This window comes from Pelodiscus sinensis, chromosome 14, assembly GCF_049634645.1.
Source record: "Pelodiscus sinensis isolate JC-2024 chromosome 14, ASM4963464v1, whole genome shotgun sequence".
NCBI lineage: Eukaryota > Metazoa > Chordata > Testudines > Trionychidae > Pelodiscus > Pelodiscus sinensis.
The window spans coordinates 21,236,942-21,297,670 of record NC_134724.1 but is presented as its reverse complement, the minus strand read 5'-3'; the positions used below and the strand labels follow the sequence as shown (position 1 = coordinate 21,297,670).

Here is a 60,729-nt window from a genome sequence, read left to right as displayed (position 1 = left end):
AGTTTATGAAACAATATATAGAAAGATATGACCAAACATTTATGGCATCATGTTTTTAAAATAATTTTGACACCTGAGCTGAGTTATATTAGACGGTAGCTCAATAAGTGCTGAATTTCAAGCTTTTATTTATTTCTTCCCATCTATTTTAAACATCTTGTCAATTGACTCCAATAAAAATATTAAACAAAAGTATGTATTATTTGCAGGAACTCAGGGAAGAAAACAAAACATTCACTATCAATGATTATCAAATTAATGGCCATTGTCATGCAATGTATTATAGAGAATACCACTGAACCCATTAAAGAACTGTTTCCAAAAGCAAGCGAGAGTTTTGATAAATTGTTGTTGAAAACTGTTAGGAACAATGAATTTACATGGAAGATTAGGAGATATAATTGGAGCTTCCACATTTAAGATGTAAACCTTCCATCTCCTGTCACTGTTTCAACTTACCAAAACATTACAGTTGACTCTGGCTCTCCTGCTTTGTGATATCATATTCCAAAAAAATCATCTTTACTTTTTATCTCCTTGCTGCCAGATGTTCTAGCTTAAAGAAAAAGAAGAAATAAAGTCTGATGGAAAAGAGAATTTGGCTGCAGAAGTGAAGCCTACATTACTTATATTTTCAATAATAAATTAGAAGCCCTACTGAATAGGTCTTGACAAACACATTCAAACATTCTAAATGCTCCAACCTCAGCTAAAGACATTTCAGATTTCATATATGGCAGCCAAAAAGCATGTCAATAGACTATTCATAGCCTCATCCTCATCAGAACAGAAATTATTCCATTTAATGATATGTGAAGATTTGGTAGCCATTTTAAGACAATTTATCTGTTTGGTCTTTAGTTAAAAAAAAACAACAGAAAAGTATAAGAAGCTTTCTTTCAAGCCTCTATGATAATACATTATCAATAACTAGAGCAAAGTAGCTTGCGCCACCTCCTGTTTAATAAATGCAGTGGTCCAATGTAAATTAGCCTCCTAGCAATTTTCTTCAACTCTCCAGAGGCATAGTATGTACACAGATAAGACATACAAAAGAGACTGATTTGTCAGGTTTTAATTCTATAGTCAAATCATGCCATTGGCATTATTCACTGCTAAAATGTCAAATATTTGAAATATTCCCTATTTTGCATTTAGGCTGTGATGTCACCAAACAATGTTTCATTCTTACCTACTGTGCCAATTGATATTCAAGATTTTCCACAAACAGAACTAAGTTTTCTAATACAGTTTAATTATTAAACTTTCTGTTCTTTATAAAAGTTTGTCGGTTTGGTTTTAATTGTAATACATTTGCCCTGTTCTATTATTCCCCCAAAAAAGGGAGTTGCATTTTCCCATAAAATAAAAAAATGACTGCTGTACAGTCTGGTGTTAAAAGACTAGTGATTAGACTTTTATCTTCTCTAAAACAACACATATGATCCTGTAAAATATAAAAGCATATGCTAAGTAATTACAGATGAAGAAGAGCAGGTCTAATGTTACACCGACTAGAGGGTTGAAGCAAAGCAATTACCTGAACAAATGGTAACATGGCCACAGATGTTGCTTGAACAAGTATTTAATGTAAAACTCATTTTTATATTAATTGCAGTTAAACTCTCACTTTTTCACTTTATCATATAGTTTCTACATTGTAACAGTCAAATAATGTAGTTTCAGTTGCTATCAATATGAAATTTAAAAGCCTTGACCTGTTGTAAAGTTCTGAGATAAGGACTGATAATAAATTCTGTCCTGTTCTATAACACTATCAATCTAACTGGGAGCCAGATACAAATACCTCATTAATACACTAAGTGGAGGCATGGCTTCCCTGCAGAAAGCAACATGACCCACCACAAAATTCGAGGTTATGACAACAGGTATGTTTACCCTATCATGTCTTATTCACTCACAGTATCTCATTGCCTGTTGTTGGGAGTAAGCCTGTGAATGTGCCATTATTAGAAAAGTCACTTGCTATTTCACCAATTTTGTTCTCAATTCCACCTCAAAATAGGTAACTATAAACACACTGGGAAGACTTTGGGTAGAAATTAGATCACTCTCCACCCTCCTTTTGATACTTTTCCTGTCTACATTCCCCCTTAAAATGCTTTATTGGTCTAAGGGGGAAACTAGACCAGCTCAAATGAAAATATTCTGCTTTTAAGACAAAATTGTAACCACAGAGTCAAAAGTATGGCAATGAAACATAAGACCAACCCCAAAAACTTAGTTTCTTACCACTAAACAACCCTCAATATATATCTTGTCTTTGGAGGACATATTTTTATAAAAGGAGATAAAAACCACAAGTCACACACTTGGCCACTTACCACTGAAGGAGACTCTTAGATAAACAATCATATTCTTTCAAAAGAAAAGAGTGAGGAATTGAAGAGGAGGGTAAAAAGAGAAAAAAACTTAAATCAAAGGGCTGAAAATAAAATAGTATACAGATGTGCGGAAGGGGCCACTTTTGCTTCTCCTCTTGCAGCTGCTGTCACTGCTTTGTGGCTGCTTTGTATACCACACCTGTTCATTTACATGGTGTCATACTCAGCGCGCCTTGGGACCTCCTTTTGTTTCTCATCAAGAGGTACAGTATATCATGTTCAAATAAGACTTCCACCATGGAATCAGATCTGTGTGAGAGAGGAAAATATGCTACCAAGTTATAAAGAAAAGTGTTTAACTTTTAAAGCTTTTACAACATTAAAAGTAAAAACATTCTTGTATTGATCTTGTAATTAATCGAGTGAAATAAGAGTGACCAAACAAAAACAGCATAAAAAAGAAAAAAAGCCAGGAACAAATATAGTGATTATATAAATCAAATGATTTATGCTCTTCACCCTCCCCCCCCATTCCCCTCCACACATACACACACAAGAGAGCAATTATTCCTTTTCCTGGCACTAAAATCAGTGTCAAGGTGATGATATATTTTTAGAAAGCATTTTAATTCCTGGAATTACAGCATCTATTCACCTTGGTAAAGACAACTACTTATGGCCTATACTAAAAGGCAAAGAGTGTTTTCCATATTATAAAGTAATTATCTTAGGGTCCAGTGCTCCGCTTACTTCAAGCTGTCTTACTTCAGGCTGCAGCTATCAACTCTAAAACAATTATATTTTTTTAATTGTTCAACTGTATTTTTAGACATAGCACCAAAATACCCCATAATTTTAAAACCAATTGAATAGGTTTTTGTTCATTGGTTGTTTTTCCAGCAATGTCAGTTGGGTACAAGGCTCTACTTCTTCTTACCTACCAGGCAAGTGAAATTAACAAAAACTCCTAAATGCTTTAGGGATTTTACAAAATTTACTCTGATATTCCACTCACAAATGGAGCTTGGAAAATTAAAGGAGAAGCACTTCAAGAATGGAGTAGGAAGCATGGAATTCTGGGATTTTTACTATGGCAAGTAGAGAATTATGAGATTTTGTGCATGAAATGTGAGAACCAGAAAAACAGTGTCCAAGCACTCCCCACAGCCTTCACTGGCCACAGTTCTCCATCACTGATCAATGGGAGCTGCAGAAGCAGACAAGGACAGCACATGGAAACCCCCTGTGCTGATCCACTCAGGGGTTGCAGGGACATGCCAGTCACCTCCAGGACCACAACCACCATCAGGACAATGACTCCGGACATGATAGGTTAGGCATTTTAGAAATCACTGGCTCCAGTCAAACCTTATTTTAATATAATCTATAAGTATAATGAAGTCCTTTTTATATTTTATTACTTTTGCAGGCAGTTGGTCCTCCAAATGCATTAACCTTTTCCTATTTCAATACACAATTATTTAAACAGTTACTTTTTTATATCAAAAATAACTAATTATATAAATAATACGATGCTATTAAACAAAAAAAACCTTCTTTTGATGTCATTCCATCACTCTTTTTAAGGGACTCTGTATTATCACACTATTGGAAAGGGATTGGAAGAAATCGGAATCACCTAAATTAGGTCAAAATCAGAAGAGTTGGTTAGAATTTCTTTTTAAATCAACAGCAAACATACATAGAAGGTTAAAAAAAACCTGTGAAAATCTTTACTAAAAATTAGGGTTCTCAAACAATTAAAAAATTAATCACAATTATTCATGAGATTAAAAATAGTCAGAATTAATCACAGCTTTAATTGTGCTGTTGTACAATAATAGAATGCCCATTTACATTTTTACAACATTGTTGATGTTTTTCTACATTTTCAAATGACACTGTTACGGCTAGCATTGCAAAGTATTTACATGCTAGTTATTCATATACCCCTTCACTCTTCAACCACCATGCCAGAAAACATGCCTTCATGCTGATGACGCTCTTTTCAAAATAATGAATTAATTAAATATGTGAGTGAATTCTTTTGGGGTTTTACATATATTCTGCCATATATTTCATGTAACGGCAGCCTCGGTGATGACCCAGCGTATGTTTTCAATTTAAGAACACTTTCATTGCAGATTTGACAAAACACAAAGAAGGTACCAATATGAGATTTTTAAAGATCGCTACAGCACTTGACCCATAGTTTAAGAATCTGAAGTGCCAACCAAAATCTGAGTCGGATGAGATATGGAATATGATGTGAGAAGTTTTAAAAGAGCAATCAGAGCCTTCCTGTAATCTAATGATAGAAACGTAGCCGTGTTAGTCTGGGGTAGCTGAAGCAAAATGCAGGACAATGTAGCACTTTAAAGACTAACAAGATGGTTTATTAGATGATGTTTATTAGATCATCATCTAATAAACCATCTTGTTAGTCTTTAAAGTGCTACATTGTCCTGCATTTTGTTCCTGTAATCTGAGTGTTATCAATTAGAACTTTCCTGTTCTCACTTTCAAGTGAGAAGCAGGCAGCATTATTGCATGTAAATGTAAACTAACCTGTTTTATTAGTTATTGATTGAACGAGAAGTGGCACTGAGGGGAGCTTGTAGGTGCTAACATTTTACAAGTTTTGTTTTTGAATGCAGTTTTATACAAATAAATTCTACATTTGTAAGTTGCTCTTTTGTAATAAAAAGTTTGCACTACAGTACTTTTGTGAGCTGAACTGAAAATTTCTTTTTTTACAGTGCAAATATCTGTAATAAAAAATAAAGTGAGCATTGTATACTATATTTTGTGTTGTAATTAAAATCTATATATTTGAACATATAGAAAAAAATCCACAAGTATTTGTAATAAATTTAAATTGGTATTCTGTTTCAAAGTTTTCAAAGCATTTCACTGCATTTCAAAGCAGCAGTGTTGCTTGGAGCCCAGGGTCAGATAGGGACTCCCCATCAGATCCCAGGCTCGATTTCCATGGAACCCGGAATCAGCTAGGGAGTCCCCAGCTGACGCCGGGCTCCACATGTTATTTCAAAGAAGCAGCACCGCATGGAGTCAAGGTCAGCAGGGGACTCTGAATCCCCCACTGGCTCCAAGCTACATGAGGGTGCTTCTGCTTTGAAATGCACAAGAGCCCCCATTATCTATGAGAAATGAAAAACCTCGACAGACGGAGATTCCACCACCTTCCTAGGTAATTCCATTCCAGTGCTCCAACATGCGGAAGCTCACCATGCCGGACAGCTACCACCCTGTGGGAAACCAGTTCAGTGTGGGGAGGTCAACCGTTGGGGCCATGCTCATACAGGTTTGATTCTCTTACTCTTGTCCTAGGAGGGTGGTGAAGCACTGGAATGGAGTTACCTAGGAAGGTGATGGAATCTCCGTCCATAGAGGTTTTTCAGTCCCAGCTTCACAAAGCCCTGCCAAGGATGCGGTACTTGGCTTTGCTCCTGATGTGGGAAGGGGCTTAGACTCAGGAACTCCCTAGGGCTTTGGCAACCCTGTGATTCTATGATTCTATAGGTGGTCAAAGCCATCCACACCATCCTGTTGCAGAAGGTCATCACCCTGGGCAATGTGAACCCCATCATTGCTGGCTTTACTGCCATGAGTTTCCCCAACTGTGGGGGGGCCATTGACAGCAATACATTTCCATCCTGGCCCCCGACCACTATGCCTCAGACTTTATCAATAGGCAGGGGTATTTTCCATTGTCTCACAGGCCCTCGTGGACCACCAGGGCAGGTTCATGGACATTTATATCGGGTGGTCAGGGAAGGCAGACAATGCCCGTGTATTCAGGACTTCGAGCCTGTTACAGAGGATGCATGTGAGCACATTTTTCCCCAACCGCATCATCAGGGGCAGGGAGGTGGACATGCCTATCTGCATCGTGAGTGACACAGCCTACACCTTGTTCCCCTGGTTTATGAAGTCCTTCACGGGGTGTCTGGACCCCACGAAGGAGACCTTCAACAACAGACTAAGAGAGGGTGCTGGAGGGACTTTGTGGGAAGCAGTTTCTGGAGGAATTCAAGGGGGAGTGGATGAGAGTGCGGGCGCTGGGAGTTGGGGGATGGCGAGTGTGGGAGGTGGATGGTAGAGTAATTGATAGCCATGACCAGGCTCTCCACAGCGGTGGTGACAGAGAAGCATATGGCCTCGTGCTGGTGGGACAGCTGCTCCCAGATCATCCACCTCAGCTCCCGGTCAGTCCAGTGCTCCTGGAGCTCCTCCTCAAAGTTCCAGTTCAGGGAATGGAAGCAGTGTAATTCCTACACCAGGTTGTCACGGGTTTGCCAGTGCCTGCAGCTCTTGTGGGGTCAGAAGTATGTGGGAGGTGTTACACACACCCCACTCACAGCTGGACGAGCTGTGAAGAAAAGTGAGAAGGCCTCATTACCTCCACATCCCAGGGAAAAGCAGGCATGGGAAGTTGCCAGCCAGGTCAGGAGCCAGCGGGTGGGAGAGGAGCACGGGACAGCTCGGCTTTCTTCTATATCCCGCACACACTGGGTCCAACAGTGGCAGTATCCTGCAGAGGGAGAACTTCTATCCCTGCCCACTGGAGGAGAGGGGGACAGGCTATTGGGGGAGGTGTGTTTGAGCAGCAGACACCACTTGCTAGGGAGGGTGGTACTGGGGTCCCCACTTCTTCCTCCCCCCAGCAGGTTCTCCGCCTTGCCACACTTGACCAGGAAATGATGCTGCCTGCGAGTGCAGGCATGACCATATGCTGTATGAAACACTGTGTATTTCCATGACCCCAGCCTCCTTAGCGGTGGTTTGTCATGGGAAGGTATCTCACCACAGAGTCTGAAATAAGCCAGACCTGTGCAGGAACTTTGTGAGAAAAAGCGATGGGTTCCTGTGTGGCAGCTTCAGGGGGATGGGTGCTCTGGACTAATGCTCCATGTGCACTCACATGCACAGACTGTTGTGTGAGCCCTGGGCTCCAGGCCAAGAAGGCTGCATGAGGAGTGTGCAGTCCCTTGCAGCCTGCCACCTGCCTCTGTGTGTAGATAAGGAAAGTTATGGAACTCACCTGTAGTGCCTTCCCTGCCATCGTTAAAGGCCTAGGAGACATCCTAGGATGGGGGTACCAGCTCTAGGCTCATGACCACCTCCTGGCTTTCAGATATGATTTCCTGGCTCCTCCTCCTTCTCCTCGTCCTTCTCCTCCTCATCACCCTGGTCCACAGCCCTGCCCTCCTGAAGGCTGAGGTCAGACGTGGCCAGGCCAGAGTCCATGATAAGGGGGAGGAGTGGCAATCAGCTGCCCTCCCAGGATGGCATGCAGCTGGGCATAGAACCAGCAGGTCTGGGGTGCTGCTCCACTGTGGGAACTTCATTCTCTGGCCTTGGTGTAGGCCTGTGCACTTCTTTTATCTTCATGTGCACCTGGTCCAGTATGCACATGTGGCCCTTCTGAGCCAGGCTGGCAGCCATGTGGCTGTACACATCAGCGTTTCTGCGCATGGTGCAGAGATCCTGGAGGCTGGACAGCTCATCCCAGACTTCTATGAGATCCAAGATCTCTGCACCAGTCCACGAGGCTTTGGAGGTGGTTGCAGGCGTGCTTGCAGCTGTTGGGAGCTCAGAAGGAGTGCTGCGTCTGCCATAGCAGCAGTTCAGGAAGTGCAGGGTGCCGCTGTGTGGTGTGGGACTAGCTGGGCCGGTGTGGTGCTACAAGCCCTTTCCTGCCTGCCTGCAGCTTTAAATCCTGCAGAAGGGAAACTAGAGTTTTGAGGGGTTTGGACAGAGTAGCCATCAGGGCAGCAGTGAGAAGCCTTGAAGGCCAATTATTTTGAAATAAGCACAGCTGAGCATACACACACACCCTATTTTTAAATAGCAATATCTAAATAGGCATTATTCTGGAAGAATGAGGGGTTATTAATTTGCTCTAGCAAGCCTATGTGTGGATGTTCGCCTTGTTATTTTGAAATAACTCTGTCATGCAGACATGTCCTTAGGTAGATGTTTTCAGTTTTAAAAACTGATGTTTCTTGAAATCAAAAGAGGTCAAGTTACATCCCATCAAACAACCTTCATAATGTTTTGTATCAGTCTCTGGAAGCCTCCAAGCCAAGGGGCACTTAAGTAGATATTGATGACTAAAGACTTAAAAGATGGCATTTTACTAGGTTAGTAAGTTGAGGGTCAGTAACATGAAGTCAGAAGGCCTAAGGCCTGCAACATGGAAACAGCAACAGGCCTACAATCTAGTGAGCAAGACTTTGGTTCAGTAACAGGAGCCAAGAAAGAGGCCCTATTGATAACTGTGTAATTGTGTAAGTTAGCTCGAGCATGGAAGGACACAGGGAGGCACTGGGTACAGACTGTAAGCCAAAGGGGAGTAGTGGAACATGTTAATAAGAAATGTCTTGGTACAAAGACTCCCTAAAAACTAATGCACATACCGACCTAGGTTCAGGACCGGGTCGAGATTGACAGCATGAAGGATAGTGAGTAAGCCCCCCTTCCGTAAGGTGAGGGGTGGTAACTAAGCAACAGAGGGTGGTAACCTGGTACGTAAAGAAATGATGTAAGTTGTTTGTACCTGTCTATAAAAGGACACCGCAGAGGGTGCTCTCCAGCCGACCTTGGGAGGGGCGCACTAGGCGCCTGAACGGCAGGTGTCATTGCCTAAACTTACAGAGTGCACAGTAGCTTAACTTTGACTAACTGCTGTTAATATCTGATATATGGCAATAGGCCTGCCCGGTGTTGGTACCTTGTCAACGCGGGCCATAGTGCCCAGTGGTGTAACATTGTACTGATCTCTGTTACCAACTGGTAGAGCTTCGCATTTGACAATAAACCTGCTCAACTGATTTCAAACCTTGCCTGCATCTGTCATTTCCGGGGCCTCTCAGAGACCTCTTGTGTTGACCCAAGTGCACGGGGTCTAACACTCTAGATAAAGGGAGTACCGATTGCTACGCATGCAGCCGAAAGTTTAACAACGGAGTAGAGGTCCTGTCAGGAGTACGCCAGGACAACCCTGACCAAACGACACTGACACTGACAGTCCAGACCACCAAAGGTACCGAGGTACGACACAGCCCACAGTCGATTTTTTTGCGGCCCTTAGTGCAGCGTGGGTTTACAGGGCTCAACACATGGCCCACGGGTGGGATCCTTTGAACATGGCCTCCCCTAGGAACACGCTCCACAACGGCGACACATTGAAAGACACAAGTGGACAGACAGGTACAGGGTGTCAGCATTTCTACCCCCAGAAAGGAGGTGCTGGGAGCGCTGGGGCACTGTGGGAAGTTCTGGCTGTTTAGCCTTGTGGGTAGAGCCTAAAAGGTGCTGACTGGCTTATACTGACCACATTTGGGTCCAGCACTGCGGCTTCAGCCTTAATCTTTGTATTCATGCCTGTCAGTGTGAAAGAAGCTATTTGCATATATATTTGCATGTATATGCAACCACACTAAAGTTTCAGCCCTCGGCATGTGCTGTGACTATCATTGTGGTCCCCGGGGCTTCCAAAGTTGTGTAGCCCTGGGTTAGAGCCATTCTTTACATCCCAAACAAAATCTACATTAGGACAGCATTACAAGATGTTACCTTATAACCTTTGGTTGGGTGCTATTTATGACATCCCTGTAATGTATTTTACCCTAAATTACAGATATATGCTCTCATCTGTTATTCTACTTTAAACAATTTTCCCTCCTAGGAATCTCAGTGTTTCTTAAATATTAATAATTTCACACATGAACACTAAACAAGAAACTTAGAATATTATGTGGTATTTCTGTTTAAATCAAAGTATTGAGTAGATCTTTTAAATTATACTTTGAAGGTCAGTTATACCAATATATTACAATTGCTTTATGTCACTCTGAAACACCACAAAGCAATCAAAGCATACTGCCCAGTTTTGTCAGCAGAATACGAAGCAGCTGAAGTGTACCCTGTTTTCACATACCATCCTCTCTAGGGTTGCCAGGTGTCCAGTTTTGAACTGGACAGTCCAGTATTTGAGCTTTCTGTTGGGGAAACAAATTGAGAAAATATAAATGAGAAAATATAAATGTCCGGTATTTTCTAAATTCGATGTAATGTAGATTGTGATGTAATGTCAAGTGTGTCCGGTATTTTTGTTGAAACCATCTGGCAACCCTAACCCTCTCTGGCTTCTTACATGCTACATTGTTTTGCACGTGTGCATAAATACACTAGTTTCCTCATTCTTGCTGTTGAGTAAATCTGGTGCAATGGTTCATTTTTTAAATAAGTAGAGAGGAACGATGACCATTTTCACTGCTATTTTTCATATTTGAATTTGTATCTGTCAACAGAGTCTAAAGCATAAAGTCTTCTCCATAGAAACTCATGAAAAACTGTTCTTTTTCAAAATGGCTACTTTCTCCCATTGTTCTCAATAAGAGTGACATCACAGACTGCCAAGGGCTCCCAGCTGCGCTGCCGGTTCCCCTTGGTGCAGGGCTCTCTGCCATGCCACTGCAGCCCCCCTGCTGTGAAGCTCCTGGCTGCACTGCTGGATCCTCCTGCCATGGGGCTCCAAGCAATGCCACCGGACCCCCCCTGCTGCAGGGCTCTGAGGTTCAGTAACATCCGTGGTCCTGCTGGATCAAAGAGTCGCAGCCTAGGGAGGTACAACCTGTTTTTCTAACATTCACTATCAATTTTCACAGTTTAAATATGGCTTCCTTGCTGCAGAAAGACACATTTTTCCACCCTATTGGCACAATCATGGCACCTAAATGAGCAACAAAGCAATCTGATTCTGTATTTTTCACAGTGTGTTGATTACTGTGATGCTAAACATGCATACTCAGTCAAGGAGTTTAAGTAAACAGGACCACCCCATCTGCTTTTACAGTAGGACTTATGGAGGCCATGTGTTTGGCACTCATAGATATGCTGCATTGTATAAACCAGAGATTACATATTTTGTATCATAATGTATCATTTTCTGATTCTGAAAAGATTTCAAAGGAGAATACACCATCTTCTTCTATATATCTGCTACCCCCACATGGTCTGCCATTGAAATAATAGGATAAGAACAGTAATCAAGGTGTAAAATTGCACCATACGATGCACATCAGTGCCGTTAGACTGTAAGATTAGCTCTTCCTTATAATTAAAAATATGTTCTCTTTGAAAATACCTTTGTAAAAAATAAATAAATAAAAAACAGAAGAATTTACATCCAACAGAAGGGCTGCGTCTAGACTGGCATGATTTTGCAGAAATACTTTTAATGGAAAAGTTTTTCCATTAAAAGTATTTCTGCAAAAGCACGTTTAGATTGGCACGGATGCTTTTGCTCAAAAAGTGCTTTTGTGCAAAAGCATCCGTGGCCAGTCTAGACGCGATTTTGCGCAAGAAAGCCCCGATTGCCATTTTAGCCATCGGGGCTTTTTTGCGCAAAACAGTTCTTCCCTGTCTACACTGGCCCTCTTGCGCAAGTATTCTTATGCAAGAGGGCTTTTTCCCAAGCGGGAACGTGAAAGTATTTGCACAAGAAGCATTGATTTTGTACATTACAAAGTCAGTGCTCTTGCGCAAATTCAAGTGGCCAGTGTAGACAGCTGGCAAGTTTTTGCGCAAAAGCGGCCACTTTTGCAAAAAATTTTGCCAGTCTAGATGCACCCAAGGAGTGATAGGCCTGTTGCTCCCCCTTCAATCTGCTATCTGATGTTCCTCCTCTTGCACCAGCTACCAGTACTTCCTGAGCAAAACCACGGTAGAGGCAATAAAGAAAAACAACTCATTGGTGATTCTGTATATCTATACCCTTCAAAATAATGTAACATAAGGCTCAGAGAAAGATTTTTCACATCATACACAGTGTCCCTGCTGCAGTCTTTGATTGAGGATGGGAAAATTAAGGAACAGGAATTTCACAATGCAGTCGAGAATTTTTATTCAACGTTTCTGAAGTAGGTGCAGTACTGGAATCCTGCCTTTGAATGCAAGAAAAGTTTGAGTGTGCCCTGTTGAGAAACATGCTAGCTTGGGATAATATACAAAGCAGTCTTGCCTTTGCCACACAAGAATTCCCATCCTATGTTTCATAGATGGGAATCATCTTTTTGATGAATGAACAAATGCAAAACCACTAATATCTTGTCACATGTGTGACTGGAACACTTAGAAAACTCCCATTTCTGAAAGGTGACAGAAGGTTTTTTCCAGAATTGGACAGTAAGATAGTGGAATACTCAGATCTGGCATAGGTAATTGAGTTTGTTTTGTGTTATGTCAGGCACCACAGCCCTCATTAATGCAGTTTGGTCACCTGAAAAATCATGTGTCAGTGTTTCTACCATGAAGGCTATTTTGTTTCTGGGAATGAATTTTGACCTAGACTATGCTACCTTTTATGAAAAGTTGCTGAAAAATAAATGGATCCTTCAAAAAATTGCTTCACATGACAAATAGAGTACACAAGAAGCATCGCACTGTACAGAAAGCAAGATGAGGACAAGGCAGGCACTTCTAAAGGGCAGTAACTAATTAATTATCAGTATATACTTTTAATTTTTACCTATTGATAATGCTATAATAATGCAGTAAGTCTTTTTAATTGGTGCTCAGTAAATTTCATGTTATTTTGAACATTTGTATTGCACAGTTGTGATTGACTGCTGTTCAACTCACTTGAATCGAAGTAATTTTAACAAGTGTCCAGTATTCAGCACAAGGAAATATGGTCACTCTACACATTTCCTGTTTCTCTACTATCAGAACGCCTTCTCTTTATAGCCTACAGGGACTCACATGAGACAAATATTTTGATTGAGGTGTACTTTCTGCAAACAGACTGCAAAAGCATCAAGCAGAAAAAAGATAGCAGCCTGAATGTGCCACTTAATCCTATTTGCAAGCACTATTTAATTTTAGAATTATATTAGCTATACTGTGAATGTACCTTTTTTTCTCCCCATGCTTTTTGCAAAAGAGATGAGGATCACTTATACCTGTTCCATGTGAAGTCCTAGCATTATACCTACTAAAAAGTCTACTGAAAAATAGAGGTGGTCTGAGGTGAGGAGGGTTAGCCTGGTAAATTCCATTCTAGATCCACTATATATCACAGTAAAGGGGCAACAGACAAGCACTCCAAACATTGTCCATTCTATTCTTTAAACAAACAGAGTCAATTTTGCAGTCCTTACACATCCAAAATTCTCACTGACTTCAATGCAGGATTGGGCCCTCAGATAGGAAAGTGGAGCAAACACATTGAATATGGTCCTGTAACAAGACATGAACATAAAATTTATCTTCTCCAATCCTGACCTGCCTTTACAATTTACTTATCAAGAATTTCCTTTGCAACTGAGCCTCGTGTTTGTAATGAAGAATACCTAAAGGAAGTAGAATATGACAATATTAATATATGTTCAACTCTCTACCAATCCCTAACCTTGCTTGTTTTTTATCTTTCTCTCTCTCGCTCATATACACACGTCACTCCCCGCATCATGCTATCTTTGTCTGGTGAATAATACATTAATAGAACTTTTTTCAAATACATTTTCCATTAAAACAGGCTGTGCTAAACCACTATCAATTGAGAGAGCTTTAATAAAATGTATCAATACTGATAAAACCCTCTTTGGTTGAACCTAATAAAATTTCACAAATAGATAATTATCTTAACATCTAGCTTCTGTTGTATGAAATGAATTCTCAAAATAAATTTACCTAAATTTTAAGAATTCTGATATACTGGGATTGGCAAGCAACATCTTACTATATCTAAACAAGCAGATAGCACTAGCATAAATTTCTTGTTCTCAACTTAGTTTTTTAGGATTCTTCTTAAAAGAAGCAAACCGTGCACAATCAAACGAGGAAGCGAAGGATAGATGAAGATTCTTCCCCAGCAATAATCACCAATGGACCCTATATGAAAAAGTAGAAATAATGATAAATCTGAAAATAATATGAACACTCACTGAATATGTTATCTGGTTTGATTTGAGATACCATCTGTTGAAAATCACTGAGGACAAAGCTGGATTAGATTTGGTTTCTTCTAGAGTTGATGACTGCTCCCTTTAAAATGATCTATCTGCAAACAGACACACAGTCATTCCTGAAGTTCAGCTGCCATCTAGTGGATGTGATGAAAACTATAATTTTTTTTAAAAGACTTGCTTTTGGACTGGAGTCAGGTTCTAAGCATGATAATTGTTCCAGAGGTGTGACTACCTAGGGAAATGGGCTTGAGACGACTACTTTTATTTTTTGACTTTGTGTTTTAACATTGAAAAACATTGCCATTCAATCCCATATACTTTCTAGGAACATCTGTAATTCTGGTCCTGATCCTGCAATTGAATCCATATGGGTAAACATCTGCACCTGTGTGAACTTCAATTAAACATAATGGGGCTGCACCTTACTTCAGTAGAGCCAGTTGAAAGACTAGTAAAAAATAAGAATTAAATTCATGCTAAAGTGGGCAGCTAAAAATCACTAGTCAAGATATGCTTAAATTAAAATTCCAACAACGTTATACTTACTGTACTACATAACTTGTATATTTAATGATATGCTTTTTTATATAAGCAGTAACATTAAGCAATAATTAAACAACAAAATGAAAAGAGGAACAGAAACACTGTGCATCAATAGGGCCCAGTCTAACATTTATTTTGGGAGGTTAAATTATGTAATTATTTTGTGACTTTTCATTGCAGTTTATTCTACCAAGAACATAGCTTCCACATTTCATCCTTGTATTTTTAAAGTTAATATAAGAAACTTTTAATATTTTAAATTCTTACTTAAGCCTTGTTCATATTTCATTATGTGAACAGGACAAGGAAACTGATGCATCCGCACTACCAAGCCTGTTGTATAGACTTTAAGGGCCGTGGAAGTTGATTTCAGTTTCCTGCTCTGCCTAAAGCATTACGCTATTCCCAACCTTGCATGGTCGAATTTACAGTAGTGTAGATGCAGCATTGCTAAAAGTCGAGGTTATTAGGGTTATTCTAACCACTTTGGTCAGAGCTTGTACCACTACTGTTCTCAAGGTGAGCAGAAAAAGCCCTGGGAAAATTTGAATTGCATTTCCCATGTGGCCAGTGTTGTGAGAATTTCTCAGAGCAAGCAGCACACAGCACCATATGCAGACATGACTTTGACTAATTTTAGTAACATGGCGATGAGTTCAAATACTTCTGTTCCCATGGGCTCCAGTTCCCAAAGGTGCAGAAGAGTGCCAGTATGGAGCATCCAGGAGATCTTGGACCTCACTGAGGTGTGGGAAGATGAATCTGTTCTCTCCAAACTCTGAACCAGAAAGAGGAACACAAACTTTTATGGCAAGATCACAAGCTGCCTGGTAACTAAAGGCTATCCCGGGGATGCATAACAATGCCAAGTCAAAATAAAGGAGCTGAGGAAGTCCTACCACAAGGCAAAGAAGGCAAGTGTAAGGTCTGGTACAACTCATGCAGCTACTACGAGCAGCTGGACATGATTGGGGGGCAGCCAGCTTCCCCAGCATGACCGTGTCCAGCCAAGACACCTTGGCATCAACATGAAGGACAGCATGGTGACAGAGCAGGGGAAGGAGGAAAAGAAGGAGGAGAAGGAGGATGGCCAGCTGGCAATCCCCGTGAGCCAAGAGCTGTTCATGACACTGGAGCCAGTCCCCTCCACCCAAGACGTCTCCCAGTCAAGCATTGACCCCAGAGAGGGCACTTCCAGTGAGTTCACAAACTTTTTCCAAGCGTATTACAAGCGTATTAAGGCAAAGGGGTGCGATATGTGGCACGCTCTGTGAGGGGTGGAACATCTTGTTAATGTGTTTACTGATGGAGCGAGAATATTGCCCGCACATCTCCATTAAGCTCTTAGGATACCTCTACACTGCAGTTATTTTGAAATAAAATATTCTGGAGCAGTTATTCTGAAATATCGTATTTTGAAATAGCACATCTACACTGCAGGGAAGCCTCAAAATTAGTCAGAGGCAGGTTTCCCTAATGTAGACGTACTCTCTCGATTTAGAGCCCTAGGAGGAATAACTTAAAATGTCCCTGGTGAGGGGCTATTCTGAAATAGCAGAAGTGGAGCATCTATACATTCCTTATTTCGAAATAGCTATTTTGGAATAGGCGTTATTCTTCGCAGAATGAGGTTTACAGAAGTCGGAATGAGTCATCCTTTATTTTGAAATTATTTCAAAACTAGCCAATTAGCCCATCATAAGACAGGATTTTCAGGTCTCTCCTCCACATCGGTCTTCTCTCCTGAGCCTCTGGTCTCTCGCTCTCTCTCTCTCTCCTCCTCCTCCTTCTACTGCCTCCACCTCTCTCTCTTAGCTCTCATCCACCTCTTGCCTCTCTCTCCTTCTCCCTCTCTTTCTCTTCTCCCCCTCCCGCCTCTAACTCTGTGTTTCTCTTCTCCTGCTGCTGCTGCGTCTCTCGCACTCTCTCTCTCGCTGTCCTCCGTCTCCTCTGTTCTCCTCTCTGTCTCCTCCACGTCCTCTGTGTCTGCTCCGCTTTCCTCCTTTTGAATCTTGCGCCCTTTCCTGATGTCAGAAACGCATGCTTGTCCAGGCCCTCCCCCTGGCTGTTGCCTCCCGTCGTGGCGCTTGGCTGACTTCTGCACCACTCAGCTGGGCTGCTACACAGGAGCAAGCGGCTGTTTACGGTCTGCGCTCCCCATGCAGCACCCCCGTTGCTCCTGCGCGATGGACTGGCTGAGCGGCACAGAAGTCAGCCAAGCACCAAGGCGGGAGGCAACAGCGCCGTTCAGAGGAAACAGCCAGAGTTTCAGCATTCCAGAGTCATAGACATTGGGCAACTATGTATATGATAATAGAATTGCTGTGTAGATGGCCATTATTCTGAAATAACTTTGCTGTGTAAACACACCCTTAGATGGGAACTCTTTCATCCCTCTCACACTTTTTTTGGGAAGGCCAGTCTTATTCCATTCTCCATGGTAGGGTACTTTCCCATGCCAAGCCACCAGTAAGTGGTCTGAACCACGTACATTGCAGCATAAGGCCCCGGTTTATGGCCATATTTAGTCAGCATCTGCTCCCAATCACTTGCTGTGATTTGGAGAAGATTGATATCTCACACTGCATCCTGGATAAAAGAGAAGGGGACCCTGTTAGAACTCTCCCCGGGAAACCACCTGTGACGGACACTGTTGGAAGTCACCCCATTCCGTCCCCTGCCGGCAGGCTCCTGCTCTGGCTGGAAAAGTAGCACTGTCCCAGGAGCCTGTGGGTGCCAGACCAGGCATGTGCTGGATGCAGCAGGAAGTAGCTCCCTCCCGTCCCCCATCCTCCCGCCTTCTGCAGGCTCCTGCCCTGGCTGGCCCCTTACCATTCCTCCCTGCTTCTGGGTAAGGATGTTAAGGACTAGTCAACTAGTTGACTATCCAATAAGCAAATGCTTATCAGATAGTCAAGTTGACTATCTAATAGAGGCAGCAAAGGGGGGTAAAGGGAGGTACTTCAAAGCAGCAGCACCACAAGGAGCCCATAGTGAGCTCCATGCAGCATTGCCCCTTTGAAACACCTCCTTGGGGAATTTCTAGAGAAATGCTGCGTAGAACCCGGGGTCAGCTGCGGAGTCCCCAGATGATCCCGGGTTCCACGGAAATGCCGCAAGGAGTCGCTCCACGTGGCATTTCAAAGCAGCAGTGCAGCATGGTACCCAGAGTCAACAGGGGACTCTGGCTCCGGGCTGCACACGGAGTTCCGCATTCCTCCTTTGAAATGTACAAGAGTGGGGGCTCTTGTACATTTCAAAGGAGGAATGCGGAAGTGCTTATCAACTAGTCAAGTAGTCAATGGAAACTCCATCAACTACTCAACTGGTAAATTACGCGATACTTAACTTCCTTACTTACGGGACGGAGCATGTCCCAATGCTCCCCTGAGAACCCTGTGTACCTGCTGTAAAGTGCTAGCTCTAAAGCAAACATTTGGTCTTGCACAGAACACATCTCCACTCTCTATACAGCGACCTTCAGTGTAGACAGCAGATTAGGATTAGGCTTAACTCAATATATCTCCTGTAACGTCTGCCCTTGTAACTTTTCTTATTGCAGCTGGGACAGCAACCAGCTCGCAGCGAACTTTCCCTCTTATATCATTTGCCCGCCTGGCTCAAATCTGCAAGCGAAAGCGGACAAGGGAGGACGTGTTCTGGGAGTAGATGGACTTCATGAACTCCCTCATGGAGGAAATGTGGGCAGACTGCCTGGACCAAATTGCGGAATGCTAGGAGAGAAGAGCCGTCAGGAACCAGTAGGCAAGACAGCAGGAGACAATGTTTGCCTCCTTGACCACTGTGATGGAGCACCTGGTTTCATGTCCAGAGAGACCCTCCCCTCTGAACCCTGTTGGCCTTGATGACAGCCCCAGTCCCTCCTCCTCCAGCTCCATTGCTTCCACTCCCAGGGTCTCCAAGGGCAATCAGGGTACAACGACATGGAGGGGGAGGGACTCAAGGAAAGCTGTACCCTCCAGGACCTTGGAAGGCAAAAAGCAGTCCCACAGACATTCCTGAGACCCTTCTCCCCTCTTTGGGTTCCCTCTTCTTTAATTTCCCAGCTGTTTTCCCTTACTAAAAACTCGTATTCTTTGAACAATGGTCTCTATATTGCTTGAACTGAAGGGGTGGAGTGGAAGATTAAAGGCAAACACAGGGAATGCAGGGGCAACTTGCTGAAAGCAAAATGGAAGAGTCTCAAAACTGGCCATGCATAAAACTGTCCTTCAAGGCCTCTCTGATTTGCACTGCCCCTTGATGTATTCTCCTTATGGCACTGGTGTCCAGCTGCTCAAACTGTCTGGGTAGGCACTCTGCCTCAGCACCCCATCCTGACAGATAAGTTTCCCCCTTGCTCTTACACAGACTATGGAGCACACAACAGGCTGTCACCACAAAGGAAATGTTGCATTTGCTGAGATCCAACTGAGTCTGGAGACTCCTAAACCTACTCTTTAAATGTCCAAAAGCACATTCAACCATCATTCTGCACTTGCTCAATCTGTTGTTGAACTCCTCCTTACTGGGGTCCCGACTGCCCACGTACGGCTTCATGAGCCATTTACTGGTTAACCAAGGATCACAATAGGAATTTCCACCTCTCCGATTTTGCTTTTCCTGTCTGGGGAAAAAATTCCACTCTGCATTTTCGGAAGAGGCAGGAGAAAGAGAAAGAGAGAGAGAGAGAGAAGGAGAGAAAGGCAGGAGGCGGACAAGAGCTGAGAGAGAGCGCGAGGAAGTCAGAGAAGAAGAGAGAAAGAGGCCGTTTACACCACTTGCTCCCGCATGGCAGCCCAGCTGAGCGGCGCAGAAGTCAGCCAAGCGCCACGGCAGGAGGCGAAGGGGGGCAGGGCGGTGACATACAGGGCGGTCTGGGTCTCCCCCCTCCCCCACAGGCAGGCAGCAGGGGAATCAAGTCCCCACCATGCCAGCTCCAGCTCCCCATTCCCACTCCCCCCTCCCTCCACAGGCAGGAAGCAGGGGAATAAAATCCATAGTGTGCCGGCTTCAGCTGCTTGGGCAGTAGGAACAGGGAGTCCCAAACCATGCCAGCCCCAACCACTTGGGCAGCACGCGCTGTCTCAGCAGCTGGAGCCGGCGTGCTAGGGACTTTATTTCCCTGGTGCCTGCCTGCGGGGGAGGGGGGAGTCCCAGACCACGCCAACTGCAACCGCTCGGGAAGCTTGCACCGGGAAGCTTACTCCTCCCCTCCCCGCGGCAGCACGCGCTGCCTGAGCAGCCAGAGTCGGTGCAGTCCGGGACACCCAACCCCTTCCCTGCGCAACGGACCAGCATTTTAGGTACCACACTGGCTGTTCGGGGGGAGGAAGAGCAGCCCGTGCACTTCTGGTACCAGGCGCGCGGCTGCAGAACTCTCCCCACCCCACCGGAAGCCCGCACTACCTCCGTTATTCCTGGAGGTCGCATCAGCGCAGCATTCATCTTGGGGGTTGGGGCAGTGAGGGGGCCCCCAAAAGCCTCACAATCGACTGGTTGGAATCCCAAGATCGACCAGTAGATCACGATCGATGGGTTGGTGACCACAGGGCTATTGACATGTTCTTCTCCATAGTCATAGCAGGTTTGATTCAGGGATTCTAGGGTCTCAGCACAGAGGAAAGCCATTTGCAAAGTTTGAAGAAAGTCACCTTGTGCATTCAGAAGATTTGTAGCCACTGATGACTGTCCCATCTCTGCATCACAATGCAGTCTCACCAGTGTCAACTTGTCTCACAGTGCAAGAACCAGCATTGCACTGTGTCTACAGGATTAAGCTGCCAGTCCATGCCATACCGAGATTCGTCCTTGTCCTCTTCCTGGAGGAGCAACATGCGTATGCTCTCAAAGTACTGTGCCATTAGGCATACTATGACACACATCAGCATCACAATGGTTTGCTGCAAACTGGGTTCCATGCCCACACTACTATGGCATCTGCATGGGCAACTAGAGCACAAAAAGACAGAAGCACACTGCCTCCTGTTGATCTCATGCAAGGGTGAAAGGAATAGTTGAGTGCATTATGGGACGCTGATGACATGAGCCCATAACCACCCACTGCACAGTTTTGGTCCCAGTGGGCATTGTGAGAATAGCCCAGAATGCAAAGCTGCCCATGGTGCATCGCTCTTTGAGTTGATGATAGGCTTCCTAATGGTGACATGGTACTTTGGAATACATTCTATTCTTCCCCACAGTGAGAACATGGACTTTTGACTTCGTAAAATTGTGTGCCCAGAAATCAATCATATTAGATTCTACCTTATCTCGTAGTATAGACATGTCCTAAGTGTCTCTGTAATGCAGGGGTTCTCAAACTTTGTGATACCATGACCCCCTAAAATACTAAATATATTTGTGTGACTCCTCCCCACACCCTCGCTGCCCTGGGTCGCTTCCTCCCTCCTTCTCACCAGACTCCTTGCCCTCCTGGGATTCCTTCAAGGTGTTTGCAGTCCTCAACGCCCTTCCCGCCTGCAGGCTCCTTTCCCACATCTCTTTCTCCTCTGTGCCTCTTTTCGGCTCCGCGTCCCTTTGGTTTTCTCTCTCTCTCTCTCTCTCTCTCTCTCTCTCTCTCTCCTCTCTTCTGTCTCCTCCTCTGACCCCCATGTGCCCTTATTTACCTTGGGGTCCTCTGCATTATGGGACAGTGGGATGACCCAATCCCCCAGCCCACTACCTGAGGGACCCTGCCCTCTCCCAGCTAGGGAAGCATTCGGTCGCCCGGCAACCGTGCCCCGGCCGGCCCCTCGCGCGTCCGCCCCCGCCTCACTCTCCTGTTGCATTGCTCTGTGGCTGCACCATGGAGCACAGGGTCAAGGCAGGCGGCTTGCTCTGGGGCTGCACTGCTCTGATGATGTTGGTGACCCACCTCCCTATCTTTAGCTGATGCCAGCTCCAGCCCTAGGGAAGCTGATGGTGGCTGCCCAGCTGTTCCAACAGTGGGGGAGAGGGGTGATCTGCGGGAACAGCGATCTGTGGCTAACGGGAGCTGAGATTTCTCGTACCTGCAGAGGCGCAGGTAAACAAAGCATTTTATGGACAGCCAGTGGCTCGCCCTTACAAGCCATGACCCAGAGTTTGAAAACTCCCTATTTAAGGTACAGAAGCAGCAACAAACGAGGTGATTTTTATTTTGTTTTCAGTTGGTTGGCTAGTTGAGGATTTTCCCGTATTTTCTCTCCATTTCTATTTTATCTTTCTTCTTCTCTGGACTCTAATACAGATAGATTATTATGCTATTGTTTTACTTAATGAATGTAATTCCCACTACCAGTTTTCCAAATGGTATAGCTATATATACATTTTCTTTATTAAAATAAAATTGTAATGGAAACAAAGTGTCCCATCCATGAACACATAATTCAGAAATCAACAAAGAAAGGTCCTGTCCTTACTCCCACTGAAGTCAAAAGCAGCCAAAGTCAACAATTTTAGTAATTGTTATTTGAAACTCTTTGCCACAGAGTTTGCAGATATTTTTCTTTGTCATCAGAAATCAGAGTTTCCAGATGTTACAAGAAATCTGTTCTAAAGAGTGAACATGGGCCATAGTGCCTGGTTTCAAATATACTTTTTTCCTAAACACAACCTTTTAACACCAAGCAGAGGATCTGTCAATTCCAATTTCGAAATTTCTCCATCTCAGAGCTAGGTCTGCTGCCCTTTTATAAATTGAATTATTCTGCCTCTTTTTCTTAATTGAATATAGACAGAAATATGTTGATATTCAAATTATGTTCTTTCAGAAAAAAAAATAACCAAAAAGAACGTATTTTAAAAGCCGGGCTTAAAAATATTACCTTTTCTCTCTGAATGCTAGCTTCAGACAGTCCTTGGCCAGCCAACCTGGCTATCAGACCCAAAGCAAGTGGCTCATTTTTTAAGTAGTACATCTGCATAACATCAAAAATATTTGTACATACTTGCACTGAGATGTCTGCTATGAAAAATGCTCAAATTTATATCAAAAGACAGAAGGGAGGACAGAAAATGAGATAAAGAGAAATGAGATTTGATCAAGAACTGAAAAAAAATGCAAGGGAGAGTAGGTGGGACTACTCAAGCAAGAATTAGTTGGAAGGGGAAAGTTTCCTTGTTTCCCATAACAACTGGGAGAAGATGCTCTATCTCTCTTGGCCATCACCTTTCATTCATGCTATGTTTCTACCTAACATTTACAGTCATCTGAGGCTCCACTTAGGAAGGAACAATCAGTTCCATACATACAAGATGGGAAGCGACTGTCTAGGAAGGAGCATGGCGGAAAGGGATCTAGGAGTCATAGTGGACCACAAGTTGAATATGAGTCAACAGTGTGATGCTGTTGCAAAAAAAGCAAATATGATTCTAGGTTGTATCAACAGGTGTGTTGTAAGCAAAACTCGTGAAGTCATTCTGCCGCTCTACTCTGCAATATTTAGGCCTCAGCTAGAGTACTGTGTCCAGTTCTGGGCGCCACATTTCAAGAAAGATGTGGAGAAATTGGAAAGGGAACAGAGAAGAGCGACAAGAATGATTAAAGGCCTAGAGAACATGACCTATGAAGCCAAATGCAGGACAATGTAGCACTTTAAAGACTAACAAGATGGTTTATTAGATGATGAGCTTTGATCTGAGGAAGTGGGTCTGGCCCACGAAAGCTCATCATCTAATAAACCATCTTGTTAGTCTTTAAAGTGCTACATTGTCCTGCATTTTGCTTCAACTACCCCAGACTAACACGGCTACATTTCTATCACTATGAAGCCAGGCTTCATGAACTGGGCTTGTTTAGTTTGGAAAAAAGAAGATTAAGGGGGGACATGACAGCGGTTTTCAAATATCTAAAAGGGTGTCACAAGGAGGAAGGAGAAAATTTGTTCCTCTTGTTCCTCTTCAAAGTAGGAATAAGATCCTCCGGAAAAGGGCGCTTTTTCCGGAGGATCGGGGCCAGTGTAGACGCTCTTTTCCAGCTTTTCTAAAAGCCGGAAAAAAGCGGCGGACATTTTTATTTAAATGCCGCGGGGGATATTTAAATCCCCCGCGAATTTCCCTATTACGATCGCTGAAATTAACATGCCCCTTCCGGAAAAGGGGCCAGTGTAGACGTAGCCTTAGTGTAGACATGGCCTTTGTCTGTGAGTAGCTCCATAACATTGAATAAGGCTACTATTGTGAGTAAAGGATATACTTAGCACAGATGGGACTTAAGTATAAAGAAGTATTTAAAGAATCCACTACATCAAAGGCACAGTCAGACAGAATCCAGGAAACTAAAAGCGATCAGCACTGGAATTCTGCTGATCTCATCAGTTACATGAAAATTCTTATGGAGAAAGTCCTGTATGGGCCCAATCCTTACTGAATCAACTGACTTAACTCGAAAGTGGCTTCAGTGGGTTTTGGTTCTGGCTTTCTGAACAGATATGCCTCATAGAATCATAGAATCATAGGACTGGAAGGGACCTCAAGAGGTCATCGAGTCCAGCCCCCCGCCCTCAAGGCAGGACCATGCTCCGTCTACACCATCCCTGATAGATGTCTATCTAACCTGTTCTTAAATATCTCCAGAGAGGGAGATTCCACCACCTCCCTTGGCAATTTATTCCAATATTTGACCACCCTGACAGTTAGGAATTTTTTCCTAATGTCCAATCTAAACTTCCCTTGCTGCACTTTAAGCCCATTACTCCTTGTCCTGTCTCAGAAACCAAGAGGAACACATTTTCTCCTTCCTCCTTGTTGAGCATCAAAGATTTATGGTAATCATATTAACCAGTATGAGCCTTCTGCTGGAGTATATACAGGGTCTGCCAGAACATGGAAGAATCTTGGGAGGCCATGAACATAGTCTTCTGTGAAGCACATTAGTTGTGTGACTGACATATGCCACAGACTTAGAGGAAACAAACCTGAAGACAGTTGGCAGTTTTTCAAAGGGACTTGGTTAAGGACACAAGAGCAAACTATTCGACTGTGTAGGAAAGAGAGGAAATATGGCAAGAGATCACTGGTTTAACCAGGAAATCTTAAATGTTCTAAAAATCAAAAAGAGTAATAAAAAGTGGAAACTAGGTCAAAGTACAAAGGATTAATATAAGCAAATGATGCAAATATGGCATGGCAAGATTAGAAAGGTAAAAGCACAAAATGAGCTCAATCTAGCTAGAAACAAAGGTTAAGAAAACATTCTACATATACACTAGAAGCAAGGAGAAGACTAAGGACAGAGTAGGCTCATTGCTCAATGAAGTGAAAGAAACAATAACAGAAAACTTGGAAATTGCAGAGGTGCTTACCTTCTTTGTTTCGATTTTCACCAAGAAGTTTGATGGTGACTAGATGCCTAACACAGTGAATGCTAGTGGAAATGGGGGAGGGTTTAGAATTAAAATAGGAAAAGAACAAATTAAAAATTACTTGGAGAAGTCAGATGTCTTCAAATCACCAGGACCAGATGAAATGCATCCTAGAATACTCAAGGAGCTAACAGAGGAGGTATCTGAGCCATTAGCTATCATCTTTGAAAAGTCATGGAAGTTGGGAGAGATTCCAGAAGACTGGAAAAGGGCAAATATAGAGTCCATATATAAAAAGGGAAATAAGAACAACCCAGGAAACTACAGATCAGTCAGCTTAACTTCTGTGCCAGGAAAGACAACGGAGAAAATAATTAAGGAATTCATCTACAAACATCTGGAAGATAATAAAGTGAAAGGTAACAGCGTAGATTTGTGAAGAACAAATCAAGCCAAACCAATCAGACAAGCTTTCTTTGATAGGACAACAAGCCTTATGAATAGGGGGTAGATGGGGTTTACCTAGATTTTAGTAAAGCAGTTGATACAATCTCGCATGACCTTCTTATCAATATACTAAGGAATACAATCTATATTGGGGCTACTATCAAGTGGGTGCATAATTGGCTGGATAACATTTCTCAGAGATTAGCTATTAATGGTTCAGTATCATGCTGGAAGGGCATAAAAAGTGGGGTTCCACAGGGGTCAGCTTTGGGACCAGTTCTGTTCAATATCTACATCAATGATTTAGACAATGGCATAGAGATTATGCTTATAAAGTTTGCAGATGATACCAAGCTGGAAGGGGTTGCAAGTGCTTTGAAGGAGAGGGACATAATTCAAAATGATCTGGACAAACTAGAGAAATGTGCTGAGGTAAATAGGGTGAAATTTAATAAGGACAAATGCAAAGTACTCCACTTAGGAAAGAACAATTGCACATATAAAGAATGGGAAGTGACTGTCTAGAAAGGAGTACTGCAGAAAGAGATGTAGGGTCATAGTGGACCACAAACTAAATATGAGTCAACAGTGTGACACTGTTGTAAAAAAGCAATCGTTCTGGGATGCATTGAGTGTTGGGAGCAAGACATGAGAAGTCATTCTTCTGCTCTACTCTGTGCTGATTAGGCCTTCTTTGGAGTATTGTGTACAGTACAAGAAAGATGTGGAGAATTTGGAAGAAGTCCAGAGAAGAACAACAAAAATAATTAAAGGTCTAGAAAACATGACCTGTGAGGGAAGACTGAAAGAATTAGGTTTGTTTAGTTTGGAACAAAGACTGAGAGGAGATATAGCAGTCTTCAAGTACCTAAAAAGGTGTAACAAGGAGGAGGAGAAAAATTGTTCTCCTTGATCTCTGATGATAGGACAAGAAGCAATGGGCTTAAATTGCAGCAAGTGAATATTAGGTTGGACATTAGGAAAAACTTCCTAATTGTCAGGGACGTTAATCAGTGGATTAAATTACTTAGGGCAGTTGTGGAACCTCCATCATTGGAGACATTTAAGAGCAGGTTAGCTAGACATCTGTCAGGGATGATCTAGATTGTGTTTGGTCCTGCTGTGAGGGCAGGGGACTGGACTTGATGACCTCTCGAGGTCCCTTCCAGTTATGGTATTCTAAGAGTCTATGATTTAGGGAACACAGCAGAGACAGAAAAAGAGCTCATGCTGGGAGCTTTGGAGGGGGTCACAATTATGAGGATAGACTTCTGATCAGGATGAGTGTGAGGATACTTTTGACTCCTGCTCCTGGGACCTTGGTGAGGAAGGAATGTGGTTCTTCAAGGCCTAGAAGGGGTGCCGGTGCATGAAGCTGCCGTGGAAAGCTGTCATACAATTCATCACTTCCACAATGGTCTTCAAGACTTTCTCCTAGATCTTCTCTTCCAATTTCCTGCACACTCTCCTGTTTTCATACTCCGCTGTCATCTCCAGCAACAGCATTCTACTCCACTTGCTTAAACATTCCCTGTCCAAGTGCGAGGACAGCATTTGCTCCTTGAACATGTCATTCCCACTCCATTTATGCCTGACATCTGTGCCAGCCCAACAGCTAGCAGAGCCAGGAGAGTGTGCAGCATGCTCACTGCTGTTCCCAATGTAACGAAAAGTGAAGAGCAGACTTTACAGAAGATAAATTGTGGAGCATAAAACCTAATCTATTAGCAAAAAAAGGAACAACATTAGGGATATATATTTAAGAATAGGTTAGATAAATGTCTATCAGGGATGGTCTAGACCAGGGGTCTCCAAACTACGGCCCGCGGGCCGGATGCGGCCCGCGAGGCCCTCTCATCCGGCCCGTGGAGACCTTTTTGTCTGGCCCCGCCTTCTTCCGCGTGCCGGTGTGACGAGGCGACCCCCGCCCGTCCCTGGGGTGCCGCCGAACGGGCCCTTCTTGCCGCGGGGGGGGGGGCCCTGTCAGGGGTGTGCGGCGTGTACTCACGCCGCGCAGGGGCAGGAGAAGCGGGCCGCTCCGCTGACAAGCGGCCGCGCGGCGGCAAACGGCGCAGGGGGCGGGGGTTAGCACGGGCGGCGTTCCCCCGCCCAGACTGACAGGGCAGCCGGCCAATCAGGGGGCAGGATGGGCGGTGGTGGTAACGCCCGCCCGGCGACGTGCGGGGGAACGTGAACCCCGGCGGGAACTTTAAAAAGGTGACCCCTTCCGCCCGGGGGGGGGGAAGGAGTGAGCGGTGGCAAGCAGGAGGGGAGGACAGCGTGCAGAGGAAGGGGAGAGCAGGGGGAAAAGCCCCCCCCCTTCCGGGAGAAACGGATTCGCAGGCGAATATTCTGAAGAGGAAACATTAAAAGCAACAATCTCTCTACCATAAGTGGATATATTTGCACACTATATTCAGGTAAGTTTAACTTAAGAAATCATAAGAATTTTTAAAAATTGTTTCGGGTCATTTGCAGCTATTATTGCGACAAAATTAGTTCGCATAATCAGGTTTTTTGAGCGATATTGTGTGCAAGATACTTTCAGTTTCATTATTTATTCATGTTGAATTCACTTTATTTTAGTGCCCAGCGATGGCCGAGAAGAGGAAAAGAAAAATAGACGATGAGTGTCGGCAATTTCAAGAAGAATGGAGTTTGAAATACTTCTTCATCAAATCCGGCGAGAAACATTGTGTGTGATTTGCAATGAAACCGTGGCTGTGATGAAAGAATACAACCTGCGCCATCATCATCAAAGCAAACATCAGGAGAAATATGTACAGTTGAAGGGTAAAGTCCGTGCCGAAAAATTTTCTAAATTACAAAATCAACTCACATCTCAGAGGACATTGTTCAGTAAATCCTCAAATGAAAATGAATCCTTAACTAAGGCCAGTTATAAAGTTGCCTACGTCCTGGCTAAAAGTGGCAAACCCTTTACAGATGGTGAAGTAGTGAAGGAATGTTTGTTGGAAGTGGCTGAGGAACTTTGCCCAGAAAAGTCAAAACAATTTGAAAATGTAGCTTTGGGTGCGAATACCATTGCCCGCCGTGTTGCAGACATGGGTGAAAACATTGTGACTCAAATAGCGAAAAATGCAAGCAAGTTTTGCCATTTTTCAATTGCAATGGATGAATCGCTGGACAGCTGCTCCACCTCTCAACTGCTTGTGTTCATTAGAGGTGTGGATGAAGACATGAACATAACACAAGAGCTGGCTTCCCTACATAGCATGTATGGCACTGTTACCGGAGAGGATATATTCAATGAGTTGAAAAAAACATTTGCTGATTATAACTCGGACTGGACTAACCTCAGTTGCCTGACTGTTGATGGAGGAAAGAACATGAGTGGCATAAAGAAAGGCTTGGTTGGACAAGTGAAGCAGATGTGTAATGACAAAAACATTATACAACCAATGTTCCTGCACTGTATTATTCACCAGCAAGCTTTGTGTGCTAAATATGTGGACATTAGCAGTGTACTGAATCCTGTGGTGAAGATGGTGAATTTAATAAGGTCACATGGGCTCAACCATAGACAGTTCAGAGACATGTTGGAAGATACAGACACAGAATCGCAAGATTTACCATATTACACAGCAGTAAGATGGCTAAGTTGTGAGAAAGTTCTGAGCAGAGTATTTAAGTTAAGAAAGGAAATAGGTGACTTCCTGGAAAGTAAAGGCAAGCCACAGCCATTACTGTCTGATGAAGAGTGGGTATGGAAATTGGCTTTTGCTGCAGACATAACTAGTCATTTAAATTTTCTGAACCTAAAACTACAAGGAGAGCAAAATCTAGTTTCTGATCTATACACCCACCTAAAGGCCTTCAGATCCAAACTTGTCTTGTTTTTGGAACAAGTACAGGCCAACAACTTGACGCACTTTCAGCAGTGCAAGGTCTTCATGGCTGAAGCAACAGCTGAGTTCCCCACGTCATTTGCATGCGAGATCATCAAAGACCTCCAGCTGCAGTTTCAGCAGCGGTTTTCTGACTTGGATTCAAAGGCAGAAGAAGTGAGATTGTTTCAAAACCCATTTGAAGCAGATGTGGCCAGTTGCCCAGATGAACTGCAGCTGGAAGTCATTGAGTTGCAAGCAAATGACCTCCTTAGGGACAAGTTCAAAATAGGACTAGTGGGTTTTTACCAGTTTTTGCCCAAGGAAGACTTTCCTAATGTCAAAACTTTTGCATCAAGGTACCTTTCAATCTTTGGAACAACATACCTGTGTGAACAAACATTTTCAAGAATGAAATATGTGAAGAACAATTTGAGAACAAACTTGTCCGATGATAATCTCAGGTCACTGTTGATGTTAGGGACAACAAATCTAAAGCCAGAAATGTCTGCTATTTTGGCATCCAGGAAACAATTTCACCATTCACACTAATACAGGTGTTCATGTGTAGTGTATCAATGTGTTATTAAATAATAACTGAATAAAATAATATTAAATAAATAATTAAAAACAATATCCATGTTTTGATTGTTTTTTATTTGGACCTCAAGTGTGTAGTCGGCCCCCGAACTGCTGTTTGATAGTTAATGCGGCCCTCGGGCTGAAAAGTTTGGAGACCCCTGGTCTAGACAGTATTTGGTCCTGCCATGAGGGCAGGGGACTGGACTTGATGACCTCTCGAGGTCCCTTCCAGTCCTAGTATTCTATGATTCTATATTATGTACAAGGCCACAGTTATGCTTTTAAGCAGCCACCATGCAGCAGGTACACCACCGAGTTCTTAGGGAAGCAGCTAGACTCAGTTTGGCAGCAGGCCAAAGCTTGAGACTGTGGGAAGGAGAAAGTCTGAGGGTGGTGGCGGGGCCTGTGTCTTTGGCACCCCGTTTGCCAGGAAAGTTCAACTTCCCTATCCACGGGAACATACGGGCAGGTGGGGGAAAGAGGTCCAGGCATAGTGGTAGGGCAGAAGCTCACACGGTGCCCAGGTGTTTGGCACCCCATTTGCCAGGAAACTGCAACTTTCCTTCCTATGGGACCATGAAGGCAGGAGGTAAGAGGGCATGGAAGCAGGGAAAGACAGGGGCTCATGCCTGAGCAAACAGAGGTTTACTTCAGAGATATTGGCTAATAGCTTTTCTGGTTTATTCAGATTGCCATGCAAAATATCAGTATTCAAATATCTCACAGAGTGATAGGGAGCAGATGCTGACTGATTGTGGCCAGAAACCTGGACCTTAGTCTGCAATGCTTTGTGATGCAATAATGCCAGGCCACTTACTGCTGGCTTGGCATGGAAAGGTGTCCTACCATGGAGGATGGAATAAGGCTTGCCTCCCTGGAAAACTTGTGGGAAAGATTAAAGAGTTCCTCTATGAGAGCTTCCTGGAGATGTTCAGGGAGGATTCCCACTGCATTTCCAGTCACGTTAACAAGTTGTTCTAGGGAATCCACCACTGTGTGGGCAAATTAGGTGGCACAGATCACACCCAAATGCTTTAACCCACTTGTAGCATGATGAAAAATGTGAACTCACCAGAAGTGCCCTCTCCAGGATCAGTGCCTGGCTGTAAGATGTCCTGGGAGGCAGCGATTAACTCCAAAGACCTAGGTATTGGTGACATCAGTTACCCTGCTCACATGCTGGAACATTCTCCTCCACCTCCTCTTCCTCATCCACATTGTTCGCCAAACTGCTACCTGTGGCTACCAGTGTCTTGGGAGGAATCCATGGACTGGATGAAGCTGGTAGGATCTCCCCTAGGATCACATGCTGCTGCTCATAGAAGCAGCATGTTTGTGGCAATGATCCAGACTGTCCATTTGCCTCCTTGTCTTCTAGTACAACCACCTCAGCGCCTTATTTGTATGCAGCACTGCTGAGCATGCCTGTCGTATCCTTTCTCCTCCATGCCATTTGCAATCTTGGCATAGATTTCTGCATTCCTTGTGCTGGTTCATAATTCTGCAAAAACAAGTTTCTCTCTCCAGCTAGGAATGAGGTCCAGGATTTCTTGCATGCTCCATGCTGGTGTGCATCTGTGACCCTGAAAACTCATGGTCATGTATACTGCTTACTCTGTGGTCTGCTTGCGCTGGCCACACAGGAAGTGAAATTCAAATTTTCCCAGGGCCTTTTCTGTTCACCTGGAGAGCAGTAGAGTTGGAAGTGGCCGGATCAGTCATTGCGGAGCACTGTGGCATACCTCCCAGAAGCTAATAACTTTGACTTCCACAGCACTTTGTTTGTATTACTGTAAAGTTGACTATTGAAGGTCTAATTTACCATTACTCCTCATGAAAAGTAGGAATACTAAAATTGCCTTTGAAAACCCCTAAAGTCGATTGAACTGGCTTGGTGGTGTAGACTCATTGTTTAGAACAGGCGTGAGGAACATCAGGCCTGTGGGCTGGATATAGCCCCCAGTTTGCATGGATCGGGCCTCTGATGCTCAGGGCTCCATCCCAGCTTTGGGGAACCCATCGCCCCACAAGGGGCTGGAACACACAAAATCTACTAGTCTGGGCTTCCCCCAGACTCTGGCGTGTGAAGGAAATGTGGGAAGTGTCTTTCTCCTTCTCAGTTAAGGACCACATCTGTGGGGGGTTTGGATATTTTTTTCTTTTCACTTGTGTGCAAAGTGATTTTTCTGTGGGTCAGCGGCCCGGGACCTAAAAAAGGTTCGCCACCCTTGGTCAGAAGTTCGACCTAATGCGGCTACATTCTACCTAAACTCTCAGAGTAGGCCATTTTACCAAGCTCGGATACGTGTTCATAAGACCTCTGAATAAAAATGAATAATTGGTAGGGCACAAAGCTAGAGAATCAATTCATTCCCTAACTAAACAGTTATTTCCTAGTCAGGAATGTATTCTTCTCTTTGATACACATTCCACGTGCTTCGCATTATTAATTGCTGAACTGATTATGACATGCATGCTATTTTCCCCTACCAAGGAACTGGATGACATCCTTCTGGCTTCCCACTTCCCTGAAGCAGGAGTTTTAACTGCTGCTCTACCCCAGAAACAGAGCTTGAGCATACCCTGCCCACCGTCCACGGTGCAGAAGGACAGACTGATGGGCACTGGCAGGGAGTGAGGTTTAACCCAAGGGGGTACGATTGAGACACAACGTGGCCCCCCTAAGGGCTACAAGCCTGTTCTAGCCCTAGAGACTATTGGAAGGGGACGGAGGCACAGGAGGCGATTCTCACCCAGCACAGGGTTTTCTTTGGCAGTGGTGAAAATAACTTAACATTTCTTACAGGCATTGCAGTGGGGGTCCCTGCCAGCTCTTTAACTAGCTCCCCGCTGGCTTCTGCCGCAGCTCAGGCAATTCTGCAGAGGGCACGCCCGCTTACTTTCACCTCCGCTCTTTACGCACGGGAGACCGCCCATAGCGGCGGCTGGAGACGAGGCCTGGAGGGAAGTGGGTCGGCGGGGCTGGGAGACAGGCAGCCCCTGGGCGGAGTCTCTCACGGCAAGGGGGCGGACCAGCACAAGCGTGCTAGGGGGGGAGAGCTCGTGTTGGGGGCGGGGAGAAGGTCCCTCGCTGGCCAATAGGAGAGCGAAAGGGAAAGAGACCTTCCGTTAACAGCCTTAACTCAGCAGTAACTGAGGGAGCCCAGACGGCGGGAACGATGAACGGCCCCTCACGCATTCCTCCCTCCTAGCTCGAGGGCGTGGCCGAGCAGGAGACGGTGACGTAGGCTCGGCTGACAGTACGCATGCTCAGTAGCCGGGCGGAAGGAAGGACGCTTTCTACTGAGGCGGGGAGCGCCTGCTTGGTCCCCGCTGGCGGGACCGCGCGCCGGCAGCGTCTCCTCGCTGCGAGAAACCTGCTCAGCCGCTCGTCTCCGGCTGCCCCGGACCTAGCTCCTGCCCCGTGCCCGGGTCTCTGGGGTACTCGAGAAGCCACCCAGCGCTTCTGTAACGGAGGGGGGCATCCCTCCCTCCCTCCCGGGGTTGTAAGGCGCGGGGAAGGGTCGGTGGGGGGGCAGCGAGCTGCCAGTGCTTGTCTGGGGGTTCCCCTGTATGTGACGTGGGCGAACCCGGCCCTCTGCGCTTGCCAGGGGCTCCCTTTGCATGTGCTTTGCCATCACCCGCAGTAATACCGGCTATGGCGGCTGCTCGCCTACAGCTGCTCCCCTTGGATCCGGGAGACGAAGGCACGCAGAGATGCAGGATGGGACCCGCCACTCTGTCCTCTCTGGGAGCCAGGCTCGGGGCCCCAGTCAAGATCACGGTTCCTGGTGGCTGCTGTTTGTGCACTGCTTGGCCCAGGCATGATGTGACTGATGGCTACCTGCAGCTAGATCTGAAATGCAGAACTTCAGGTTTAACTGCAAGCAAGTTGAAAAGTCTCACACTGAGTGTCAGCCACTTGAAGCTTTTGGCCTGTCACCCGCTGAGAAAAGTAATAGTGAAAGTGGTACTTAGGAATCTTGCCTTGAAAAAGGCCACCCCACAAGCAACACTGCAGGAGATAGTGAAAGAGCTGCTGAGAAATGTGTATGTTTCTCTTCACCATGTTGTTACTGCTGCCCCAATTCCTGGAAATCCAGTGGTGTGTGTTGAAATACTGTCTGTAGATCCATTTACAGAACAAGCTGGCCTGATAACCCCCAAAACTAATATAAATGTTAAAGAAGTGGTCACTTTAGAATGGTACAGACACTTGTCAAATGATACCACAAAAATTTCAGTTGCAGGAATGGATGATTTGGGCAGCTCTTTGAAGGAGAGAATTGTTTTGCCTTTCCATTTCCCCAAAACCTTCAAGAAGTTGGGTATCTCTGTCCTTAGTGGAGTACTGTTGGTGGGCCCTCCAGGTGTGGGGAAGACTCTTCTTGTAAAGGCAGTTGCAAGGGAAGTGGGAGCATATTTACTTTGCATCAGTGGTCCAGCTATATATGGCTCAAGGCCTGGAGAAAGTGAAGAAAATTTGCGAAGAGTTTTTGAACAAGGCAGGGAATTGTCCTGCGAAGGACCAACCATTCTCTTTATTGATGAAATTGACTCTTTGTGCCCTAAACGGGGAAGTTCGAACAGCATCCCTGAAAATCGCATTGTTGCTCAATTGTTAACACTTATGGATGGCATAGGCAGTGAAAATGAGATGGTTGTTATGGCAGCAACAAACAGGCCCGATGCCTTAGATTCTGCACTGAGGAGACATGGTAGATTTGACCAAGAGGTGAGAAAAGTCTGTTCTTCTTGATTAGTTTCTGACACTTCAATACCATTTGTCATTTTTCTATTGAAAAATCAATTCAGGGCCTAGTGATGGTGTTCTGCAATGTCACATTCGGTGATCAGATTTGATGCCCTATGTCTTATGGTTAGATCAGTGACCCACAAAGGAGAAGGAAAAGTTACCTTTTTGCTACTTTATAGTTAGGCTTGTAGGGTTTTTTCCCCTTCTTGGTTTTTACATTGTTGATTAAAAAGCACATGTATTAAATCTGTACTTACACTAATGTAGGGCATTAACTGAACCATACTATGTTGATTAAAAACTGGAATGATTCAGAATTGTTGCACATTAAATGGGCTAACTGACAATTACATTATGAAACCTATAAATGGAAGGGTTAGGGGTTCACAATCACTGATATAGTCTGCAGCAGACACACTGTTTGGGAGAATAAATAATTGCTCTAGGTCACAGGTAAGATGCACAAGCAATGTGTGTTTTTATTAATGTACCCAAACAAAAAATAGGAATAAAGAACATGGGCCATATTTATAGGGGGAGGGATTCTATCTTGGGAAGCAGTGGCTGAAAAAGACTTAGGGGCTATGGTTAATAATCAGCTGAACAGAGGTGTCTAGTGTGACACTGGCCAAAAGCATTAATGCCATACTTCATTGTATAAACAGGAATACTGAGTTAATAGGGAATTTATTTCTATATTTGGCACTCTTGCAACTACTGGTGGAATACTGAAGTTTTAGTGTCCACAATTCAAGAAAGGTGTTAATAATTTGGAAGTGGTTCAGAAAAGAGCTGACAGAATGATTAAAGAATTTGAAAAATGTGTTAGAATAGGACAGGGAATCTTTTTTTCTGTCTGGGACCACTTACCCACAAAAAAAAATCAATTGGGGGAGCCACAAAAGCAAAAAAACCCAAAACCTCACTACTTGCCTGCTCCCAAGTGAAAAGCCAAAAAACAAACAAACAAACAAACCCCTCACTGGTCACCTGCTGTCAAGGTAGAAAAGAAAAAAAACACCTCTTGCTTAAATGGGTGACTCCATGCTCCAGCCCTGCAGGAGGGGCCTGGGCTTCTGGCCTGCAGTTCAGAGACTTGTCACTGGCAAGATGAAATTAAGCTGGGGGATGGAGCCACTCGTGGGCTATAGATTCTCCACCCTTCCTTACAGTGATACAGTCCAAAAATTCAATCTATTTAGCTTAACAAAGAGCAGGCTAAGGAGTGATTTCCATACACAAGTTTCTACATGGCAAACAAAATCTTCAGTCTAGTAGACAAGGGTGTTTGGAAACTGACTTTCAAATGGAAATGCTGCATACATTTTTAACAGTGAGGGTAAGTAACCATTGGCACAAGTTAGGAAAATCCACCATGTCCCTTCCTATCACAGAAAATGTTTTGAACAAGATTGGTCCAAATGAGCTGCTTCAGTTCAAATATGAATTGGTTCAGGGAAGTCCTGTAAGAAGTTTGTGTTACACAAGATGTTAGACTGATTGATCATAATCTACTGGATATGCAGATATGCAGCATAAAAGTACTTTTGCTGGTATTCATCATTTTGGTTGTTGAACAGGTATAAATTTTACTTCAAATGCAATTAATGGCCAATATAAGGTGTATCTATGCTTGGAGTTACACCAGCAAAATTTTTCGAGGATAGGCCTGGCCTAAAAAATGAGCTGAGCTGCTGGTAGAAATAGCAGACTGTATTATCAATAATGTATTAAGATAGACAAAATCAAATTATTTCAGTGGGGCACCATTCACAAGCACTAAAACTACATCTAAAAATGAAAAGTAGTACATTGTTAGGGCTATGGTCTCCAACCAGTTCTGAAGCAGCAGCCAGTATAGTGTCTATAGCTATACCGAACTGGCCACACTCACTGGCCAAATAGCCACATGTGGCTAGCGTGTTGGATACCATGGTTGTAGGGACTTTTTGGATTGTGCATAAATTGATGATATTCATGTCTAATAGAGGTAGTTCTAAAATCTAAGAACAGATAGAATCATACTAATTCGCACACACAATTGACACTTGTCACTTTTATGAACGATTTAATAGCAGAGTTCTATAGCCAGAGCCCCATTTTAGTTAAGGTACTCGCTTCATTATTTTTACAAAATATACCATCTTTGATTGTGTCTTATCTCAAACATCAAATGCTAACTTACAGTTGTCAAAATAAATTGACAAAAAATACATTTAGCAAAATGATGCATCCTTGTTTCCTTTATTGTTTATCCATGCACTCTCTAAAACTTTGAACCTGCAACAATCTCGATGCAAGGGTCTGTTCCAGGATGATGGCCTAAAATGTGTCATTCACAAGCGTTATCCCAGATCCTTCAAATTAGATAAATTATGCTGAACTACATTCACGCTTATCTAAATTTTAAGGATTTTGCAGCATTTAATGAAATACACAATTTTGGTTAAATTTTAGCAGATTTTCAGTAATTTATGCACATTCTCTACGCATTTTTATTTTATTCATATACACCTATTGGTCCTTTTTTGTGCTACTGAATTACATTTTTGTACAGTCATGTTTTCTTTGGTCCATGTATTACAGAGTTTAAAGTAATCATTCTCCATGGGGTTTTTTTCTATTTGACTTGTGGCCTGTACAGTTTTTTAAAATAGAAAAGTATGTTGTCACTAGCCTCCTGTGTTCTTATGTTCCAAAGAAATTATTATTTCACTATTAAATCTCCCATTGATTAATCTTTAAACACTAAGTGGCATTCTTTATAAAACATGCATTTGTTCAAATTAAAATGTATGTGTAAATGAAAAGTACTGATACAGTTCATTATATCTTCAAAGGATTATAGAGCTATTAATTAGTCCCTTGTCAAACAGTGTAAAAGGAGGAGAATTGATGCAAGGGAGTCCAAGATACGAACAATATAAGTGACTTGTCTAGGTCTGCAGAGATGAGAGAGGAATAGCAAAACACTGATAAATTTCCATTTATGGTATTTGTTTTAGATTATCATTGGAACGCCAACACTTAAACAGAGAAGATCTATTCTACAGCTGATTACTTCTAATATGCCTATTTCCACTGATGTTGATTTGATTAACCTAGCAGAAATGACAACTGGATATGTTGGAGCTGATCTTACAGCACTCTGCAGAGAAGCTGCTATGCAAGCTGTCCTGCGCAGCTGTTTGGTAAGGAGTCAGTTTAAACCAGAAAGATATCATTATTTATATTTATCACTTTTCCCCACTCTATTTTAATATATATGATGATAAATTAGGTACGTGAGAATATTCAAAACAAGCAAGCAAGCATTATAGATGTAATTATAAGCTTTCCTATAGTCTTTCAAGCCATGCCTTAAGTTGAGTGAAAAGTCAATGTAGAATATCTGTATTCTCTCCATAAGCTATTTAGTGTTGTACAAGGCTGGGAACATAAGTTCTTAATTGAAGAGCAAATGCTATATGTTTTTTTCCACTTAAGATGAACTTTTTATCAGCTACAGTCAACTTATATAAAATTCTGTTTCTTAATAAGGCGAACTATGTAGTAGTTTGTGGTTTGCACAAATACTGACTTATTTTACTAATCTAATATAACATGAATATACTGGCCAAAAGAGAACAGTTAGGGCACGTCCACACAGCAGGGCTAAAGCCAAAATAAGCTACGCAACTTGAGCAACATCAATTCCATAGTTTAAGACAAAATAGCTTATTTCAGCTTTTGGCAGTGTCTACACAGCAGGAAGTGTGAGAGAGAGCACTCTTCCTCCAACTTCCCTTACTCCACATAAAATTAGGGTTATAGGAATTGGAGTAAGAAGTCTTCCAGTTGGACGTTATTTTGATATAGTCCATGTCTATACCACATGCAATTATTTTGACAATGTTATTTCAGAATAACATTATTCTGAAATACCACTGCTGTGTAGATGAGCCCTTACAGTTCCCCATGGCACAGGAGTAATATTTCTGGGATGATGCAGATATAGATCTCAAGGAAGCATTGTTTGTTACTTCCACACACACCCCTTCGACGGCTAGCTAGGAGAAAGACTTGAAAAGCCTTCAAATGTTCCTTTGTTCAGCGAGGCAGAGTGGGGTGGAAGTCAAGACAGAGAGAGAAAATAAGGACAGCCTGAGTAATTAGTTTCCTTACCTGAAAAGATAATGAAGTAAATAATAAAGCAATCAATTTGCATGTATCTAGAAAGTGAAGTGATATGTAACAGCATGGATTTGTCAAGAACAAATCACGTCAAACCAACCTAACGACTTTCTTTGACAGGGTAACAAGCTTTGTGGAAAAAGGAGAAGTAGTAGGTGTGGTACATCTTGACTTTATTAATCCTTTTGATACTGTCTTGAGATGTTCTCATAAACAAACTAGGGAAATGCAACCTAGATGGAGCTATTGTAAGATGGATACAAAATTGCTTGGAAAATCATTCCCAAAGTGTAGCTATCAATGGCTCACAGTCCTGATGGACGGGCATAACAAGTGGAGGTCCTGTAGAGATCAATTCTGAGTCTGGTTCTGTTCAATAGCTTCACCAATGATTTAGATAATGGAGTAGAGAGTACATTTATACAGTGTGTGGATGATACAGAGCTGGAAGGGGTTGTGAGTGCTTTCAAGATAGAATTCAAAATGATTTGGACAAACTGGAGAAATGGTCTAAGGTAAATATGATTAAATTAAATAATGACGAATGTAGAGTACAGGCAGTCCCCGGGTTACGTACAAGATAGGGACTGTAGGTTTGTTCTTAAGTTGAATCTGTATGTAAGTCGGAACTGGCGTCCGGATTCAGCCGCTGCTGAAACTAACCGCCAGTTCCGACTTACATACAGAATCAACTTAAGAACCCCAAGCGTCCCCAAGTCAGCTGCTGCTGAAACTGATCAGCAGCTGATTCCAGGAAGCCCGGGGCAGAGCAACTCTGCCTCGGGCTTCCTGTAGTCAGTGCTGGTCAGTTTCAGCAGCAGCTGACTTGGGGACGCCTGGGGCAGAGCAGCTGGGGTGCTGCTGGGTTGCTCCAGTAGCGCCGCTCCTCGGCGCTACTGGACCAACCCAGCAGCACCCCAGCTGCTCTGCCCCAGGCGTCCTGATTCAGCCGCTGCTGAAACTGACCAGCAGCGGCTGAATCAGGACGCCTGGGGCAGAGCAGCTGGGGTGCTGCTGGGTTGGTCCAGTAGTGCCCAGAGCGGCGCTGCGGGACGAACCAGCAGCGCCCCAGCTGCTCTGCCACAGGCGTTCGGAGAAAAGCCTAGTCTGCTTGGGGGGGGGGCGTACTAGCTGCGCCCCCCCACCCCAGCAGACCAGGAAGACGTGGGCGGCGGACCGAGACGCACCGCGGTCCCGCCGCCTGGGTCCTCCGCGGCTTTGCTCCCAGTCTCCCTGGTCTGCTGGAGACCAGCAGATCAGGGAGACGGGGAGCAAAGCCTCTGAGGATGCCAGCAGCGGGACAGCCGCGGGGCGTCTGGGCTGCCCCGCTGCCGGCTTCCCCAAGGCTTTGCAAGGCTGCGGAGGGGCTCGGGCAACGGGGCAGCCCAGGCGCGCCTGGGCTGCCCTGCTGCCCGAGCCCCTCCACGGCTTTGCTCCGCGTCTTCCTGGTCTGCAGACCAGGGAGACGCGGAGAAAGCCCCGGAGTACACGGGCGGCAGGACCGCGAGGTCCCGCATTCCGTGTCCTCCGGGGCCCCGTTCGTAACTGCGGATCCGCGTAAGTCGGGGACTGCCTGTACTCCATTTAGGACGGAACAATCAACTGCAAACATATAAAATGGGAAATGATTTGGACAAACTGGAGAAATGGTCTAAGGTAAATATGATTAAATTAAATAAGGACGAATGTAGAGTACTCCATTTAGGAAGGAACAATCAACTGCAAATATATAAAATGGGAAATGACTATGTGGAAAATGACCACCTAGGAAGAAATACTGCAAAAAGAGATCTGCTTGTGGACCACAAGCTAAATATGAGTGAAAAGTGTACCACCATTGCAAAAAAAAAATTAACATAATTCTAGGATGTATTAGCAGGAATGTTGTAAGTGAGACATAAGACGTAATTCTTCTTACTCTGCACTGATTAGGCCTAAACTGGAATACTGTGTCCAGTTCTAAATGTCACATTTCAGGCAAGATGTGGACAAGTTGCAAAAAGGTACAGAGAAAAGTAATAAAAATGCTTAAAGATCTAGAAAACATGACCTATGAGGGAAGACTGAAAAAATTGGGTTTGTTTAGTCTGGAAAAGAATACTGAGAGGGTATCTAATAACCAGGGCTTGACAAACGGCGGCGAAAACCGCTCGCCAGCCCTGTACTGCGCATGTGCAAGAGCTGCAATGCGCATGCACACGCCGCAAATGAACGGGGTGCGTGGCTGGAATCTACTCGCCATGGGCAAGTAGATTGTATCGTTTGTCGAGCCCTGGTGATAATAGTATATAAGTACATAACAGTCATCAGCATGAGTAATAAAAATTGTTCTTCTGAACCTCTGAGGATACGACAAGAAGAAATGGACTTAAATTGCAGCAAGGGAGCTTTAAGTTGGATGCTGTCAAAAGCTTTCTAACTGTCAGGGTGGTTAAGCACTGGACTTGATTGCCTAGGGAGGTTATAGAATTTCTATCATTGGAGATTTTTAAGAGAGGGTTAGACAAACACCTGTCGGGAATGGTCTAGAATAATACTTACTCTCAAGGTCCCTTCCAGTCCTATGATCCTATAACATCCAGAGTATCTCTGTAATCATAGGAACTGTAGGAAATGTATGAGCAATTTATATTCCTCCCCAGACAATTTTATTTATATAACCTCCATCACATGGATCCTGCACAAAAATTGAAAATGGTAATTAAAATTAAGTAATTAAAGTAATTAAAATAAAGTTGAGCCCAGTAGTCCAAACAGACGCAGCTATTCTACCAGCTCATCTGCAAAGTGCAGCTTATTAAGTTTTATTAGGAAATCTGTAGTCTACAGCAAATGTGATACGGAGGTAGCTTGCCAGGCTGCAGGAGATTGTACAATAGAGGGAAAGAAGGAGGAAGGTCCAATAGCTTGCAGACAGTAAGGTTTTTAGCACTGTGCTGAGAAAACATTGTGTCTCAGATTCATACACTGCCAGTAGAGCCTGTGTTTATACTTACAGACTTGGTAACCCTAAATCACCACTGGTGGTAGCAACAGTAGAACCTACTACTAGTATAAAAAAAACTCACACAGGGCATTTTAGATTACATGGTAGGAAATACTGGAATCTTATCTGTCTTTAAGCTTCTTCCTTGGGTGTCAATGCAGTAGGTAGTGAACTATAGCTACAAGGTTTACTAATGTAGAAGAGAAGACTATGCAGAACATTGAATAATACCAGGGATCAGTCTGGCATCTGATGAGATCTGAGGATGAAAAATAGATTCATAACCCAACATTTTTGCAAGCCTGTATTCCGTAAATGTGTGAGGTGAGAGGATATGTTGTGATGATTGGGTTGACAGTTTTACCCTAGTTGTACTTTTTAAAATTAAGTTTACATGAGAATTCATAAGATATCACAGTAGCCTATAACTACAAATACTAATGGGGAAAAGGTATTGTGACGGTCAGGTCAGTGGGTTCCAAAAGAGTGCTAGAAGGAAAGTATGTGAGCCTTAGACTAAGTAGGTCTCTTTCCCTGAGTGAACTGACAGGGGCTGGCGTAGACACAGCAGGAACTTTCCAGAAGCAGTCTGGACAGTCAGGCCAGTTAGAATATCTGGGATTAATTAGGAGCCTTCCACAGCAAAGGGAGTCAGGCTAATTAGACCACCTGGGGCCAATAAAGAACCAGTTGAGACTTGTTTAAAAGGGCTCCTTTTCTGTTAGGTGGCACGTGAGGAAAAAGGAAGGTGCCGAAGTACGGAGGCTATGTCTAGGCTGCATTACTGGATGTATCCCGGAAAAGCAATGCCGTGTTCAAGGAACACATCCGCTTTTCCCCCCAAAAAATTGAAAAAGCAGATGTGCTCTTCTGCCAATCTTGTAAACCTCGTTCTACAAGGCATAAGGGATATGTCAAAAGAGCACTTTTTTCCTAAATTTGGCGCCGTGTAGACGTGCCAAATTTCGGAAAAGCCTCTTCGAAAGTAAATCAGAAAAAGACATGCAATTTGCGTACTGCAAATTGTGTATCTTTTTCCGATTTAATACTGCAGTCTAGACGTAGCCTGAGAGTGAGAGGAGTTTGGGTGAGAACTGGGAGCTGCAAGGCAGGAAAAGAGTGTTGGAGGATCAGGTACCAGAGGAAAGGTACTGGGAGGGATCGTTTGGGGAAGTTGCCCAGGGAGGTAGTTGCCAGACAGGGAGTAGAATAAACCCCATCTGTTACTGCTGTTTTAGGGTCCCTCAGCCGGAACCTGGAGTAGTGAGTGGGCCTGGGTTCCCCTCACCCTGCCCACACCACTACAGAGTCCCTCTCTAGATAGGGAGACCAGAACTACAGAGGGACTAACCTGTGATGACTGTGGCTCAATGTGTTGTGAACCCTGCCTCTAGGAAAAAGAAAGAGGCTGTGTGCTGGGACACAGCAAGCCTCTGAGGCTGAACACTATCTGCCAGAAATGCAGGACCCCTGGGCACAGCCATAGCTTTGCCATAGTATGAACAGGAAACAAATTGAATTAGTCCAAACAAAAAGGCCCTATTGGTATAACTCAAAGACTCTGTTAAGATTATGCTTAGTAAACAAGAAAAGTATGGAACCAGAAATCAATAGACCAAAATTGGCGTGTCAAAAAGTAGGCCTAATTTTTGGACAAAATGATGAGTGGATGAGCTATTTTGCACATAATTTTCTTTGTGCATCCTTAAGGAAGGAGACTTTTTGTGAGGAAATATTAGTTACTAGAACAAGTATTAACATAATGGCTACCATCCCCATTGTTTTCTTGGACCCTGATGCATAGGGAGAGACCTATGTTACATCACCATCTCTACCAGCTATAGATGAATCCCAAGTACCTTGTGGGATCCAAATTCAACAGCAGTTCTAGCCCATCAAAACTAACTTCTCTTTTTCTCCAAAAGGGAAAGGTGACATGGATGACTATCTTTGATATCTGAAAGACTGACAAAATAGGGTTCTCCTTCTGTAGACGTTTTTCAGCTAAAAGTAAAGGGAGCAAGGAATGGTGTTAAAATTAAAACCTTATAATATTTTACATTTCAAATGCTTTAACGATTTTTCCTTCCTTGTTTATTAACATTTAAAATAATTTTTAATAGAGTACAGGCAGTCCCCGGGTTACGTACAAGATAGGGACTGTAGGTTTGTTCTTAAGTTGAATTTGTATGTAAGTCGGAACTGGTACATATTGTAGGGGAAACTCTAGCCAAACATTTCTCCAGAGCTCAGTTTTATTCTCCCACACCTCACTTCTCTCAGTCCTTTATTCTCAAGCTGAGGTGTCTGCTGAGAAAAGCCGCTCCGCGTCTCCCTGGTCTGCTGGGGCGGCGCTAGCGTCGCGTCTCCTTGGTCTGCTGGGGGGGCTCTAGCTTCGCGTCTCCCCGGTCTGCTGGGGGGAAGCAGCTAGTGCCTCACCCCGTTTGTAAGTAGGGATCCGATGTAAGTCGGATCCATGTAACCCTGGGACTGCCTGTATGTGCCCGGGTACTAAACAGGCTGAGGTCTCTGTATACCAAACCACAGACATTATTTTACACAGCATTCCTTGTAAGCTGAGCTCTTGGGTGGCCACCCAGGAAAGATTCAAATGCCACCTAACTGAGCAGAACGCCCACAGCCAGCAACACATGTTTCTACTGGTGATGTACATCCACACATGCCTTGGTGCACATAAAACATATTCTGTACATGTCTGGAAAAAAATTAGAAGAAACATTGATTTAATGCTGTTTAATATTCGACAGTGACTGAGTTATGTTAATGTTTTTGGCCCATATATTTGATCTAAATGCATTCTGCTGTATGTACTGGAACAGATACGTGAGTAAATGGAGACATTTTTCTCATTTTTGAGAATGAGCCAGAAATCCTATATGTAGTGAACCCAAACTCTGGGTTTATCAACAACTTCCCTCACAGGGATGTTAGAGTTTAACCATTAACCGATAAGCATCAGCTTATCGGTTAAATTCAGCTGGTCCCTGGGGAGGTGGCTTCGTTGCTGTAGTGAAGCCTCCTCCTTGGGAGCTGAGCCAGCCGGAGCTGGCAGTTCCACTTCCAGGAAGAGGGCTTCACTATGGGTCTGTGCAGTATGACATTAAGCTTTATACTGCAGAGCCCGCAGTGTGTATAACTGCTCAGATTTTTAGCAGATACACAGTTACCATATTAAATTATTTTTAATATCCCTGCTAGGATTCCATGTGGCAGAACTAGCATAGATTCTGGAGAAAAGCAAGTATATTCTTTCAAACATCAGTTTCCTACAGAAGTGTCCAGCCTTGTGCCTTAACAAAAAATATATCCAGCCACAGTGAATGCACACTACTTTGTTAGCACGTGTTCGTACTTGTGTCTGTTGTACGTAAATTCCTTAGGATAGGGGTTCTCTTCTTTGTCAATTATATCTGACCTGTTGTAAAATGTTCGGGATATCTAATGGAGCTATAACAATTATTAATGATGCAAAGGAAAAAAACCAGTATTTTTTTGTGCATTTCTTCAGGATTCAGTTCACATGTTGATTAACATGGCAGACTTCCATGAAGCTTTTAAAAAAATTCAGCCATCTTCCTTTCGAAGCAGTGTTGGACTAATTGATTTTAAACCTGTTACTTGGGACCAAATTGGTGGTCTTGAAGATGTGAAATTAAAGTTAAAACAGGTAGAGTACAAAGCACATTTAAACAAAACTAATTTCTCCCATTTACCTCAAACTGTTCTATACGCTGCAGTATTGAAAAGTATTCTTATGGGAATTGCATCAGTTTTTAATTCTTACTTAAAATGTTATCCTAATTACAAAAGCATGTTTTAATATTTTTATTTTTTCAGCTCACACTAAAATTGCCTATAGACAGCACTTTCTGAATAATTAAATTTACAATCTCAAAATGTCACCCAGGAGCATACCATAGAAAATTAATATGAGCCATTAGAGGGCAGACACTGCAGTACATATACCCAGCTCATTGCAATTATCCTCAGCCCGGTTGTGACAATCTATACGTTTGAGTATTTTAAACTAAGGGGAAAGTGAGTTCCAGAGGCACCAAGTATGCCTTCTCAGAGAATTTCCTACCCACTGCCTTGTCTGTTATAATACAGGCAGTCCCCGGGTTACGTACAAGATAGGGACTGTAGGTTTGTTCTTAAGTTGAATTTGTATGTAAGTCGGAACTGGTACATATTGTAGGGGAAACTCTAGCCAAACATTTTTTTTAGTTTTGGATAGCATAGGGAAAGGTTAACTCCCCTCTAATGTTTGTTTTGCTGTCTGTTCCCCTGTTCAGAAGATTTCACATCTATTTCTGTCCCTGAGACAAACGCAGGACTAAAGGAGTAACTCATCAAATACCAAACAGCTCTGCACCATGCTTTGAGCTAATAGCTTTATTTCCACACACCACCTAGGGTTCTAGGAGGAGGGTCCTTTTTTTGCTAACACAATGAGGCCAGCACTTTGTTTGTTTTGGTGGAGTCTTTGTTTGCCCAGGGAGCCCAGCATGTATAGGGGGAGAAGGGGCGGAGAGGCTGCTTTTGTCTGCTGTTCGGCAGCCTGTTGCTCAGGGGAGGGGGCAGCCTGTTGCTGGCAGGGGGGGAGGGGGGAGGCGTGCAGGATGCGAGGCCGCGGGGGGGGGGGGGGGGGAGCGGGCGTGGGGAGGCACTATTCCTCTGCCCTGCAGCTCTGCGGGATCCCTGTCCCTGTGGCCAGCTGCTGCAGGCAGAGGCCAGTTGGAGCCGGCCGAAGAGGAGGAGGAGGTGGATTCTAGGACCCAGGTGAGCGAGCCCCGGGGACGCTGCTGCGCTCCGGGAGCCCGGCATGTATAGAGGGGAGGAGGGGCAGAGAGGCTGCTTTTGTCTGTTCGGCAGCCTGTTGCTCAGGGGAGGGGGGGGCAGCGGGCGTGGGGAGGCACTTTTCCTCTGCCCGGCAGCTCTGCGGGACCCCAGTCGGAGCCGGCCCGAGGAGGAGGAGGATCCTAGGACCCAGGTGAGCGAGCCCCGGGAATGCTGCTGCGCATGTGCGGGAGTTGCCTCACCCCGTTCGTATCTAGGGATCCGACGTGAGTCGGATCCACTTAAGTCGGGGACTGCCTGTAGAGGGTAAAATTTGAGTGTGTCCATTGACTTCAATTGCAATAATGCAACAAGGTAGAGTAGTGCTGTGAACACTAATTTTATTGGCGTATGTAAATCACTGCAAATGTTTCACCCTTTCTGTATTTACAGAGTATTGAGTGGCCTATGAAGTTTCCTCAGGCTTTTGTGAGGATGGGACTGTCTCAGCCAAAGGGTATTCTCCTCTATGGGCCACCGGGATGTTGCAAAACCACTCTGGTGAAGGCTGTGGCGACAAGCTGCCATTGTTCCTTTCTTTCTGTTAGTGGTGCTGACCTTTTTTCACCTTATGTTGGAGATTCAGAGAAGATTTTATCTCAGGTTTGGTTTTTAATCACATATAATTTGCTTTATTTTTGTATAAAGAATTCTTCACTACTATATATTGCTTTTTGAGTCATTAAGGTCATATTCATCCGATCTAAAATGGTAATGTTCAGTTGATTTCAGTGGAGCTATTGCCATTTACATCTGCTGAACATACGGCCCTAAGTTATTTTTCAAACTCATTTAATCTACCAATTGTGTGTTGCTTTTTGTTCTTTGCTTGACTTGAGTATTCAGTTAGGAGCCTGGAGTCTGCTATACAGTAAATGTAATCCAAAGTGGTTCTCCATTGAATGTTGTAAATAAATATTTATTTAAAGTGAATTAACAGTTAAGTATAAGTACAAAAAATATGTAACAAATGTTGTCAGTTGACATGGTGGTACTTACATATGCATTACAAATTCTTTAGTTTATTTTATGAATCTAATAAAAGGTTTTTCGGCAAGCAAGAGCACATACTCCAGCAATAATATTCCTGGATGAGATTGATTCTATCCTAGGATCTCGATCAGCCTGCAGAACTGGACATGGTGCCTCTGAGAAGGTTCTTTCTGTCCTCCTTAATGAATTAGATGGCGTTGGAGTTAAAGTCACAGAGAGAAGAGAGAATAAATTACAGCTTGAAAGTGATTGTCAAGAACAAAATGAAAAGGAGAGACAGGTATGTACGCTCACTTTTTACAGGAAGAAGACTCATTTTTATTGCTGAGGTGCTGCAGAACAGCGGCTCCCAATCTCCAGTCCATAGACTGGTGCCAGTCCGAGAACCACTGGCTCCCATGCCACATCAGCTGCCATAGCTGAAACTGACTATTTGCGGTGGTTCAGCTCCAGCAGCTGTAGTGGCTGATTTTTGCAATGGGGCTGAAGTAGTGGCAGGAGGAGGAAGAGCAGAAGGTGCCTCCCTCCCTCTTCCTGACTCAGTAATGGCGGCCCAGCTGGGGCTTTGCGTTCCCCCCCACCCACCCACCCACAAGGGTGCAAGATGTGCTTGGGTAGGGAGAGTGGCCATCTCCTTCATGCCCCCTCCCTCCCCGTGCAGCAGTGATGGCCACACTCTCTAGAGGGGGCAGTCTCTTTCTCTGGGGAGAGTGGGGATGGGGGTGATGGGGTGTTGGGTGAGGGGATGGTGGAGTCACAGGGCAACAGAGTGTTGGCATGAGCAGTACAGGTCAGAGGTTAAAATGTCAAAGGAAGCTCAGGGCATGGAGTGGAGGTCAAACGGTGTTAGGCACTGGGGAACAAGGAGCTGGGTTGGGGCTAAGTGGACATGGAACATTTTATTTGCAAATAAAATATTTATAACAAATATGCAAATATTTGAATTAAATGTTGCTGGTCTACCAAAAGTTTGTGAGTGAGTTTGCTGGTCCATGGCATAAAAAAGGTTGGGAACCACTGCTCCAGAAGTCTACATCATTAGCCTTCACGGATTAAAAAATCTTCTTTCTGCTGCCTCTGGCAACCTATTGATAGCATCCAGTATTTTCTTTTACACACATTGTTTTAATACACTTTTAACTACTTGTTGCCTTTGTAAACAGTTATATAGACCATTGAAACACTTCTGTGATACTTCAGTCTTATGTCCTCTCTACACTCAGATATGCACAGTCTTGCTAAACTCTGACCCCAAAAAAGTTCCACGTGCATTTTATATTACATATTGGTATATTGGCCTACACAAAGCAGACATGTTTGTACCAAAAAGGAATGTGATTAAATATGGATATATGCATTTATTGCCTGTATTGCCTCTCTTTGTCTCCTCTTAATTGATACTTACAAATTAGGCTTGTCCTGTAATCCAAAGTGCATAAAACATTCTATACATATCTAATTTGCTGCACGTATAATCTCATTCAGCTAGAGTTTCAAGAAGTTTTGAACAAAAATGTTATGATAGTTGCTGCAACAAATAGACCAGACATGTTGGATGATGCCTTGTTGCGTCCTGGAAGGTTAGACAAGATCATCTATATTCCACCTCCAGACCAGAAGGTAATGCATTATAAATCTGTACACAAATTTACATAGAGGTGTGAAGTTGTAGGTATACTATTTTTAACAACAAAAAGAGGCATAGTACTATAATGTATACAAGAGTGGGTAACTTTGCACTGTAGATTAGCTATCAAACATCTAGCTTTTGAAATAAATATGAAAACAGCATGGATATAATTAAAATGTATATAAAAATGTAACCCTTCACCCACTATGGTCAAAGCACTGGCATTTCTGGAACTTCCTTACTTTTGAATGTTTGATGATATATATTTCCTAAATCAATAATTCAGATTGAGTAATACCAGAATTGCCTGTGCTTAGGTCAGTTTATATTACTGGCCTTGTTCTTAGAAACTGAACTGATTCTCTGAAACTTTCCAGAAAAAGTCAGCAGAGAGCAAGTATGGACGATTTAAATCCAAAAGGCTACAATTTTGGAAAAAGTATCAGCAGCTGAAGAAATTAACTTAAAATGGATAGAATTAAACAATTTAACCATAAACATAGCTGCAAACTTTGTTCATAGACTTGCCAATCTCCTTACTAAAAAAGAAAAAAGCATGCCAGCCAACCAACCAACATAGCGTGTATGGTTGAGCATTCTACATTCTTTTTGTGCTTCTTTGTCTTAAATTCTAGTACTTCAAATAGCCTATACCAAATTAGGGGTGGGAGCACAAGGTATAGAAGAAGTCCAAAAGCACCAAGACCAATTCATGATTTTAAGAGGCATCATGAGATAGTGTGAAAATTATTGGGGTTGGTAAGGATATTGCAGCAAAATTGTAGCCCCTTGTCCTACAGACAAGGAAGATAGTTGGCAGCCCAACAAGAATTTTGGTCAAACTGGTAGTTTTCAGTCAAGATACTCAATTGATTATAATTATTGAACTTTGCCAATGAAATCTTTTCAACTGCTGTATTATTGTACTGCTTGAATGCATCATGTGATTACTCTATGGTAAATTGGATTTTTCTTGATAGTTTATCTCAAGCAGAATGTTTCTCTCCTTATTACTGTACTGTAATAGATTTGAGCATAGAACTTGCAGTACTAGGCAACACGAATAAAAGTGGCAGAAAATAGGCCTACATGAATGCTTTTAATAAAACAAATAGAACATAAGTGACTGTCCTTTATCTTTGTGTAATGTGCTTGTATCATAGGGAAGGCTTTCTATTTTGAAAATTTGCACACAAAAAATCCCAGTAGATTCTGATGTGTCATTAGAATACCTAGCTGTGCAAACCAAACTCTTTTCTGGAGCTGATATTGAAACTCTCTGCAAGGAGGTAAGAGCTTTTTGTTGGGTAAGTGAATATTTCAGATGGAGAGGCCCAATTATAGAAAATTCTAAGGCATTTCATATTTTTCCTCTATTTTTAATGAAAAGGATGTAAGATAAATTCCCAACATTTTATACAAGGTGAGTGAAAAAAATATGTTGTATGTGTAACATATACCCAGTAAATAAGGAACCTGTTAGCTCTAGGTGCAGAATTAATTGCCCTGAAGAGACAGTTTGTGAAGTCTGGGAACTCTTTACGGCAGAGAAAATATATACAGAAGGCAGATAATGCAACTTTACTGGTTTGCATTTTTGGGGAGTAGGGTAAACCCAGTCCTGCTTTCTGTCAAGAGCTCCTATCCTTAAACATACAGTGCTCAAAAATGTCTTCAAATAATGCAAGTATGGAGCATTAATTAATTTTGCTTTAGTAGGAACTACTGTGTATGGAGATGAGTTTGCTGTGGAGAATGCCTTTTCTTTCTGTGTCCCAGACCTCCCCCTCCAAAAATTGTGGAGCATGGTGGCAGCACACTGCCAGAGTGTCTCTTCCCCTCTCACTTGCATTTACCACTATCTGTTGAGTTCTGTTTACTTTCTCCTTTCTCAGAGGGTAGCATTTAAAAGAGTATATGCTGAGAAACTTGGATTAACTGACCAAAAAAAATGATGCTGAACAAGTCGATTTTTGTCAAAATTCATAGGTTAAGTGGAATAAGGGACTACTAATACTTGCTCCAGAACCTATCCCTTACCTTTTTAAAGCATTTCTTAAAATCCATTTAGATTGTTCCCTTGTACTACACATCATATAATTTATTACTGAAATTAACATAAATCAGGGGAAGAAAGACTAGGATATAATGTTAATTTTTATTTTTAAGTTTTTGAATAGATTGATTTGTAATGTGTCAGCTCCTGACAAAGTGAAAATATTTCAAATTCTGTACATCTTGTTTTTTAAGGCTGCTTTGCAGGCATTACAAGAGAATGGACTTGAAGCAACTAGTGTGAAACATGAGCATTTTGTGAAATCACTCAAGACTGTAATGCCATCATTAACCCTCACAGATTTGAATTTTTATGAAAAATTATTTAAAGAGGAAGTATCTGCTTAAATCAGAAAAATTTGAAGAATGACATGCAAAAATTTGTCGGTTGTTTTGATTTTTTTTAATCTGTTGTGTAATCTTATATTATTTTGTGTAACAGATCTAAAAGTAACCTGCGCACAAAGATGCACATTTTCCTTTCCTTTAGTGTAGAAAGGATTGAAATAAATATATTCATGTTCACTCTGCTGGATTTTGGTTTAGAAGTATTAAGCATGGTCTTCCATAGACTTTCCACCTCCAAGACCCAGTCAGTAAGCACTTCTGTGAGCGAAAATTTCACTGTTAAGGCCAATACCAGTAAGAAATCTGACACAATCTAAGAGGCCATCCACAATTTCCAGAAATCTTTGAGGATTTGTATAGCATACTGAAAACTGCCTTTAACTGAAGGCTCAAGAATATTAAATCCTTAATAAAGATTCATTTTCTCCAAGGCACTTGATGAATTAAGTAGACGTAGACAAAAATTAAATTTTGAAAGTCAAATAAGTCACTTTTCATTTCGGTAAGATTTTTACTATTTTTGTACTGTAATGTTGTCACGATCACTAGTCGCTAGTTCCCCATAGTCCACAGAATAGTCTAAGCTAGACAAAAACTAAATATCTCATGTAAAAAAGCAGAGAATAAAGCTTTTAGAAAAAAAACCCTTTTGTGCCACATTGATACCTCATAAAGAAATAAAAAGGAGCATAAATTGCTTTTAATTGCTGTTACACAAGTCTGTATTTGCAATCGTAATTTGAAGCATAGATATTTTCCTTATGGACTGCAGCTTGCATTGTATCTCGTGTGTGCTGCTTTGTAATGTTATAATTTTATGGGTTTGTATGTACTCGAGCAAGATTTTACTTGTTCTAGATTACAGAAATCTTTCTCATGAAAGGAAAAATACATTCAAATCTTTTTTGCAATAAATATAACAATGTCTTTTAAAGCTCCTGAATTTTCAGAAAACATTCTCCTGATGGAGGCCTGTTATTGATGTGAACTAAATTTGAGTGACAGAGACTTGCTTAATATTAGGGTCCCTTACAGTGTCGCTGTTACACTTTTCCACATAGCAGGTGGATTTGGTCTATATTTAAGTCTGAATTTGCAAGCCAAGCCTTTCACAAACCAAAAAAGTAATCTAGTAAGAAGCTCTATTTTGCATGGTGAAGACTTTTTTTCCTTGGGGCTTACTGAAAATTTATCAAAATTTAATTTCCAAATGTAGATGAGCCCTTAGAATAAAACATAAAATATACTAAATAAATAAAATGTTAGGCTGCCTTGTATGAGTACAGTATAGTATACTAAGTGCCATTAACTGTGAGACCTGTGTACCATTAAATTCATGTCTAGGGGCCTCACAATCTGCAAATGCATGTGTATCATATAACTTATATTTGTATAGTATTTTTAGCAGCAGGCATGCCAGAAGCACTTTTGGCTATTGTAGGTATATAGCACTACTGAAATGCACTGCATTTGGTGGTCTGCACATTTTTAAATTTGGGAACCTGTTTTATCCAAAAAAGTTGTTGTAATGAAACAAGCAGATATCAGTACAATTACAAACCTACAGTCAAGAGTTAAGCAATAATTGGTGCTATGGGAGCAGTGGTTTTACGGACAATCTTTTTGCAGTTTGAATTTTGTCAATCGGTACCCAATTTTGCTCCTATATTTCATCATTCTTTGTGTTTGCATTGTAAATGGAAATTTGTTAAAATATACTAGTATCTGGAAGGGAATGATTAAATATTTTTACAGGTGTATTTTTTTGTTTGTTTCTCCTTTGGCTCGTCAGGGAAGGGATTTAAAAATGTAATTGTGTTTCTGTCCGGGAAAAGCTCCAGGACTATGCTTCTGTAGGTGGTAAGAAGAAACTCAAGTAAAATACAAAATCTAAGGTTAAAATTCAGAATGGGACATTTTCTTTTTTCCTGTTGTGTGTAATGAAACCCCAAGAAAATTATCTAAATAGTGGCTGGACCTTGAAGATTCCATGGCAGTTGGAGATGACAGCAAAGAGAGAGAAGCTGGCCACAGATTCAAGCTATTTAATTTATTAGCTCCACTAGTTCCACCACCAAAAGAGTACCCTGATGTTCTTGCTGTTGCTGGCACCTAGAAACATTACCATCTTGCTGCAGGGTCCCTAAAACCCTAGGGCTGCTGTTGAAGATCCATGGTGATGAGAGACATATAGGTGAGTTAGAAAGGATTACTTTACCTGATCTCCTGTGTTTCCAGCATTGTGAGTACAGCTTTAGAGGGTTCTAGAGTTGAAAACTTGCTTGTGTACGGGATGTATTGGCTAGTGATTGAATCCAACAGGCTTACAATTATACAGGAACCCATAAACCCAGCTGAGTTTTAGAAGCTGATTCAACAATTTACTGCTCAGATGTGGGTAGCATCTGTGATCAGGAAGTCTGTATTTCATATTCCATCTGAGCCATCCACCCAAGGTTTTGTTCCATTATTAATATCAACTAGTCAACCTCCAAATACAGCAGCCTCTTGCTTGTGCTCAGTGTTGATACCCCCTTGCTGCCTTCTAGTTCCAGAAACAGTCTTAGCAAAAAGCCAGCAACTGCTCTTCATACTTTAAATTGTGAATCATATCACAATGAGGGTGCCATGCCCCTTAGGCCACTCAACAGCATTTAAGGTAAGGCATCCTCCTGCAGAGGGCCTGCAAGGAGCAAGCTGGGCTTTCCCTGGAGTTCCTTCTACTGGCTGCCAGGGGCTACTTGGAGGGAAACACCATATAGCAAAACTTCCTGTTCTCCCCTCTCACTGCCCTGCCTTTGTTGCACAGCTGGACAAGTGTCAGCAAGGCTGCCTTGCACGCACAGCCCTACCCCAGCATTAGCTATTGCCTGTGAAAGGTAACAAGGAGGGGAGATCAGGGAGCACTGTTGGTAGGCAGAGAGGAGGCTGGTCAGGCATGTTGGGTGAGGGAGCCAATGGAGGCAGTTAGGAGAAGCAAGCAAGGAAGGAGCCCAGAGTAGGTAAGCAGGGAGCAAGTTAGGGTGAGTATGGGCAAAAGGTAGGTGCTCCAAAGTGTGATGGTGGGATGGGAACCCTGCCTGTCAGAGAGCCATTAGCGCAGGGAAGAGTGCAGGGGCCAAAGAGCTACCTCCTTATCCCTCCCAAGCTACCCTCTGGGGAGCCAGGCCTGCTGCTGACATTCCCCTAGCATTCTCTCCAAACAGACCTATAAACTACTGTCCCTATACACGCCACAGTTGAGCCACGTCCCTCATGCCATCCCCCATTTAACCACATGGAGCCACCCTCCTTTAACCAGCCCCCAGAGGAACTGCCCGCCTTTATCCCTCTCCCTGTTCCGCCATGCTGAGCCACACCCCCTTAAACCACTGCCTTCTCCAGCAAAGGAGCCAAATTCCCCACCAACCCATGCAGCCCATCCCACTCCACACACTTCTACCCGTCATTCCCTCTATGCAGCCTCCCTCTCACCCTCCCGTTGGTGCATACGCACCCTGTCCTCTACTGCTGTGCCCTATGCAGCCAGTCCTGCCCTGCCCCATTCTGTGTCGCATGCAACCATGCTCCCTGCAGCCAACCTTGCCCTGCCCCCTACCCCTTCTGCACCATACGCAGCTAACCCTGCCCTGCCCTCTATCCCTTTTGCACCTCATGCAACCCCTTCTGCATGCAACCAGTCCCGCCCTGCCCCCTTCTGTGCCCCATGCAACCAAGCTTGCCCCTACCCATTCTGCACCCTATGCAGACAAGCCTGCCCTGCTCCCTACCACTTCTGCACCCCATGCAGAAAACCCTGTCTGACCCACTACCCATTCTGCACCCCCATGCAGCTGGCCCCACCCTGCCCCCACCCCTTCTGTCCCTTATGCCGCCAGTCTCAGTCACCACCTACCCCTTCTGTGCCCCACGCAGCCAGCCCCACCCTGTTCTTACCCCTTCTGTGCTCCATGCAACCTGCCCCGACCTGGCTCTACTTCCTCTGCGCCTCGTTCAGCCACCACCGTCCTGCTCCCTACCCTTTCTACGCCCCATGCAGCTAACCCCGCCTAGTCAACACTCGCCCCCCGCGGAGCTGCGAGCCCAGCTCTTCGCAGCGCTCTAAAGCCCGGGTCGCCGCGTGTCCCGCAGGGGGAGCCGCTGCCTCATGCTGCCGGGTTTGCAGACAGGAGACTGCGAGGGGAAGTTGTGCATCAGGCTTTACGATCTCTGCACTGGGCTACGTGACTTGGGAGCTAGCCAGCCTGTTTGGGTGTGAGCCGTGCTATATAAAAGGCTGGACACTCCCCACACTAAAGCTGTGTGTGCAGTGCAGCTTTTCCCCCTCTCCTCCCGGCCAGGTAAACGCAGGGCGGGCTCCTTTGCCTCTAAGCGGCAGAGCGCATCTGGGATAGTGGGTTATTGGTTGGGACCTGCATGGTGATAGGGGATTATGTAGCAAGTGTAATAGCCTCTGCCCGGGGTGGTACCCACTAATGACAAAATTGTAACTGGGCACCCTTTCTTTCAGGTCTACAGCTGCCGCTATGGCCAACTTGGGCTTTTTCCAAATGCTAAGGAAATACAAAGAAGTAAGTGTTCAAAAGAGCCTTCTACAATGATCCGATCTGCCTTTCCGGCTCAAAGCGTCCGAAGGGCCTTTTAAAGAGCTTACATTAGAAGGTGAAATTTGCCAGATTAATAAAATGCACTTTCTAAAATAAAACGCGGGAGCAGAAGATGACATACTGGAATTGAGATGATGCGATGGGTGTATATTTTATGCCTTTGTGAGGATTTCACTTTCATTAAAGTTTTTTTAATGCATGTCTGCAGTGTGCATGGACTATCGAGAGACCTCTTGTTCTTGAAATCCTTGTCCTCTCCTTTTTTGTGTTTCAGCTCATTCCCTTGGTTGGTTTTGTTGGCTGTGCTGCAGTTGGGGCTGTAAGTTCTTCGTTGTATGCCCTACACCACAAAAGTGATGTGATGTAAGCTTTCTTATTTCTCTGAGTTACATACTTGGTATTGAGTTTTCTTTGCTGAACAGATACACTTGCCTGATTACCTCATGGACTTCAGAATATGGGAGTAGGATCTAGGTGAGCAGATAAAGAAAAATCTGAAATTTAGAAGATCGTTTAAATTGATGTCTTAATTTTCCAGATCATTGATTCTTCTATTGTATTTTTGTAAAGAATTTACTCCAGTCTGTTATTCCTCAAACTGGATTATATTTTGAAGTTGTTGCTCACAATGTTTATTTTTTGTCTTCACTTTAGCTTAAGCTAAAAAGTTCTTGTGCAAAGTTTTAAAGTGTATTCAAATAGCATTTAATATGTCTCAAAGGAATGGGTTGATAAGGATTGTTTTTACAACACAAATCTATCTTTTTACATTTTTTCTGGTTAGAGAGCAGTACGCTGATTACCTCATTTCCAATACCCAGTAGCCTAGAGTCTGCTTTCACTTTACCATCTCATTCAATTTATTTCTCATACCCTCATTGGAGGTATTTTATTAATGACTCCTCTTTGAGATTTTAAATCAGATTGTTAAATATCAGACTGCTGTTGCTTATATCTAGATGACAATATTTTGATACCCATTATCAGTCACTACTTAATTTCTTTAAAATGATTTGGCTATTAATTTAGATCCCACACTTGCAACATTGAAGTCCATGGGAGCTTTAAAATTGACCTGAGATCAGAATGACAGGGCCCTTAGCAATAAAGGATAAGTCTTCCAGTAACTGTGACCTAAACAACAACATATTATTATTAATTAATCAATGATGGCATGTCTAGTGTCATACAAACTACAAATAAAAGCGAACCTCTCTACCAGTTTTAATGGTCTAATGCTGTAAACCTTTATTCATGGAAGTAGTTTTTACTCACATTAGTAGTTACACGGAAGCTAGTGAGAATACTCAGATGATTAAGCATGTGCAAGATCAAACTTTAAAACATTATCTTTGTTTTTTTTGTATAATTTTCATGATTCTTTTTTAGTATTAACAAGTCTGGCAATCCAGAACCTTGGGAAAGTGTGAATCCCAACAAGTCTCAAAAGGTAATGAATAAAATAATGTAGTCCATAAAAGTTGGCATCAAATGTAGTGCCAATTAACTACATTCTATTTAATTAGAAATTAAATTAATGTATATTAATATATTTAGAGTGTATGAACTAGCGGCATGATAATGAAGAATACAATCAAATCTGCAGTCCTAGTCTAATTCTGCAAAGTGCTAAGCAAAAACAACTCCCATTTACAGTACACTGAATTCAGTATGTGCTTTAGGGATACAAAGAATATGTGGGTAAGTCCTGTGTATTCATAAAATCAGAAATAAGCTAATATTATGGTTCTTAAGATATTTGTGGAGAGAGAGGTTCAGTAGGCAAACATTTATTGTGATTGTTGTGTTTACTGTGCATATATTGTAATGTTTTTATTTAAAATTCTATTTACAGGCAGTCCCCGAGTTACGCGGATCCGACTTATGTCGGATCCGCAGTTACGAACGGGGCCGTTCCTCTCCCTGGTCTCCAGCAGACCAGGGAGAGGAAGCAAAGCGGCGGAACACGTGGGCAGCGCACAGGGCTGTCCGCTGCCCACGCGCTCCGAGGCTTGGCTCTGCTTTGCCCCCCCCCGTCCCCCTGGTCTGCAGACCAGGGGGATGGGGGCAAAGCCTAGCCAAGCAGAGCCAAGCCGCGGAGCGCACAATCAGCTGACAGCCCAGACGCGTCTGGGCTGTCAGCTGGCCGGGCGCTCCGCGGCTTGGCTCTGCTTTGCCCCTCCCCCCCCATCCCCTTGGTCTGCAGACCAGGGGGACGGGGAACAAAGCAGAGCAAAGCCACGGAGCCCGAGGGCAGCAGGACAGCCACGGCGCGTCTGGGCTGTCCCGCTGCCCCCGTGCTCCATGGCTTTGCTCCGGACACCTGTGGTACAGCAGCTGGGGTGCTGCCAGTTGGTCCCGTAGCGCCGCTCTGGGCGCTACTGGACCAACCGGGCAGCACCCCAGCTGTTCTGCCCCAGGCGTCCTGATTCAGCCACTGCTGGTCAGATTCAGCAGCGGCTGAATCAGGACGCCTGGGGCAGAGCAGCTTGGGTGCTGCTGGGTTGGTCCAGTAGCGCCGAGGAGCAGCGGCACCCCAGCTGCTCTGCCCCAGGCGTCCCCAAGTCAGCCGCTGCTGAAACTGACCAGTGGCTGACTACAGGAAGCCCCTGCCCCGGGCTTCCTGGAATCAGCCGCTGATCAGTTTCAGCAGCGGCTGAATCTGGACGCCAGTTCCGACTTACATACAGATTCAACTTAAGAACAAACCTACAGTCCCTATCTTGTACGTAACCCGGGGACTGCCTGTATTGTATATTGCTCAATGATACTTTGGGGCTGTCTACACTGCCCCCTCTTGTGCAAAAAAAATGCAAATGAGGCAAAGAGTGGAATTTGCATAATTAATTAGGCTCTGTTTTTGCACAAGAGGCTTTTGTGCAAAAATGGAGCCTCATTAATTATTCAAATGAGGTGCAGCAATATTCCACGTTTTGCCTCATTTGCCTATTTCTTGGGCCAAATGGGTGTAGTATAGACATAGCCCAGATTTATTTGGAGAAGATAACTGTTTGGTTTTTAATAATTTGCTCTTTGTATTGTTCTTTTTATTTTTTAGCTGGTAACAATCAACCAGGAGTGGAAATCCATAGAGGAGCTGGAGAAGGTCAAAAAGATGATGAAATGACAAATTGCCATTACCTCAAAAATGAACTCTATGAATCTAGTGGAATCATTTCTGCACAAACTCGACTTTTGAAATCAGTGTGCGGAAATGCTTCTGCTACATTTTTAGGGTCTCCCTACCTTTTTGGACTCTGGATGAGGAATTTCATTTTGCTTTTAGTGGTTGCCTCAGAACATCCACACAGTCCAAAAATAAGCATCTCTTTCAGGTACTTGTTTCAACAGTCATGTTTAACTTGCTGTACAATGTTCAATATACAGCATATTAAAGGATGGAAAATCCTTCGTATATGAGCTTTTTAGAATGTTGAATTATTCTTCTGAAAATGTTATAGTTTGTAATTTTATATTTCTTTTCTAATAAAATGGGCACTTACATTTTAATGTTTAGGTTTTGCAGAAGTCCCTGTGATTTCAAAAAGAGCAGGAGTGAGTCCATAAGGAGTGAAAGTGCCAATATTATTTTAAAAGAGCCGCTCCAAAATAAAAACTCAGGTCTGTAGCTTCTTAGTTCTTAATTCCATATTTCAGTGGTGTTTGCTACTTGTGCCAAGATTCTATTTGTATATGGCAATATAAGCAGTCATAAAATACATGCATAGTAGAAAAATGTAGACTTCCCATTCAGATATGCTTAGTCCTGATCCTACAGAGACTTATACATGCACTTCACTTTACACAGTGGTAGTTGTATCATTGACTTCTGTGGGACTACTTAATACATAAATTTAAGTATATGTGAAAGTTTTTGAAGGATCAGACCCTACGACAATTTATCAGCACTTCAGTAGTAGAGAAACAAGAGCAAATCTTTTGTATGTATAAGTTCCTGCTGTTTATCCTTTAGGAATTGTTATTAAAGTAAAAGAAGATTAATTTGGAATGGACATACAATTTATTCTAATAAAGTCTTATTCTTTTTTATTGTACCTACAAGTTTAAGCATACAATGCAGATTCCCAGCAGCCATTTTAAAATTATTTCTAGCTAAAGAAGACAGCCCTAACAGCATGTGGCAAGAGAAAATCAAAAAAAATTAAATTAGGAATAGGATCCTATATAAGGTATATTCTGTTTAATTATATTTTTTTTTCAGAAGATTAATTAGTGCAGAGATGTGTAGGCAGTTATTTAACACTATGTGT

General features: G+C 43.3%; 2 protein-coding genes and 1 long non-coding RNA gene across 5 annotated transcripts; 2 read left to right on the top strand and 1 right to left on the bottom strand.

The window, feature by feature from the left end:
- Positions 1-5,957: 5,957 nt before the first annotated feature.
- LOC112547750 (uncharacterized) lies at positions 5,958-33,217 on the bottom strand. Of its 2 annotated transcripts, XR_012895754.1 has the most exons (4): positions 32,855-33,217; positions 14,321-14,436; positions 13,535-13,726; positions 5,958-10,372 (listed from the first exon to the last, which is right to left on the bottom strand). It is a non-coding gene; the product is annotated as an uncharacterized LOC112547750 (long non-coding RNA). The 2 variants fall into 2 exon arrangements; XR_012895753.1 differs by lacking the exon at positions 5,958-10,372 and having other exon boundaries at positions 11,949-13,726; positions 32,855-33,213.
- A 4-nt stretch (positions 33,218-33,221) lies between these two features.
- AFG2B (AAA ATPase AFG2B) lies at positions 33,222-53,611 on the top strand. The gene is made up of 8 exons (XM_006135047.4): positions 33,222-34,785; positions 37,812-37,997; positions 45,495-45,653; positions 47,219-47,428; positions 47,871-48,098; positions 49,304-49,438; positions 50,612-50,737; positions 51,699-53,611. The coding sequence occupies exons 1-8, from the start codon at positions 33,709-33,711 to the stop codon at positions 51,849-51,851; spliced, it is 2,274 nt and encodes a 757-aa protein (XP_006135109.2). The 5' UTR covers positions 33,222-33,708; the 3' UTR covers positions 51,852-53,611.
- A 287-nt stretch (positions 53,612-53,898) lies between these two features.
- COXFA4L3 (cytochrome c oxidase associated subunit FA4L3) lies at positions 53,899-60,513 on the top strand. 2 transcript variants are annotated; one of them, XM_075897186.1, is made up of 5 exons: positions 53,899-54,045; positions 56,362-56,422; positions 56,733-56,821; positions 57,848-57,908; positions 59,517-60,513. In XM_075897186.1, exons 2-5 carry the CDS (start codon positions 56,378-56,380, stop codon positions 59,583-59,585), a joined length of 264 nt encoding a protein of 87 aa, XP_075753301.1. In that variant the 5' UTR covers positions 53,899-54,045; positions 56,362-56,377; the 3' UTR covers positions 59,586-60,513. The 2 variants fall into 2 exon arrangements, with proteins under 2 accessions (XP_075753301.1, XP_075753300.1); XM_075897185.1 differs by lacking the exon at positions 53,899-54,045 and adding an exon at positions 55,982-56,191.
- Positions 60,514-60,729: the final 216 nt, after the last annotated feature.

Coding starts and splice junctions, on each gene's coding strand:
- AFG2B (XM_006135047.4), top strand. CDS start 33,709: ATGGCGGCTGCTCGCCTACAGCTGCTCCCCTTGGATCCGGGAGACGAA. Junction 34,786..37,811: donor ATGGTAGATTTGACCAAGAG/GTGAGAAAAGTC, acceptor TATTTGTTTTAG/ATTATCATTGGAACGCCAAC. Junction 45,654..47,218: donor TGAAATTAAAGTTAAAACAG/GTAGAGTACAAA, acceptor CTGTATTTACAG/AGTATTGAGTGGCCTATGAA.
- COXFA4L3 (XM_075897186.1), top strand. CDS start 56,378: ATGGCCAACTTGGGCTTTTTCCAAATGCTAAGGAAATACAAAGAA. Junction 56,423..56,732: donor TGCTAAGGAAATACAAAGAA/GTAAGTGTTCAA, acceptor TTTGTGTTTCAG/CTCATTCCCTTGGTTGGTTT. Junction 56,822..57,847: donor CACCACAAAAGTGATGTGAT/GTAAGCTTTCTT, acceptor ATTCTTTTTTAG/TATTAACAAGTCTGGCAATC.